The sequence below is a fragment of the Populus nigra genome, chromosome 7, assembly GCF_951802175.1.
Source record: "Populus nigra chromosome 7, ddPopNigr1.1, whole genome shotgun sequence".
Lineage (NCBI taxonomy): Eukaryota > Viridiplantae > Streptophyta > Magnoliopsida > Malpighiales > Salicaceae > Populus > Populus nigra.
In genome coordinates, this window is record NC_084858.1 from 12,295,393 (window position 1) to 12,367,481 (window position 72,089).

The window sequence follows — 72,089 nt, forward strand, 5'->3', positions numbered from 1 at the left end:
TTTCAATATTGATTTTTTTGTTGCATGAAAGTGGTTAAATAAATACTTTGTCTTTCCTTTTTTTCCAGCGACTTTCCATCTCCTCTCTCAAACATAAGGACTTAAATGTGAATATAACGAAGTTGTGGATAAAAACTTAAAATGTTAAAACTAAAAGGACCAAAAAAGAGGTCAACATAGAATATGTGGACTAAATTGTACTTTTTCTAGTGAATTCGAGATATGCCAAACTATTTTTTTTTTCTAAGTATAGTCCTTATTTTTTTAATTGTATCATTATCCTATAAATTAAAATCATATCTCATTAAATAGACCTCCTATCAAGCTCTAAAATCTTATCAAAATAGTTCTCAAGCATATGCAAAGTAAAGAAACTATTAACTCACAAAAACCAATACATGAAAAAATAAAATTGAAAAAAAAAAATCAATGATCAAAATTAAAAGAATTCCAATGAATTGTGATATATATATATATATATATTAAAACCATCTCAAATTTAGTTATTAATATATAATTGTAATTGTATGTAATTATAATGAAACAAGTGAAAAGCCGCACCTATTATATCCATATCCAATGATATCATCATCATAGATGTCACTCACACTTGCCAAATTAACATTTTTCTTTTATGAATAGGATGGAACTTTATTATTAAGGACTAAGAGATATAAAGAAAATAAAAAAAAAACTTTAGCTAAACATTTGATCTAATGTTGGAGAACAATAGATCAATGCATCCACCGCGCGCCACGTACTAATCTCCTCCACAACTAGAATCCCTTAAGCTAGGCAACTTTTAGTCTTTGCCTTTCGAGGAGGATGCTTAATAAATGCTACATTTATCTATTATTGGAATTTAATTACTTGGTTCTTTTTATTATTAATACGATTAATAAAGTCCTTTTATAATACATTTCATTAATATTTCGACCATGGAATCAATAATAATAATAATAATAATAATAATAATAATAATAATATAAAGTTAAAAACGGAGGCAATTGAAGTGTTTTTTTGATGAATTTCAATCTCCGGCCTTGAAACTCAATGTGATATGTTTTGAATTTTTACTACATAAAGTTAATATATGGCATCAAAGATGTATTTCTTATCCTACCATAGTTCCATCGAGTACAAGGGATGATAATAAAAACACATTTTCTAATGTAAAATCAATTGTTATTGGGTTTTAAAAATTTAATTTAATAATTTCTCCATATAAACAATAAAAAAATAAAACTTACTCAGCATCACAGAGAACAAAGCAAATTAAAAAATTAATTCGAGTCTTACAAATCTTAAAATTACCGGAGATTTACATAGTTATTAACTTTAAAACCTATAAAATTAATTAAAATAAGCATAAACTAAGCTGGTAATATATATATAAAGAAAGGGCTAAGAATTCTTGTACAGAGAGCATAGACAACTGTCAATCAAAAGAACAAAAGTCGCAGTGTTTTAAAAGCAACAACGTTAATAGGCCTAACAAAGCCACAAAATCGGCTGACAAAAAAAAAGTGAAAATGCAGAGAGGGTTGCCCATTTATCTTTGAAGGAGTTCTGTTCAATATTCCTGCTAGCCATTTCTTATAGCCTGCAACAAAGAGACGGCGCAAAAGTAAGCTGCAAATGTTAGAAAGTGATGCGCAGTATGGTTCCTATGAAGCCATGTTAAAGAAAAAATGCAGCAATGGCTTGTTAAAAATCTAGGGGAGAAATTAAGCATGCAGCTGCACGATAAATGCAGAGTGACAGTGGCACAGTTACAAATTTAGAAATTAAGCATGTAAGCTCTCAACTATCTTTTTTTTGTTTACTCGGCATGCAGGAACAAGCTATAATTGATGAAAAAAGGGGATCAAAGACCCTTCTCGTTGCATATTCTTTGGTTATCCTTGTGGATAAAAAGGATACAATTTAGATAATGATATATTTTTTTTTTGTTTCTCGTGATGTAATCTTTCATCAACATGTGTTTCCCTTTATACATACATCTCTTGCAAAAAAACAACAAAAGTAGCTCAACCTTTTGCATTAAATGAGCTTCACACACACACACACACACCCCTGAATCTTACCAACATGCACATGCCATCTTTCCATAAAATTCCAAGGTTTTATCTATGATATACCGTCTTCATTGGCTCATTTTACGCTGCCTTCTCCATCAGCCAACTCAGGCATTTGTTTACCCTATATTTCATCTATAACTACATGCAATCATTTTTCACCCTCCCACAAGGCTTATCTAGTAGCCATTTCTTCTTCTGCTGATGGGTCATGTAATTTTTCACAGGATAATCAAGATCTTCGCTGGAAAGAAGGCATGCAAAATGAGATTCAAGCATTGAAAGCCAGCAATACCTGGACCCTTGAACGTCTTCCTCAGACAAAACATGCATTGACTCTAAATAGGTTTACAAAATTAAATATAAAGCTGATGGAATAGCTAGTACGAAGATTCAAAGCATGTTTCGTTTCTAAACGATTCACTCAAGTTAAAGGAGCTGACTGCACAGAGACTTTTATTTCGATAGCTAGATTCACTACAGTTCGTTGCTTATTGGTAGTGGCAGCTATTCATAACTGGAATTTACACTAACTATTTGACCTCCAAAAACATAAAAAAACGTCGATCATTCAACATAATATATTTTTTTGTTACATGTGCTCTGCAAACAGGTTTATTATTTTAAAAGAAAAAAAAAACTGTAAACACACTCAAAACGAAGATGAATGTAAGATCTGCAGCCTGGTGTTGGTAGCTAGAAAAAAAATTTAATAAGAGATCAAAACTCACAAGGAGCAATATCAAGGTAAAAATAATGAAGGAGCGAACCAAACGACAATGGAGAATTAAGAGGGATGTGCGATACAAACCAGCCAAAAAGGAAAGAGCAAGCAAACCTTGCGAAAGAAAATGTACTCTAAGGGCAGTGATGATCTAGTCAAAGAGAACGTAACATAGAAAAAAAAGGTCAGATTTCTCTCATGAATTAAGATCTTAAAAGATAAATTAAGATCTTCATATCGGTAAAAAAAACAGATGAATGCGAAGGACATGCAAACCAAGTAAGACCACCATGCATTCAAACAAATAGAGAAAAGGTCTTCCTTAATAGAACTTGAAACCCATATCAGTCAGGATTTACAGTGGCAGAACCAGCACTTGAAGGTTGTTCCCGATGAGCACAAAAGCACAAGTTTTTGTTTATAAACAGAGGAAACACATTTGAGAATAGTTTAGTTTCCATGAAAAACAAAAACATATAAAACACACATAACTAAACTTTTTAGAAGCAGCATATGGTGTCTTTCCCTAAGCTTACTTGCTTTTGAAACAATATTTTTTTATTAATTGTTTTTTAATATTAACATATTAAAATAATTTAAAAATATTAAAAACAATTAATTCAAAACAAAGTGATTCAGATTTTTCACTAACCTTTTAATTATTTTTTTAAAATGCCTTGATTTTGCACTAACCCTTTTAAAAAATAAATGTGTCTTATCAATTTGTATTTGTATGAATCTTGGTTCTTATTTTTTTAATTGTTATTTGTTTTGCTCTTATTGTTTTTATAAGTTGATTTTTTTAAAAAATTTATCCCTTAGCATTTTATTTCATTTAATTTATATATCCAATTTGATTCTCATTTTTTTTATTGCTATTTTTTAATATTTTTCTTAATTTATTTCATTTTTCAATTTAGTCCCTCATTATTTTCTGTCATTTATTTTTTATATCATATTTGATTCTTATTTTTTATATTGCTATTTATTTTGTTTTTTTAATTTTGGATGATTAGGAATTTTGCTTCGTGATTTTTTCATGTTTTTCTTCTATAGGATAATCTTAGACTCATCATCCAGTTTACGAGTTTTGAATATTAACTGATTTACTCCAGTCTTTTTTTAGGACTATTTTTTATTTTATTTTTAATTTCATCTTTTGACATTAGGTTATTGGACCTTAAGCTTCATGATTTTATTTATTTATTTTTATATAGGATTATGCTAATCTCATATCCTAAGTCAAGAGCTAATCGAGAGTTGACCTAAGTTGACTCAAGTTTGTTTTTCAATGTGTTTTTTTAAATTGAATTTTTTTTCAGTTTCGCCTTTAATCATTTAGTTTGCTCAGAAGTTAAACTCCATTGTTTTATTTAATTTTTTTATGTGGAGGTTATCATAGTTCCAAGATCATGTCGTAAAATTAGCAAGCTAGGTTGACCCCACGTGATAATTAAAAAAAACATGAGCTTAAAAAACTAAAAATACCCCTTGATCTTTAGCAAAAAAGGTTGATTCCAATAATTATTCCATTGTATAAACATGTTATGAAGACTAGAATATCTCTGATCCCATGTGATAATTATAAAAAAACCAAGGTTTGAAAAATCAAATGCCCTTGCCCTTGGAAAAAGAAATTTGACCCCAAGGTAATTTGATAATTATACTATAAAAGTATAAAAATTTAATAATGCCCTAGATAAAAGCCTCTCTTTTTTTCACGGATGTAATTATACTGTGCAACAAAATGTAAAAGTACTATTCCATCTCTATGTGTAATTTATTTTTTAATATTTTTTAAAAATAAATCAATTATTTTACTGTGAATTGACAATCAATAATAAAACACTATGATAAGATAGGATTTAGAGGAAGAAGAGATAGTAAGAGAAAAGGTTATTGTTTATTGATTGCATGCCTTTTCCCTCGAAACAGTGAGCCTAAATAGGCCATTCAATACAACTGTAAACTAAATAATAGGAACTCCAATAGTGGAGAGCTGAAGACTATGGATGCTCTTGCTAATCCCGTTACTTATTCTCTGACCCATTCAATTACTTAATTAAACAATGAAACAAACAAAACATAAAGTAATTCCACGTAGACTCTCTCCATGCAGTAGTAGCAAGAGATCCACGTGCCTAATGCTCTTATCATTCCCTCTCCCTTGAGTTCTCCTTGTCCGCAAGGTTGAATTGAGGATAAGTTTTTGCAAATCGCCACAAATTTTCCCACGAAGAATCTTCTGGCAATGTGCCCTTCCATTTCACCAAGATTTTCGTTCGTGGCCTGTATTTCCCCTTCTAGATAACCCTTCTATCAAGGACTACTTCTGGTTCTGGTAACACCACAACATCTGACGTAATTGGAGGAAGGGTGATCACCGTGTCCTTGGCTATATCTCCCCACTGTTTCTTGAGTAAACTGACATGGAAAACATCTTTTATGCGTGACCCTGTGGGAAGGTCTAATTTGTATGCCACTGGTCCAATGCGAGCGAGAACCTTGAAGGGGCCAAAAAACCTAGGTGATAACTTTAAGGAACTCCTGAAAGCTACCGTTTTTTGGCGGTATGGTTGCAATTTTAAGAACATATAATCTCCAACCTGAAATGTGACCTCCCGACGATGCAAATCTGCACGAGATTTCATACGTCCCTGTGCAACAATTAAATTCCGTCTGAGGTCCCGCAGGATGACCTCTCTTGTGCGCAACATTTGATCTACTGCTTGAAGCTTTGTAGTTCCTGGTATATAGGAGATCATAGATGGAGGAGGGACCCCGTACACAGCTTCAAATGGAGAAACCTTCGTTGTTGAATGAATGGCCGTGTTGTAACCATATTCAGCCCAAGCCAGCCATTCCATCCATGCCTTTGGGTGGTCGCAAGTGAAACAATGCAGGTACTGTTCCAAGGTCCGATTAACCACTTCGGTTTGGCCATCCGTTTGCGGATGGTAACTGGAGCTGTAGTTAAGTGCCGTGCCATGTAGCGTGAATAAGGACTTCCAGAAGGAGCTGATGAAGATTTTATCCCGATCACTCACTATAGAACGCGGCATGCCATGTAATTTGACCACATTATTTAAGAAACACTTCGCAACCATCATTACAGTGTAGGGATGTTTAAGTGGCATAAAATAGCTGTATTTGGAGAGTCGATCCACCACAACCATGATAACACTGTAACCTTGCGAAGATGGTAAGCCCTCGATAAAATCCATAGATATGTCCGTCCAAATGTGTTGGGGGATTGGGAGAGGCTGAAGTAACCCCGTTGGCCTTAAAGTTTCATGTTTACAACGCTGGTGTTGTAACCCAATTTTGGATCCACTTTTCTCGAATGTTATTTTATTTCTATTATTATTTATAAAAAATCCAAAAAAATTAAGAAATAGTTTAAAAATTCAAAAATATACTTTTCTCAAGTCAACCGCATCTTTCCATCAAAACCGAGTCCACCGGGTCAATACGGGTCAAACCATGTCGACCAGGGTAAAAAATGAGTTTCGGACTGTTTCGGGTCAAAACCGTCATTTTTGGTCAAAACCGAGTCCACCAGGTCAATACGGGTCAAACCATGTCGATCAGGGTAAAAAATGAGTTTCGGGCCGTTTCGGGTCAAAACCGTCATTTTTGACCAAAACCGAGTCCACCGGGTCAATACGGGTCAAACCATGTCGACTAGGGTAAAAAATAAGTTTCGGACCTTTTCGGGTCAAAACCGTCATTTTTGGTCAAAACCGAGTCCACCGGGTCAATACGGGTCAAACCATGTCGACCAGGGTAAAAAATGAGTTTCGGGCTGTTTCGGGTCAAAACCGTTATTTTTGACCAAAACCGAGTCCACCGGGTCAATACGGGTCAAACCATGTCGACTAGGGTAAAAAATGAATTTCGGGCTGTTTCGGGTCAAAACCGTCATTCAGAAACCAAAACCGAGTCCACCGGGTCAATACGGGTCAAACCATGTCGACCAGGGTAAAAAAATGAGTTTCGAGCTGTTTCGGGTCAAAAACCATCATTTTCGACCAAAACCCGGTTCACTGGGTTGATACCCATCAAAAGTTTTTTTTCCCAGTCTTTCAACATAATTTTCGGTCATTAAAATGAATTTTTAGTGGTTGAATCAGGTTTTTTCTAATACTAAATAGAGTTTTTAATTTTACCTATATAAATATATATTATTATACATAATAAAAAAAATAATTAAAAAAAAAGAGAGTGGGAAAAAGAAAGAAAGAAAAAAAAGAAAAAAAAATCTTTACTAATTTTTTACTATTTTTTCATGCGAGTAGGATATTGATTTTAAAAAAAAACAATTTGAAAAATACCAAATATATCCTAACCGTTAGATTTATAGTGTTTAGATCTGAACCGTTGATTTAATAGGGTACAATAGGGCTTACCACACTAGATTAAAACCCAAATCCATCTCAGCCCTTAAAACAATTCTCCCTTAGATCCGGTGGCGCCACGTCACGCGGTGTACCAAGCTTTCGGTACACCGCGACACGCCGGATTACACCTCCTCTCATCCGGACCGTCCGATCAACTTGCAGATCCAGCCAATTGCAGCCGCAGGATCAGTTCAAAGGAGATCCAACGGTTCACAGCCTTCAGCTGCACCGGTGAACCGTGCGCGCGTTCACACCGTAGCACTTCTCAGACTCCCTCTCTCCTCTCGCCGGCGACACTCTCTCTCTCTCATCCGATCTCCGTTTTCCGGCCGTCTCCAGCCTCCGCACCACCACAGAAAGGTTTCTCCTCTGATGTAAAGAAAAACCCCGGTGGTTTTCATTGATTTCGCCGCCTCATTTGGCCGGAAAAGGGTCGCGATTGTCGGCGGCCACCGAAGCTTCAAGTCGTCGATTCTCCTTCGTCAGCCATCAACGACCGACGATACCACCTCCATCAGAATCCTCGTCCTCAGATCTACCAGGATCGACCGTCGGTTGGGCAGAAATCTCGCCGGGAAATCTCGCCGCCGCCCACAGTAACCGCGCGTGTGCCACACGCGCGCGCCAGTGGCATTTTCGTAAATTTTCGAGAAATCCGAGGGTATTTCAGTCCTTTACCTATACATTGACACTCAGGTAATTTTTTGGGTTTCAACTGGTATTTTTGATATTTTTTTATATATAAATGCTTGTAAATTTTCTTGCATGTTGTAAAAAAAATACAAAAAACCAAAGTCGACAAGTCTCCTAATTTTTAGGGACTGATGTCATTTTTAATGCGTCTTCTATTTTTAGGGACCGACGTTAACCATTTTAAAAAAAACAAGTTACCAATAAACCCAAAATATAATGGATTATATCCATTATTTCTTTTGGTAACCCAGACGTAATTCTCCTTTTTAGGGACAAACGTCAATATTTTAGACGAGTCTCTTAATTTTTAGGGACTGATGTCATTTTTAATGTGTCTCCTATTTTTAGGGACCGACATTAATCATTAAAAAATTTACAAATAAGCCCAAAATATAATCGCATTTGAATCAAATAGAAAACACACAAGTAAGGGTAACCTTTCTATTGAAAGGATGTTTTAAGGGTGGTGTCTACCTTCCCTTAATCATAACTAACCCCGTACCCGAATCTCTAGGACCAGTGTCTAATTTAGGATTTCTAGTTCCCTCAAATTACTAGATGGCGACTCCAATAAAATCTTTGTTTTCCCCCAATTGAGAAAAAACCATTTTTGTTAAATAAACAAAAAAAACGGGAGCCGTCGCCCGACGTCGTGTATCGACAGAATGACGACTCCACTGGGGACTTAGGGTTGAGCCAACTGCTTGTGTTTGCTTTTCATTTGCTCTTTCTTATTGCTATTTATTTTTGGGCATTTATTTTATTTGCATTATTTATTTTATGCACTATCTACTTTGATTCTTTTCAATTTTCCATATTGCCATATGCATGCATATTTATTTATTTGTGTCTTCACACACTTCACGGTGAACCCAAAACAAAAAAAAAAGCTCTGGACCTGAGCTCGTCCTGTTTTAGATTAGAAAAGAAAGATTCAGGTGGCAAGTGTGACTTATGTCCACTGATGCTCATTTGGACTTTTGCTTGGATTGTAACTCACCCTATGCAACTAGTACTGTGGAGTCTTTCTCCCCTACTCATGTTGTATAAGGTTAAGAGGCCGATTACTTCACGAGTAATTCGGGCAATCTAAGAACCAAAGAATATCTTTAAGGATAGACTAAACTGAGCTAAACCTTATGAGCTAGATCCTATCAAGTAGGATATACCCATTAGGACACGAACAAATGTCAATGCATGAACATACATGTTCATATATATTTCATATGCTCATTAAGTCTCCACCGATCCTTACAGGAAGTGTGAGATGGAAAAACCCATTACTATTGAGGAATTTTTGACCAGATCAGAATTGAGCCAACATGATGAAGGGGATTGTTTGCTATCAGAATTTGAGTCTCAATTACCAGCACATGTTAAATTAGATGACAAACCACTTGGTACAGGACAGCTGCTAGACTGCTGGGAAAAGTTATCCTCTCATGATCAAATCACTTTCCAGAAACAATATGGGGATCTGTCACAATTACTGAAAATTAGGGTCCAACATGCTTGTTTTGAGGCCATGATAGGGTTTTGGGATCCAGAATATCGATGCTTCACATTTAATACTGTGGATATGACTCCTACTATCGAGGAGTATGAATCCCTGCTAAATTGTCCCAAGTCAGAAAAGGTGTACTTTTACACACCTATAGAGCATGCACTTTCTAACTTTGCTTGGATTACCCAGACAGACTGTCAACTAGCAAAATCACATGCAACTAAACGAGGAAATAGCCAGGGTTGGTTTTGGAATGAACTAAAGGCCATATTCACGAGGAGATTACATGATGAAAGCAATGAAATTCGATTGAGAATTTTGGCCTTAGGGATATATGGTTTGGTTCTTTTCCCATCTGCCGAAGGAATGATCGATTTTGAGGCTGTCAATGTATTTAAAAATGTGGTGACCCTTAAAATTAACCCGGCTACAGCAATATTAGCAGAAACTTTCTCATCCTTGAATTATTGTAGAAAAGTCGGAAGGGGTCGTTTAAGATGTTGCTTGCAGTTGTTGTTTGTCTGGACTGTGAGTCATATGATTGAGGGGAAGATTTCAGGTTTGGTTGGTACCCCATGGCATCTTTATTCTCAGCTGGAGAATTTTGCTGAAAAACACTTGCATGAAGTAGGAAGAACCACATGGGAATCAATGTTCTTGAGTCTAAGTAAATCTCCATTTCATTGGAGAAGTCGATACTCTTATTTCAAATCTTATCTGGCATACTGTGGTGAGTACCTATGGGTCCCGTTGATAGGAGCCCGCTGCTGTATTAGTTACTGTCCCAACATGGTCTTACGACAGTTTGGATTTGAGCAGTTTATTCCAAGGACTACCAAACTGGGAACATTTTATGAAGATTTCAAGACCTTAAAGAAATTATTGGAATCAGTGAAGAAGGCATGGAAACATCCTGGCAGGGTTACTTCTGCTAAGAGAGTAGAAGGAAAAACAACTGAAGGATATCCAATATGGCAAAAGAAGAGAGGGAAAGGGTACAAAGTTTCTCCTTTTGAAGGGTCACCCAGGTCTTTGATTCAGTCTGCTGAAGACATACACGAAGAAGTCCGCGCCCAACAAGAATCTTATAACCTAAGTTTGAATGCTGAAGTGGAAGAGTTATGGGCTAAAAAAAGAAAGTTAGAATCTAATCTCGCCGTTCGAGAGAAAACTTTGGCTATCATACAACAAGAAAAGGATGACTTGTCAGCTCAGCTACAACATCAACAACTTCAGTTCCAGCAATTACAAGAAAAATATGTACTTTTGTCAGAAGATAAGAGGAAGTAAGATGTCAACATGAAGAGATGGGTTAGAAGAGCATCAAAAGCTGAGAAAATGGTATTAAAATTGGAAGAGAAAAATGAATCACTTCAAGAGCAACATCAAAATCAAGATTTAGTCATTGCCAATTTAGATGAGCATGTCGACCATTTGCTTTCTGTTGAGCAAACCTTATCATCAGAAAAAGAAAATGCAGAAAGAGAAGCAGAACGTTGGGCTTCTGAAGCTATGCGCTATCATGTACAAGCAGATGATGCCAAGAATTATGCTTTAGGATTACGAGGCCTAGCCCAACAAGTAGCAGATGGTGAGCCAATGACCAGAAATGAATTCCATCAGTTTTTTGGGTTGATCAGAGATGGAATTAATGAGATCTCAGCATATGACGGTCCAAGGTTTTGGAAAGATTGACTTGTTGTACTTTTAATATCAATTAATAAAAGACAATTTCATCATCTTTTTGTTATGAGAAATGTTTATTTTGATTCTGATTTATGGCATCAAATTTCTCCCCCAAATCGGTTCAAGTTCCTGTAGGTTTGGAGTCCTCAGTGAGAACTTTCTTAAGAGAATCTGATCTGGTATATTCCTCGTCATAAGGAAACCTTGAAACAAATAACAAACATGCATAAAACATATGGCATTTTACATCCATTTGTGCATTTCATTCATTTATCAAGCATGCACACGGTTGAAACCTACGTTCCCCTACCCGAGGTCTAATGGACTGATGAAGATGGAAAATCAAGTCAGGGGTTAGCTAGAGGCTCGTTATCAAAAGGAAGTTGAGAGCAGTAAAGGTGAAGTAGCTCAACTCATAAATCTGTTTGAATAAGTGTTGAGCTTCAAGAATGGAAAAGGGAACGTTTGCACAGTCTCTTGCTAGGAACACTACTTGCCCACGTTCCATTGAAGTTGCACCTCTCCTTTTTTGTCATGAACAATGACAGCAATGCCTTCAGTCATCAATTAATGACAACAACCCTTGTTCTCGCTCAACTGCACTGATAGTCGCTCAAAGCCTTCACATATTCCAAGAGCACATAATAGCTGCTAGCTTTCTGTTCCTGGTGCATTGGCCTTCTTTCCAGACATCTCTATTGTAAACACCATTCCGGTCCAGCAGCATCGGATGCTGATCTGAGAAAAACAAGAGCAAACATTGCAACTTTAACAAAACAGAATTCCTACTATAGGTGTTTGTTTGATGTACTGCCAGTGAGGAATCGAAGAGGAGACAAAAGGGTTTCAGATTCATCATTTTCTCTTCCAGTTGAGACAACGCGTGATTCCACACGTTGGTAGTGGTGGTGCTGCATATTTCTATGCGTTACTAAGATCACTGGTTGTTGGAAAGTTTCTACCAATCCACAAATAACCACAACAACATTGGAAGATTTACATGAGGTTGTGAGGATTGTCGAAAGAATTGAACAAGCTATGAAAAGGGGAATGATTGAAGATTCTACCAAGAATTCTAGAACAATAATGAGAGATGAATCAAAGGATGACCCTGACGATGGGAAGCTTTAATTATGTGGTCCAACCAGGTCTCACTGTAGCATCAATTGCTCAAATGTCTTTGCTAAGATTGACATACCTCGACCACTCGAGTTTGTCTACCAGCATCTGTTAGACTCTGGACTTATTACCCTGACTCCACCAATTTACCTCATTTTGAGTGCGCCTTTGAGCCCTCATCCCTTAGGTAGCGCGTTTTCTAACCCTACCTCCTTTTGAGTGCGCCTTTGAGCCCTTAACTCCTTTTGAGTGCGCCTTTGAGCCCTCACCTCCATTTTGGGTGCGCCTTTGAGCCCTCATCCCTTTGGTAGTGCGTTTTCTAACCCTACCTCCTTTTGAGTGCACCTTTGAGCCCTCAACTCCTTTTGGGTGCGCCTTTGAGCCCTCATCTCTTTGGTAGTGCGTTTTCTAACCCTACCTCCTTTTGAGTGTGCCTTTGAGCCCTCAACTCCTTTTGAGTGTGCCTTTGAGCCCTCACCTCATTTTGAGTACGCCTTTAAGCCTTCATCCCTTAGGTAGTGCGTTTTCTAACCCTACCTCCTTTTGAGTGCGCCTTTGAGCCCTCAACTCCTTTTGAGTGCACCTTTGAGCCCTCACCTCTATTTTTGGGTGCGTCTTTGAGCCCTCATCCCTTTGGTAGTGTGTTTTCTAGCCCTACCTCCTTTTGAGTGCGCCTTTGAGCCCTCACCTCCATTTTGAGTGCGCCTTTGAGCCCTCACCTCCATTTTGAGTGCGCCTTTGAGCCCTCAACTCATTTTGAGTACGCCTTTGAGCCCTCATCCCTTAGGTAGTGCGTCTTCTAACCCTACCTCCATTTTGAGTGCGCCTTTGAGCCCTCATCCCTTAGTAAAAGATACATGAATATCATTGGGGGATTTTGTGCCATTCAGTTGAACAGTTACAAGAATTGTAAGAATCAAGTTGAGTTTGTGCAAAATGACGTCATCGGCCATATTGTCACCTCAACATCCTCAGATTGACAAGTGATCGAAATGCTTGGCAAAACACAGATATTGCCAGAAAAGCTGGTATAAGAAGAGTGTTAAACTATCGATCCTTTTTGTTATGAGTTTTGTCATTCTGCATTTTATTTTGGGATCACATCTCATCTTTTAACGAAACATGTCTTTTCTTTGTCCCTTTGTTGTTATGAAAGCATGAGATGTTTCTTTCAAAGGTTATTTTGACAAAATATTTTGATCAAGCTCCAACATGCGTTTAAGATTAGTCAATCTTGAAGATTTAAATTATTTTGCTTGAATGACTAGATGCTTGTTGAAATGACATGAGGTGACCAAGAAACTTTTGAGCTCACACATGAAATTGAACCACACACCATGTAGCTACGTTTTAGCAGTATGTATAATGACGTAGTGGATTCAGTAGTTATGGACTCATGAATTATGATTCGTACAAGTCTAAATCATTACATTGGATGAGGTCAAAATTTATCGGTTCTAACCGACCTTGCTTGAGATGAGAAAAGGCCATTTTTGTTTCATCCTTTCACAATTCTTGAAATATATATCCCTTGCAGTCCCATTTTTAGCTGATAGAATATTTTCTTTCATAAAAAACCCTGACTAGGATCACACCCCACACTGGGGGCAATGAGAGTCTTTTCCTAGAACAGACGAAGACAATGTTAGAGTCGATGGATAAAGGGAAGGCTTAGAACAAAAGTCCAATAATTGAGAAAGGGCTAGAAGAAGAAAGCCAAAGATTGATAAAGACACAACAAATACCAAAAGTTAACACGAAAAATCAAGTGTTATGGTGTGTCTATGATAAAGCCTTTACGATCTTCAAAAGATTAGATTGGCTATTCATCAAAGAAAGTTTGATTTGCGTTATGACCTATTAACAAGGTTATATGTCACTGTCTATACAAAGACAATGTGAGGAAAAGAGATTGATGAGTAATTGATGGTGATCCTAGGTTCTTGAAACCCTCAAACACCTTTTGAGATTGTGAAATTCCTTTCTTTCATAGCCAGGAACCATAACCTACATTACGTGCTTTAGAAAGTCCCTTTTAATCAAGTAAGCAATCTGAACCGATAAATGGCGATCTCAAAACTTGAAGAGTTGTTTCATACAGGTCGTGACTTCATGAATCAAGCTACTGATTATTATGCATGCTGATAAAATTGGTGCTAAGAAAAAGAAACAATCTTTCTTGATTAAGCCTCAAGTTTTGACTTGGGTACCTTGTTTTTCTTGAAATTCATAAAAGGTCACCTCATCACAAACAATCAAAAGATATACCCAAAATTAGAGTTTAAAATGGATACAAAGAACCATGGAAAAAGCCATTTTAATCTTACAACGAGTCAATTTCTTTTCTCTAAAAAATACAAGACAATCAAAGGACTACATTGAATAGCGTGTGTTGGATCTTTGACCAACAAAGCTTGATTTCCAAAAATACTTTCAAAAATTGACATCTCTCTGATTTCATTTCAACAATCAGACTTGAATTGACATGATCTTTGAAATGTGAGTTTTGATTCCAAAATAAGAAAGATTTTCAAACAGGAGAAACATCGATCGAGTTCTCAGATTCCTGACAGAAATGACATCAATTCTCCTCGACACTCCTGGGGGTAATACAATGGACTTTCGAGAAGAAAAACAAACAGCATTTAAATCAGCTGGGGGGTAAAGATGATCAAATGATGAATTAATGAACTGAGGACAATATGGTTCAAAGAAAGATAATCAGTGAATGAGCACATTCAGATCAATTACGGGCAATGATGTTCAAGAATAGTTTATGGTCCAGTAAACCCCCGACAACAATTGAGAGCAAAGATGTACCTGAAGGACATCTTTATATCTTCATCTTGGTTTATCATCTCCAATATGGCTATGACTATTGAAAGATGTTATCATATGATCGCTTTTGCATGAATGTTGGAAGGATGCACCACACCTGCCTAGACTGATCGTGGGACCATCTGATTTAAAGCTCAAATGCGCAGTGCACCATATGAGTATGGGTGATAAAAGCAATATCATTGATGAGGCCGAGACACTTCTTTTCACAATCTGGTTAGATCAGTTGAGAAGAACTTATTATGTTTCAACTGGAAGTGAGTTCATAACTGATTGACAATCTTGATGGGTGTTGGCACGATGCGCACAATCAATCAGAGAACAATTCTTGAAAGAATCCAGGAGATGAACGATTTGTTAAGCTTCTTAATGATAAATCAAGCAACACCACACTTGGGGGCATTGTCAAGCTTGATAAACAGCGAAAGCAGTAATCATCACGGACAGCCCAAGATGGGCACTGCATTTACAGCTGAGTGGATGGCTAGCACATGAATGAGCCAATGCATCGAAAGAACAAAGAAGGCTTTGGAATGCAAACAAAGCCACCCTACGACGATGAAGCATCAAAGAGGGGGAACCTATATTTCAAAAACAGGTAAGATGCATTGCATATCATCTAACTTCACATGCATTGCATAATTGTTTTGCAGATATTTCATGAAACAATATTCCCACTGGGATCCAACGAGACTCACATGAATTGAAGTTCTTGTAAATCACATCAAATATGACAATTCCACAAAAGCAAAATTCATAAATGAAGACAAGAAAGATGGATTTTTATTCATGGAAAAGGGGTTTACAAGTACAAATGCTAAACAGTGCGAGGACGATCAGGGATATTTTCATCTTGATGGTTAATCATGCCTCGGAATTCCTCAAATTGTTTATGCATGCGCTCCATCTCTTCCTCGAACTCGAGGTGTCGTGTGTTAACATAGTCCCTCCAAAAGTCAACACGTGTATTTAACTCTTGGTTTCTCCTCTCCAAGCTGTTTCTGTGACGTCTCTCATCACGGAGTCTATTCCTTAAATTCTTGATCTGATGTTGGAGATCAGGAACCTGAGTATTCAACTCAAGTCTTCTGGCATGAAGACGCTCTGCAACGTTCACCAAAGATGAAGTAGCCCTGATACTGAGAGCAAGTGACTGATTCACTACTTCAATATCGGTCCTGGTTGCCAGCATTATTTCATCACGAGGAAGGATCATATCTCTAGCCACGGTTACAACAATATCTTCGTTGTCAATTACAGTATCCTCTGTTGTAACTGGACGACCATTCACTTCAAAGCTAGTACGCCAAACTGCAGGCTCTACTGCAGGAACAAGGTTTGGGTTAGCATTGGAAGAAGAGGAAGACATGGTTAAAACTTCAAAAGTTGAGAACTTTAAGAGTATTGAAAATGCAAGAAGTTGATGATGTCTTTTACCAAATACTGCGTGATTTATAAGGAATTTACTCCTACCGTCGTTTTGAACGGCAACTCAAATCTCAACTGTACATACAGTACTTCCTTGGGAAGCTTTGCTCATTTTTGGGATCCACAAATCGAATCCCAACCATACATACATGACTTCCTTGAGAAGCTTTGCTCATTTTTGGGATCCACAAATCGAATCCCAACCATACATACATGACTTCCTTGAGAAGCTTTCCTCATTTTTGGGATTTACAAATCAGATCTCAACCGTACATACAAGACTTTCTTGAGAAGCTTTCCTCATTTTTGGGATCTACAAATCAGATCTCAACCGTACATACAAGACTTTCTTGAGAAGCTTTCCTCATCTTTGGGATCCAATTACAAATCAAATCCCAACCGTACATATAAGACTTTCTTGAGAAGATTTCATCATCTCTGAGATCGATTTACAAATCAGATTTCAACCATACAGGTATGACTTCCTTTAGAATTTTTCATCAACCCTGAAGCTCATTGCTGAAATCACTTTCATGTATTTCAAAAAATTATATTGAAATCACTTTCAAGTATTTTCAATTAGACCACTTGCGAGTTTCCTCGCATTTTCACCATCGGGCAGGTCGCCTGGAACAATTAGACCACTTGCGAGTTTCCTCGCATTTCACTATCGGGCAGGTCGCCTGGAACAATTAGACCACTTGCGAGTTTCCTCGCATTTTATCATCGGGCAGGTCGCCTGGAACAATTAGACCACTTGCGAGTTTCCTCGCATTTTACTATCGGGCAGGTCGCCTGGAACAATTAGACCACTTGCGAGTTTCCTCGCATTTTCACCATCGGGCAGGTCGTCTGGAACAATTAGACCACTTGCGAGTTTCCTCGCATTTTACTATCGGGCAGGTCGCCTGGAACAATTAGACCACTTGCGAGTTTCCTCGCATTTTCACCATCGGGCAGGTCGTCTGGAACAATTAGACCACTTGCGAGTTTCTTCGCATTTTATCATCGGGCAGGTCGCCTGGAACAATTAGACCACTTGCGAGTTTCCTCACATTTTATCATCAGGGTGGTCACCTGGAAAATAGGACCAATGTTGAAATCACTTTCATGTATTTCACAAAAAAATCAATTTTTGAAATCACTTTCATGTATTTCACAAGACTAAGGTTGAAATCACTTTCATGTATTTCACACAAAAAAAAAATCAATTTTGAAATCACTTTCATGTATTTCACAAAACCATTGTTGAAATCACTTTCATGTATTTCACAATGCTAATCTGAAATCACTTTCACGTATTTCACAACATTAATCTGAAATCACTTTCATGTATTTCACAAGATCAATATTGAAAACACTTTCATGTTTTTCACTTGGGCAGGTCGCCTATAAGAATTAGACCAACTGAAAATCTGTGCATTTTTCAACACTACCATCGTTTTTCTTTACAAAACTTACTATGCAAAGTCAAAAGAAAATGAATTTTCCAATGCCTTTGCACCGTAAGCATTGTAAAGAGGGGGCAACTGTTGTAACTCAATTTTGGATCCACTTTTCTCGAATGTTATTTTATTTCTATTATTATTTATAAAAAATCCAAAAAAATTAAGAAAAAGTTTAAAAATTCAAAAATATACTTTTCTCAAGTCAACCGCATCTTTCCATCAAAACCGAGTCCACCGGGTCAATACGGGTCAAACCATGTCGACCAGGGTAAAAAATGAGTTTCGGGTCAAAACCGTCATTTTTGGTCAAAACCGAGTCCACCAGGTCAATACGGGTCAAACCATGTCGACCAGGGTAAAAAATGAGTTTCGGGCCGTTTCGGGTCAAAACCGTCATTTTTGACCAAAACCGAGTCCACCGGGTCAAACCATGTCGACTAGGGTAAAAAATAAGTTTCGGACCTTTTCGGGTCAAAACCGTCATTTTTGTCAAAACCAAGTCCACCGGGTCAATATGGGTCAAACCATGTCGACCAGGGTAAAAAATGAGTTTCGGGCTGTTTCGGGTCAAAACCGTCATTTTTTACCAAAACCGAGTCCACCGGGTCAATACGGGTCAAACCATGTCAACTAGGGTAAAAAATGAATTTCAGGCTGTTTCGGGTCAAAACCGTCATTCCCAACCAAAATCGAGTCCACCGGGTCAATACGGGTCAAACCATGTCGACCAGGGTAAAAAAATGAGTTTCGAGCTGTTTCGGGTCAAAAACCATCATTTTCGACCAAAACCCGGTTCACTGGGTTGATACCCATCAAAAGTTTTTTTTCCCAGTGTTTCAACATAATTTTCGGTCATTAAAATGAATTTTTAGTGGTTGAATCAGGTTTTTTCTAATACTAAATAGAGTTTTTAATTTTACCTATATAAATATATATTATTATACATAATAAAAAAAATAATTAAAAAAAAAAAGAAAGAGGGGGAAAAAGAAAGAAAGAAAAAAAAGGAAAAAAGTTTACTATTCACGTTTTTTTACTATTTTTTCATGCGAGTAGGATATTGATTTTCAAAAAAAACAATTTGAAAAATACCAAATATATCCTAACCGTTAGATTTATAGTGTTTAGATCTGAACCGTTGATTTAATAGGGTACAATAGGGCTTACCACACTAGATTAAAACCCAAATCCATCTCAGCCCTTAAAACAATTCTCCCTTAGATCCGGTGGCGCCACGTCACGCGGTGTACCAAGCTTTCGGTACACCGCGACACGCCGGATTACACCTCCTCTCATCCGGACCGTCCGATCAACTTGCAGATCCAGCCAATTGCAGCCGCAGGATCAGTTCAAAGGAGATCCAACGGTTCACAGCCTTCAGCTGCACCGGTGAACCGTGCGCGCGTTCACACCGTAGCACTTCTCAGACTCCCTCTCTCCTCTCGCCGGCGACACTCTCTCTCTCTCATCCGATCTCCGTTTTCCGGCCGTCTCCAGCCTCCGCACCACCACAGAAAGGTTTCTCCTCTGATGTAAAGAAAAACCCCGGTGGTTTTCATTGATTTCGCCGCCTCATTTGGCCGGAAAAGGGTCGCGATTGTCGGCGGCCACCGAAGCTTCAAGTCGTCGATTCTCCTTCGTCAGCCATCAACGACCGACGATACCACCTCCATCAGAATCCTCGTCCTCAGATCTACCAGGATCGACCGTCGGTTGGGCAGAAATCTCGCCGGGAAATCTCGCCGCCGCCCACAGTAACCGCGCGTGTGCCACACGCGCGCGCCAGTGGCATTTTCGTAAATTTTCGAGAAATCCGAGGGTATTTCAGTCCTTTACCTATACATTGACACTCAGGTAATTTTTTGGGTTTCAACTGGTATTTTTGATATTTTTTTATATATAAATGCTTGTAAATTTTCTTGCATGTTGTAAAAAAAATACAAAAAACCAAAGTCGACAAGTCTCCTAATTTTTAGGGACTGATGTCATTTTTAATGCGTCTTCTATTTTTAGGGACCGACGTTAACCATTTTAAAAAAAACAAGTTACCAATAAACCCAAAATATAATGGATTATATCCATTATTTCTTTTGGTAACCCAGACGTAATTCTCCTTTTTAGGGACAAACGTCAATATTTTAGACGAGTCTCCTAATTTTTAGGGACTGATGTCATTTTTAATGTGTCTCCTATTTTTAGGGACCGACATTAATCATTAAAAAATTTATAAATAAGCCCAAAATATAATCGCATTTGAATCAAATAGAAAACACACAAGTAAGGGTAACCTTTCTATTGAAAGGATGTTTTAAGGGTGGTGTCTACCTTCCCTTAATCATAACTAACCCCGTACCCGAATCTCTGGGACCAGTGTCTAATTTAGGATTTCTAGTTCCCTCAAATTACTAGATGGCGACTCCAATAAAATCTTTGTTTTCCCCCAATTGAGAAAAAAACCATTTTTGTTAAATAAACAAAAAAAACGGGAGCCGTCGCCCGACGTCGTGTATCGACAGCTGGCACACCTCACATTCTCTAATGAAGTTCTTGACAGATGTTCGTATGCCAGGCCATAGAAAGCTGAAGGAGATGTGGGTCAAGGTCTTCAAATAGCCAAAATGTCCACCTGCAGGGGATGAATGCCCATCGGCCAAAACAGCAGGTAACAAAGAGGATGTAGGACTCAAGTGTATCCTCCCTTTCTGCATCCAAACCCCATCTCTTTGAACCAGTTTTAAAGTGGGACTGGTGGCCACAGTGCTGTAATAGGGCTGTTGCTGGACTTCTTGTTGTAGAGTTTCCCACCAGTCTGTAATAGGAGCTGATATAGCGTGTAATTGTGCTGCTGCCACGCGAGAGAGAGAGCATCAGCTCCCTGATTTTCCTTGCCCTTGCGATACTGAATGCTGTAATCGAACCCCATAATCTTCGGCAGCCAACGGGCTTGAGAAGGCGTGGTAAGTCGTTGCTCAAGAAGGTACTTCAAGCTTTGATGACCGGTCTTGATCACAAAGGTTCTGCCCAATAAATACGGCCGCCATTTCCGCACTGCCTTCACTACTGCGAGCATCTCCTTGTCATACGTTGACAGTAATCTAGCATTGCCCTTCAAGGCCTCACTGTAATAAGCAATTGGCTGATTGTCTTGAGATAAAATTGTTCCCAAGCCATCACCACACGCATCACACTCCACTGCAAATTGCTGTGCAAAGTTTGGAAGTTCCAGCACAGGTGGGGACGTGAGGGCTTGCTTCAGTTTATTGAAAGCCATGAGCGCCTCCTTAGACCAGCAAAACCCCTCCTTGGATAGGAGCTGATTTAATGGTGCAGCTATGACGCCAAATCCTCTCACAAATTTTCAGTAATATCCAGCCAAACCGAGAAACCCACGGACATCCTTGGGAGTTGCTGGAATTGGCCAATTTTGGACGGCTTGGATTTTGGCAGGGTCCACTGCTACTCCTTCGGCAGAAATGAGGTGCCCCAAATAACCCACGGTAAGCACTCCAAACTGGCATTTTGAGAGCTTTACATACAGCTGGTTGTCCGAGAGAATATGCAGCACTTGACGGAGATGTTGTAAGTGATCCATCCAAGACCTGTTATACACCAAAATATCGTCAAAAAATACCAATATAAATCGCCGTAAATGAGGGTAAAAGAGGTCATTCATGAGACTCTGAAAAGTTGCTGGGGTGTTTGTCAATCCGAATGGCATGACCACAAACTCGTAGTGACCGTCATGAGTGCGGAATGCGGTTTTTGGAATGTCTTCCGGCTGGACTCTAATCTAGTGATACCCGGAGCGCAAGTCCAGCTTTGAAAAGAACTTCGCGCCATGTAATTCATCAAGCAACTCATCAATGACCGGAATGAGAAACTTGTCTTTAATTGTGATTTCATTGAGCGCCCGATAATCAACACAAAATCGCCAAGACCCATCAGCCTTTTTAATCAACAAAACCGGAGAAGAAAAGGGGCTGCGACTAAGGCAAATAACTCCAGATTGTAGGAATTCCTTGACCAGTTTTTCAATCTCATTTTTTTGATAGTGCGGGTACCTGTAAAGCCGGCTGTTGACTGGAGATTTATTGGACATCAAGGGAATTTGGTGGTCATGGCTACACGTAGGTGGCAGCGTTGTAGGCTCCTGGAAAACATGTGCAAAATCTGAAAGGATGAGATTGAGGTTAGGTGACCACGCTGAAGCTGTCTTTGGCATTGTCTCCGTTTCTATATGCACAAAATACCCCACACCTGATAAGTGGATCAACTCCTTATCACTTAGGGGAGCGAGTTCAGTGTTTGATAGTCCTCTCAATGTGTACGTCTGGCCTTCTTGTTTAAATGACATGATGAGCTTTTTGTAATCGGTCTTGATGGGGCCTAAAGTCTCCAGCCATTGCACTCTTAATACGGCTTGGCAGGCTGCCACTGGAAGCACAAAGAAGTCTGCGCGAACAATGATTCCTTGAATCGATAAAGAAAGGCCTAAGCACCTCCCAGTACACTCAATAATCTCCTTGTTCCCAACTGTGACTTGGATGGTTTTACCGCGAATAACATGTAGTCCCAATTTGGTTGCCGTGGACTGATCAATAAAATTATGGGTGCTTCCCCCATCAATGAGCACTGTCACAGCCGTGTTTCCTGCTCTACCAATGACACAGAAAGTCTGTGGGTGGTTTGTTCCCACCAGAGCATGAAATGATATCTCTGGAAGGTCTTCCTCAGGCGTCACAATCTCCATGTCCATATCGTCTCCTTCCTTCTTCTGCTGCACATCCACCATCATGAACAACTGAGGCCGTGAACAACGATGCCCGGGAACATATCGCTCCTCACAATAGAAACACAACCCTTTTTCACGTCTTTCCCTTGCCTCCTGACCTGTTATCCGTCTAATAGGTGCAGTTGGGTGAGTTGTTCGTTGAGCTGGGGCAGGACCCAAGAGTCCCATGGTGTTTGTGTGTGGTGGTTTCGGCTGGAATGAAGGTGTTGTCGCTGGTCTGACTGGATTGTTGAATTTCCTTTGGAATTGATTTCGTTCTTCAATTAAATGAGCCACACTAATGGATTCGAAGAGAGTTTTTGGTTGCTTAACTCGAACATCCAAACGAATTTCATCTTTTAATCCTGCAATAAAACACCTCACCAGGAAATTTTCTAGGAGGTCATCAACCTTGTGAGACAGTTTCTCAAAGGCTTCTTGATATGCATTCACAGTCGTGGTTTGCTTAAGTCTGGACAATGCTTCTGACGGATCATCATACTCAGTTGGTCCAAAACGGTGGAGAAGGGCTGAGACAAACTCCTTCTAGCGTAATAGTCCCTTGCTTTTCGTATACCAACGATACCACTGCAAGGCGACACTCGACAGATGAAATGATGCCAATTGTACTTGTCGTGGAGCGTCAATGTTCTGGAACTCAAAGTATTGTTCTGCCTTAAATATCTAGCCAGTGGGATCCTCCCCTTCTCCAGAATAGGTTGGAAAATTCAACTTGAGGGTAGTGTGGTTTCTGTCGGCATTGAAGGTTGCAGACAACCTGTCGTGAGAAGTACTTCCCCCAGCAAAAGGATTTACTTCCCTCTCACTGGAACGATGGGAATGGGCGATCCTCATCGCTTGTAGCTCTGCCATGACTCCCTGAAGGGCATCGTTGACTCGATTGAAATTGTGATTCAATTCGTCAAAATTGGCGTTGTGTCGTCCGAGAGTTTCTGTGATCTCAGCACGAAACTCCACATTAGTTTTACCACGCGTGTCCATGGATTGAACATCTCTGATACCACTGATAAGATAGGATTTAGAGGAAGAAGAGATAGTAAGAGAAAAGGTGATTGTTTATTGATTGTATGCCTTTTCCCTCGAAACAGTGAGCCTAAATAGGCCATTCAATACAACTGTAAACTAAATAATAGGAACTCCAGTAGTGGAGAGCTGAAGACTAGGGATGCTCTTACTAATCCCGTTACTTATTCTCTGACCCATTCAATTACTTAATTAAACAATGAAACAAACAAAACATAAAGTAATTCCACGTAGACTCTCTCCATGCAGTAGTAGCAAGAGATCCACGTGCCCAATGCTCTTATCACACTAATTCTTTTTAATTATATGTTAAATAATTAAGATGGATTAAATCATGATAGCTGGTTGTATACCATCTCAAAATTGTCAAAAGGTTTAAAGTTGGAGAACAATTGGCGAATTAAGCCATTTTAAATCATATGCCACAAAATGATCAATAGCAATTTAGTCTTGTATCAATTTTCACTTCCTTGGCATGTATCTATCCATAGCTACTTTCAGTTTCATTTACCTCTTTTTTTTTTTCTAAATAAACAAAATTAAATCTTACAATTAACACAAACCCTTTTCTTTTCTTTTCCATTATTGTTAATTTACCCTTTAATTATTTCTAAAAATTAAGGTTTTTTTATGGTGCAGTAAAATACTTTAATATATATATATATATATATATATATATATATATATATATATATATATATATATATATATATATATATATTTTAGTTTTTTTAGTTTAACATGGGTGTCCGGGCCAGCTTGCGCGCACCTCGACTAATCCCACGGGCCCTGAAGTTAATGACCATATAAGCCTCCAGTAGCCATCATATGAGTAACCACAGGGCTTGAACCTGAGATTACAAAGGGAGCAAATCTCTTAGTCTCAAACTCTTACCACTGGGCCATCACCTAGATGGTTTACTTTAATATATTTTGTTTGATCATTTTATAACAATTTCTTTTATTAATATTGGTGTCTGGGCTAGTTTGCCTGCATTTCGAGTAATCTCACATACTCTAAAGTTAATAATTATATAATCCTTTAGTGATTTTAAGATTTATAAAATTCAAATTTATAACTTTTAAAAGATAAATTTATGATCTGACGTGTTAAACTACGAAATAACCCATTAAACTACGTCTAAAATTATTTTATAACAATTTTTATTATTATTATTATCGTGAGGTGTCCGGGCCAGCTTGCGCGCACCACAACTATTCCCTATGGCCCACTGAGCATCCTGCAAGCCCAGTGAGCAGGTAAGACACCACGGGGATGACAGACGTGTACATAAAGGATCGAGCTCGGGACGGGAACGAAATAAGTCACACGGTTGACCACTGGCCAGACCTCAAGTGCATTTTATAACAATTTTATATCATAGCTGAGGTGGCTGAGGTGCGCATGATTGAGGGGGTATAGATCGTGGGTTTGAATGCTGTTGGCAATAATATTTCATTCCTGTCTAATTCTCCTGAGTCAGGCCCTTTTATGTCCTTTTTTTTTCATTTTTTTTGTAATCAAAATTGTTTTTACACCTTTGCTTATTTTTTAGTTTAGATATAATTTTTAAATATTAATATAAATTTTCAATAAAATTTTATTTTTATTCTTAAAATTTTTAAATAGATTTTTTATAAAATTTTACCATATTTGTGATATTTTTAACTTTTAATCACATATAAAATAAGAATATATCATTTTAATATTTTTTAAAATTATATTAACAATCATAATTTTTTTTAATAGAAACAATAATTTTAGTTAAAATCCTCGTATTCATTAATAAAAATAAAAAAATATATTAATAAAAAAAATTGATTATTTTTTTTAAATGAGTATATTTTAGAATTTAATAATAATGCTAAAAAACTCGTTGCGTTGACATACAAAGTTGCGAACGTTTTCACCGATCACTCTTTTGATTGTACCGCTTTCTAGGAGAGAAAAGAGAATCTACCATAACACACTCCTCGTTAACCATCTCATTTTTAAATTACCAAATTTACCCTCAACACCTAAACATTATTTCAATGCCCAACATAGGACACCACTGCCATCAACCAATGATTATAAGGGCAATTCAGGTCGAGAAAGTGAAAGAAAATAAAAAGAAGAAACGATTTTGTTGTCTGCGGAGGTGAATCTGTAATTAAATCAGAGAGAATTAGCAAATGAAAGGGAAAGAGAGGATTAACAACAGAAGTAAATTGATCTCCTAAGTCTTACTACAAAGTAATCACGTTAAACGATGATTAGAACTGTCTCTTTATAAAATCTCAGAATCTCTGTTTCTGCCTCTTGTTGTCTTTTTTGAGCTCGGTTTTGCGACTTTAGCGACGGATTCTCCCATTCTCGGTACGTCTCTGTGTATGTCTTCGATTGTAGATGTTTGACTTTTTTATGTTTGATTGTAAGATCTGTGGGAAGCTGGGGTTCTTTACTTGATTTAAGAATTCCATTTCTTGTTTTCTTTTTTCTTTTCTTTTCTCTGTAATTCGAGCTTAATTTGATATGATTTTGATAATTTCCCATTCTCCTTTTCATTTATTTTTTCTCTTCTTTTTAAAGTTGAGAGTTGTTCAAATTAGGGCTACGAAATGCATTGGCATGTTAATAAAATTGGGGGAAATCATCAATTAATTGAGTGATTAAGCTGTCATGCTTGGAAATGTGAAATCTTGGGATTTATGAAATTCTTGGGAGTAACAATTTTGTAAAATTTCACTGCTTTGTAAAAACTGAAATGGGTTTTTGAAATTGTTTGTGATCTCAGCCATGCATGACTACTTATGGGTGTGCTTTTTTATTCATGGGGTGTTCTTGTTTCTTCAAAATTTAGGGAACTGAGGAAACTACTTAGACAGTAGAATTTATTTACGGTAGATTAAGAGCAGTTGTTTATTAAAATATTTAGATGGATCTCACTGTTGGAGAAATTATCGTGGGAAATTCGACTGATGGGACTCACAGCCATGGTTTAAATTTTGGTTAAGATCGCTACGCTGTGGCGATTGCGGGTTAGGTAATGGTAATGGCTGTTGCTGAGTTGTTTAGTGCGTAGGTTTAACAGTTTTACTATATAAACGACAATTTTGATACTTTAAATGAGTAAATACCTTAGTTTTCATGGAACATACGCATGTTACCTTATTACCTGATTATTGGCATCTGAGCTTAATACATGCATAGCTAAGAGATTCTTTCATTTCTCTCCCAGAAGTAATACATCGATAGTTTTCAAATGAAATGGCCACAACATGTTGAGCAATCAACGTCTGTTACTGGCCATCAATGGCTGTTAGAGGTGTTATTCTGAAATCGTTCCTCGTTCACTGAATAGTGGAATCCCACCCCTCTGATTTCCTTTCAAGGCAATTATTTGATTCCATGCTCACAACACATGGATTTTATCAACAATGAGACCTGTAGAGTGTACAGATAGTTGTTCTTGACGCAACTGTTCCTAGCATGCTACTAAAATTTCCATATCAGGTTTTCATAATTTATTTTGAGCAACCCATTGGGTTGTTGATTGTTTCATATGTGTTAGCTTTTATGTCATCGCCTGAAGGAGGAGATTTCTATGCATGTATGAAATGTTTCTTTTAAAGCCAACTTCTTTTATTAATAATGACATAGTTTCCTTGAAATGCCATGCTGAAATGTTTGTAATTATGTTCCAGTTCTAAAGCCACTTCAACATGCTAGTGCATATATACAACACTGATATATTTGTGTAATTGCTTTCACGTTTCAGGCAAATGGATGGGTCATCTTACAGAGGCAGCAGTAGTGTGGATATGTATTTACCAAATTATAAGCTTGGTAAAACACTTGGAATCGGTTCCTTTGGCAAGGTGAAAATAGCAGAGCATGCATTGACGGGGCACAAAGTTGCCATCAAGATACTTAACCGCCGTAAGATAAAAAACATGGAGATGGAAGAAAAAGGTATGTATTGCCTGTGACTCTTTTTCTATCAAAACAAGTAGATGTGATTGGGTAATCTGAATTTGTGATGTGAAAGAACTTTATATCGTGAAATATTAAATTGGTGTCCAAGTAGATGTGAAAGGATATGCTCCTATTTGTGATGTGAATAGATGATTTCTTTCCATAGTAACTGTAATAGCATTTATATGACTAAAAGGAGGCCATTTGAAACTTAATGAAAAATGCTATACTGAGACCATCAAGATATATATATATATATATATATATATATATATATATATATATATATATATATATATGAAGTTATTTAAACATTTTTCGAGGGAGTTTAAGTAAGGTTTTGTTCTTTTCCTTGTGGGTGGTAGTTTTGTTCAAATTTTCAAGGATTGTTGCAGCTCAATTTGATGGGCTTATGCCCTCTGTTGTCTTCCCTTTTGCAGTGAGAAGAGAAATTAAAATCTTGAGACTGTTTATGCATCCTCACATTATACGACTTTATGAGGTTATAGAAACACCGACTGACATATATGTTGTCATGGAGTATGTGAAGTCTGGGGAGCTCTTTGATTATATCGTGGAAAAAGGTAGATTGCAGGAAGATGAGGCACGCAATTTCTTCCAGCAGGTAGTATTGCCTACTAATATGCATCACAAATTTCTTATAATTTATCTTCATTTACAGTATGCCAAATTCTTTCTTGGTGCAGATAATTTCCGGTGTGGAATATTGCCACAGGAATATGGTTGTTCACAGAGACCTTAAGCCTGAGAATTTGTTATTGGATTCTAAATGGAATGTGAAGATAGCTGATTTTGGACTGAGCAATATAATGCGAGATGGTCATTTTCTAAAGACAAGCTGTGGAAGCCCAAACTATGCTGCCCCAGAGGTATGGAGTTGTGGTATTACTTGTTAATGGATTTATGAACATTTAATTGATAAAAAGAAGACACCCTTCTTTTTCATGTAAAATACAGTTGTCCCTCGTATTGGTTTAACTTCAAGGTTAATTTCTGCATTATTTGTTGATTTATTTATTTTGTAGGTGATTTCTGGGAAATTGTATGCTGGACCTGAAGTAGATGTATGGAGCTGCGGTGTTATATTGTATGCTCTTCTCTGCGGTACACTACCTTTCGATGATGAAAACATTCCCAACCTCTTTAAGAAAATAAAGGTATTGGGAATTCTTTTCACTAAGATCAGTGCATGCCTAATAATGACCTTTCACTTAATGCTTTTCATGGCTTTAGATCATCAACATCTTTGGAATATTGTCTAAGTAGTTTGTAGACTTATTTCTATTTATTACTTATCTTACAGATCCAGTTATGCATGCTTGGACTTGAATTTTGCATTTCTGCTGACTGCTTTGGATCCCAGAGTTCATTTGTGTTTTTTGAAACTTTTTTCTTAGATTTGAAGACCCTGCAATATAATTTGCATGCATGGCTTCAATGGACCTCACTTGTTTTGTTGGTTTTTTTTTCCTGGATGACGTGACCATCTTACTTGAGCAGCTAGTTCCCTTCTCATTGTTTTTCTAATAACAATTTACTGTATGGTAATATTGTCATTTTGTTAACTTTATTTACTGGTCTTGGAATTACTGATTATCTAAATTATTAGGTTTTCAGATAAAAAATAACACAATTTAAAATAAAGAGTATTGGCATGGTTTATAATGTGAAGGGGAAGTGCCCGTCTTAAGCTTTTGAGTTGGTTATAAGTTCTCTAACATAGTACACTGACTGTCCAGCTGTGACCCATGTCACATTACTTGTTCTTTGTGGCTTGTTCTGCCATGTAGATTCTCTTGCATTTGATGGCTCACCTAGCATGTGTCGGAGTTCGATTTAAGAATATAAATCCCGTCTTGTTAAGAAAAGTAGTTTGTCCATGGCTTGTAACATTGAGGAGCTTGTCATCAAACAACTTCCGTTAATGGGTGATCATGAGATCTCTAAGACTAGGATCATTTTATCATATTTCAGTGGTCCATGGATTTAACCTATTGTGTCCTCTATCTATGTCTTTAGGGTGGGATATACACTCTTCCCAGCCATTTATCACCTGGAGCAAGAGATCTTATACCAAGGATGCTTGTGGTTGATCCAATGAAGCGAATGACCATTCCTGAAATTCGTCAACATCAATGGTTCCAAGCTCGCCTTCCCCGTTATTTGGCCGTGCCCCCACCAGATACAATGCAACAAGCTAAAAAGGTTCAGTCTATATTTTTATTGCATATGTATGAAGAGATTTGTCAAGCAATTTATTGAACCATTGACTGACATTGCTCAGATTGATGAGGAAATTCTCCAAGAAGTGATCAAGATGGGATTTGACAGGAACCAGCTAATTGAATCTCTTCGCAACAGAATGCAAAATGAGGTTCGGTCCTTCTGAAACTCTGTGATTGATCTCTTAAAACTCCTTTTGTATACAATAATTGATATGGTCTCATCACTTACCATGGATTTTTCAGGGTACTGTTGCTTACTATTTGTTACTGGATAATCGATTTCGTGTTTCCAATGGCTATCTTGGAGCTGAGTTCCAAGAAACTATGGTGCGTTTGGTTTCCCAAGTCTACTTTAGAGAAGAAGAAATTGTTTCCTCATTGTATTTTATGTATAGGGAGTCATATTGAGTCGTTAATGATATTTTAAAAGAGACTTGGGACCTCTAAATTTTGGCATGCCATATGTGGGTGTGATGGCTGAGGTGGGATAGTACTCTGTGCACTGCTGTTTCAATCATTTTTTGATCAATGGTTACATTTTCCTCTTAACAAGTTTTCCATTAGACTTGTTTTTCTTCACTTCCTTTTTTCATTTGACCAGGATAAAAACATTGGACCCTTTTTTGTTTCCATAATCATTTTGACCCTTTTTGTTCTGAATTTTATAGGAATGTGCATTCAATGGAATGCATCAGAATGAATCTTCTTCTCCAGCTGGTGGACACCGCCTTCCAGGATTCATGGATTATCAAGGAATGGGTTTGAAATCACAGTTCCTAGTAGAGAGGAAATGGGCTCTTGGACTCCAGGTTAGGTTTCTTTGCTCTTTAGGTGTTTCCAATGTTAGAATGCTAAGAGCCAATTTCTAGTATGAATCAAGGGGGTTTGATCTGGAAAAGAGTCCAAGGTCATATACAAGTGACAGGATATTTGAGGAATGTGGAGTTTTACTTGTTTAGCCCTTTTTGTTTGGGAAGTCTAGGCAATTTTTCAAGCCATGTAGTTTGTAGAACATGTGAAATGATGGAGTGAACAGCTTTATTAAGACTACCTGTGGTTATGTTACAATTATAATTGATGATATATTCCCCCTACACTTTGACAGTCTCGAGCCCACCCTCGTGAAATAATGACAGAAGTTCTCAAAGCTTTGCAAGAACTGAATGTATCCTGGAAGAAAATTGGTCAGTACAATATGAAGTGCAGGTGGATTCCAGGCACTCCTGGTCACCATGAAGGAATGGTTAATGATCCAGTGCACACCAATCATTTCTTTGGGGATGAACCCACCATTATTGAAAATGATGGAGTCACTAATTCACCAAATGTGGTCAAGTTTGAAGTGCAGGTAATGTTAACCATTCTGATTGCTTCTTTGACTATTGCATTTCGATCCTCCTAGAAAGAACTCATAAAGAAAAAGTTTGTCATTTGTTGGGTTCAGTGGGTGGACAAAAGACAATGATGGAGATTGCTTTTTTTTTTGTTAGTTTTAAGATGCTATAACTATTGTTTTGATATAGACGACTGTAAATGTGCACTGCTGATAAAGGATCATTTTGCATGTCAGAGCTTTGTAGATTATTGTATTGAGCTGATTTCCAGAGTTTGATGGCTAGGTTTTACTAATATTTGTGCTCTTGCAATGGTTTTGAACAGCTATACAAAACTCGTGATGAGAAGTACCTGCTGGACTTGCAAAGAGTACAGGGCCCGCAGTTTCTCTTTTTGGATCTTTGTGCAGCTTTTCTTGCTCAGCTCCGGGTCCTGTAGGTAGGCTTTTGAGAGGATCATTGCCCACGGGTCTCTTGTCATGCATGTGAATAGTAATTCACTCGTGATGTATATAGCTTCTCGGCCTGAACCTGTCTTTACCTTTAAAATTTTCCCTTGGTTTTATGTGGGTAATAGTTGTTTGAGGCCAACATCCTGCTGTGCTGTGGGTAAAATCACCAGTAGTCTTTGTTACATAAAGTGGTTTTATCTTAACTAGGATTTCCCTCAAAGTTATGTGACCAATGAGGAATTTTTCTTTTATAATTTCTAGGAAAGGATTAACCAAATCTAGTTGTTTTCCATGAAGTTATGACATTATTGTAACAATAATTGTGCATGCAATTATTTTTTCAAATTATATGTTTCAAACTATGAGCTATGACTTTGAGGTCCTAGTTTCTTCACCCTAACTTCAGTGCAGGATGATGGGCTAAACGCCTGAACAAGCATGCAAATTTGGGTGTTCTGCCATGTCCAAGCCTGTAAAGTTGCGAAGTTTTGAAATTAGGGTTTGATTGCACTTGTTAATTCATTTTTGCCTGCGGGTAACAGTTCTTGTGCTGCTGCTGTTTCCAGTGAAATGCAGCATTCACTAAACAATTTTACTTGCTGCCTCGGTGCTTTCTTTTTCTATCCTGTTGTTTTATGTGTTCGGATGACAAGAAATACTTTCTTAGAGTCTTGGTTTGTCAATCCAAATGTTCCAACCTACCAAAAGAAGATAGTGGAGATCATACAGAATCGGTTTTGCTAATGGCAGTTTGTTTTCATCAGTTGACATAATATCATACACTTCATTGCTCTGCTATCTTCTTAGAAAAGAGTCTACCGAGGAAAAACTAAGATCCATAAGCTTTCCATAAGGATTCAACTTCATGCTCTTAGCTTTCTTGCATCTTGATGTCAGCTAAATCTTTATTAAAAAGTTGAAATAGTTTCATGTTCAAGTGCTAAAGTCCAGATTCCTGAACTCCTGCAAAACGTTTTCCTTTGCATCTTTAGATTTTCTTACTAGACAATAAGAACTAGAATTCATGACAGTTATCCCACTAATCCTTTCGAAGTTATCACCGGTTAAGAATTAAAAGAGCAAAACGGAGACATGGTATTTTTAGCTTACAGTCTGAAAGATGCGATCAAGCCTCAAATGCTTCAGGCTCTATACATCTGATTTTTCTTTAACTGTTAATGGCTTCTGAAATTGATGTAAGATACTTTCTGTTATTGTCCAGAAAGCTAATATAATGTCAAAAAAAATTCTGAAGCTCAGCACTTGCCAAAATGGAATGTTGTGTGGTTAATTAGAGCATGAAAGGCGTATGGAATGAAGATCCTCGACCATTTAGTTGATGAAACAGATTGGTGGTAGATCAAGAGTGCTCCAAAGAGAATTCCCCCTTCATTGCTCAAAGAAGAGGAAGAAGAAGACCCCATTTCGATTGAGCTTTGCAAGTATTCATCCTGTTTCTGCATCATTTCCATGCTTTCTTCTTTTGATCTATTCTCCTCTTTCTTCTTGTTACATGCATTCCGAAATTTGGCTAATTGATCTGAATTTCCTTTCCCCTTGGCATTTCCTGTTCCAAGTTCCAACTTTAAAGAAGCGTTCAGGAATTCCATTAAAAGAGTGAAGAGAAGCTGAGAGAACTTCCTCTCATACTTCATTCTCTTCATGGCTGCTCTAAGCATTGAAGGCTCATCTGCTTAGTACTCTGGCTCCACTGGCTTCACTGGCTCTTCAATCTCTTCAGCAATCTCGAAAGGAGAGTTGTAACGATAAAACTCAACATTATCAACAAAATGGAAATCCAGAGCTCCGATATCGGTCCCTTCTTACTCTTCTTCTTCTCCTTCACCATCTTCTTCCCCTTCACCACCCAAGTTGTTGCCATCACCGCTAGAGGACTGTGCTACATCGTTCCTGTTATAGTCAAAGCCAATTCCTTTCCCATACCATCTTCTTTCTCTTTAAAGCATGACTCAAGAACTGTAGTCGTGCTACCAATTGCACTTCCATTTGCGATATGTATATTATCGTTGCACATGGTTTAATATTCGTGATCGTCAAGGAAATCAGAAAATTGGGTGTCTGAGAAATCAGTTGATGGTTCTCTGTATTCCTCAACTTGCTTTTCATGCTGATCGTGGGGCTGAGAGGTTGCTGAAGGAGAACAAGAGTTGTTTCTTGCTTTAAGCCTTTGGAGGAGAAGGTTAGTAATCTTTGATAGAAGATCTGGAGTTGTCAAAGAAGTTGGCGAACAAGGCCAAAAGTATTTTCTTGTATTGGCACCGCGAAGCAAGTGACTTCCATTAAATAAATTTATTTATTTATTTTTTTGGTCAGAGTTTCAAAGATTTAATTAGACAAATCTAATTATTTAAAGTTTATATAAAAATTACTTAATCATAAGTTTTTTTTCAATTTTGAATAATTAATTTGAAGATAATTTATTGTAAATCACTTACTATTTAAATGTCAAGTCTCTAACATTAATCCACATAAACCATCAATAAAAAAAAATTAAATCCTTTTATAAAAAAGGATTGCTATATCTTTGACTGCTAGCTTTCTTTTTTTATGTCTCAGGTGTTATGTGTTATACTATTTTCTACAAAAAAAAAGAGGTATAATATTTTATTTATAGAGAAATCTGAAACCTTATAAATGACAAAATATCAATTTTTTCCTTGAATAATATCACATATAATATTTCAACATAATTATAGAGATTTATTCAATCAAATCTCTACTTGATTTTTCTAGGTCTAGAATTGTAATTCTCTGTATAAATTACATTCTAATCCTTAATTTCTAAAACTTATTTACAATAAAGTCGCATTTGATTAATTATTTCATTTTAATTTTTGACCAATGGTTCTTATATGTGTGGCCCATTAGATTCCCTAATAAGTTGACCCAAATATAAATCATAATTATTTAGAATTATATAAATTAAACAAATTAATTTACTATCAATTTAACAATTGACTGATTTATATTTAAATATCAAATACAATATCTAATAATTTACCATGATTCCCTAAATATTAGAAAAATCATAAATGGTTTGATTTAACTTTTTAATAATCAATTTCTTAGTGTAATTATTATCCCCCAATTATCTAGGAACATTTAGGAATAATGTTGTGATGCTGTATAAATCTCATAATTATAAACTTTATAATTTCCTCTGCAAAGTATTTTGGTCCCTAGAACTTTATCTTTACTCTAGATTCATTAATCAAATATTATATTTATTAATTAGATATTTGATAAATATCAAAGTCTTTATTAAGAATTAGATATGTTTACATGAACAAATTCAATATGACGTGTAACCAATCGATTGGTTATAGAGCATATATATTAATAATTTTTCCCTTGCACTATGTCAATCACATATGTATCAAATATCATATCGCTTTACTTGACGATAATGTTTTTACTGGGATAGTGACTTAGTAAGAGGATCTACAAGATTCTTTTCATTAGGTACTCACTCTATCTTTACATCTTTTCCTTTCCATGATTCTCTAATAAAATAAAATTATCTAAGTATATTTTTCGATCATTGATGAGACTTTGATTCCTTTGCTTGTTCAATGGCTCCATTGTTATCACAATATAGAGCAACAAGATCAATAATGCTAGGAATCACACCTAGTTTAATGATAAACTTCTTGATCTAAACAATCTCTTTTATCCTCTCAAACGTAGATATGTACTTAACTTTAGTTGTAGAATCTACTTTGATCTCTTATTTGGAGCTCTTCCAACTCACCACCATTATTTAAAGTAAAATATAACACGATTGGATTTTTTTTTCAATATCTTATTAAAAACTAGCTTTCAAATAATTATAAACTACTAGTTCATCTCCTCTATAAACAAAAAAACATTCTTAATTCTCAAGTACTAAAAAAATATTTTTCTTTAACTATCTTTAAGTGACATTCACCTGGATTAAATTGGTATCTACTTGTTCTATTTAAAGCATACGATATACTTGGTCTTGTACATAACATCATATGCATTATGGATCTTATATCCAAAGTATGTGGAATCATTTTCATCTTATCTCTCTCAATTTTTGTTTTAAAGCACATATCCTTGGAGAGAGGAATCCTATACGAAATAGGTAAGTATCATCTTTTGGATTTTTCTATGCTAAACTGTTTTATCATAATATTGTTGGGCTTCCTGAAACATATATGCATAGTAGAAATGATAAATTTGAAATTTCTTCAGGAGTTCCAAGATCCCTTTGAGTGCTAGCTCTTTTGTTTTGGGGTTTTTAAGTGTTCTGTAACTTACATAGTTATTTTGTACTACTTACTACATACTAATTTAAAAATAAGATGCATAACATTTTATTTATAAGAAAACCTGAAAACCTTATAAATTGCAAAATATCAATTTGCCCTATAACTAATACCACACATTATTTTAGAATATTTTTAAAAATTTATTAAATCAAGTCCCTACTTGATTTTTTTTAGGTCTAGAATTGTAATTTTCTATATAAATTACCTATGGTCTTCAATTTCAAAAATTTATTTATCATCAAGTCATACTTGATTAATCATCTCATTTTAATTTCTAACCAATGGTTATTATGTGTGTGCCCCGTTAGGTTCTCTAATAAGTTGGCCCAAAATAAATCACAAACCTAAATAAAATAGAATTAAATAAATTAATTTATTATCAACTCAATAATTGATTGATTTATATTTGAAGATCAAGTACAATATCTAGTAACTTGTCATGATTCCTAAATATTAGCGAAGTCACAAGTAGTTTGACTTAACCTTTCAATAACTAGTTTCTTAGAGTAATTATTATCCTTTTATAGAAAAATATTTCAATTTAGATATTATATCATTAAGTGTGTCGACTATGTCAAATCATATTTGTTCTCAACATCATAGTCATTGATTATTTGAATAAGATTTGAAACTATTTTTAAATCTCATTCCACCCTGCGCAAGGATTTACAATCAGTACTATTTCAGAACATGTGGAACATTTTTCCTAATTCACCTAGGGTGATGAATTCTCTTTTGATCACTCAAATACCATCATATAGTTTTTGTTATACTCAATATTTTCTTGTTTGTTACCCTTAATTAGAACAACGTGTAGCAGGATCAAAGTATAAAATTCTTTATATAAGATAACTTAGTATTCTCAAATCTAAAGATCACTTATATAATTGTCACATGAGTCTTTCCATAGACATAAATAATCTCTTTATATGAGATTCTCATGCAGGTCATTTCAATATACATATCATCTGATAAGCAACTACATATTAGTTTAGATATCCCTCATACTTAGTTTATAAGAACAACAATTTTCTTTCATAAAAAAAAGAACATGATATATACCAGTCTCAACAACTCTAATTAATATCCATTCTTAGTAAAGCATTGACCAAAAATATTTAAGAATAATGATTTGATGCAATATGAATCTTATAATTATAACAACTATATCATTTTATTTGTAAAGCATTTTTGTCCAAAGAACTTTATATTTACTATAGATTCATTAATCAAATATTAAATTTATCAATGAAATATTCGATAAATATTAAAAATAAATAAGGTCTTTATTAAAATTAAATATATTTACATAAACAAAGTCAATGTCACATGTAACCAACATATTGGCTCATGACATATATACTAACAATTATATATGTACGTACATTGAGATAATCTAAGGAACCTTTTAGGTCTACCTTTATAGATTTTTATTCCTAGTATATAGGTTTCTTCTTTCATATCCTTCATGGAGGAATTCTTGGACACCATATCTTTACCAACTAGAAATATCATTTCCTATTAATAATACATCGTCTACATATAATATTAAGAAAATGACTCTATTCATACAAAACTTTTTATAAACACAAAGCTCATCTATATTTTTTTTATTAAATCAAACTTTTTAATTATCTCATTAAAATGGATATTCCAACTCCTTAAAGCTTGCTTAAGTCCATAAATAAATTTTTATATCTTGCGTACTTTATTAGCAAATTCCTTAGATTCAAAACTTTCAGGTTGTGTCATATACATATCTTCTAGAAGACTCCCTTTCAGGAATACAATTTTGACATCCATTTGACAAATCTCATCATCATGGCATGCAATTTTATCAAGCAAAATCCTTATGGATTTTAATATAGTTACTACAAAAAGGTTAATATAGTTACTACAAGAAATCCTTATGGATTTCAGGTTGTGTCACATACATATCTTTTAGAAGACTCCCTTTCAGGAATACAATTTTGACATCCATTTGACAAATCTCATCATCATGGCATGCAATTTTATCAAGCAAAATCCTTATGGATTTTAATATAGTTACTATAAGAAGGTTTCATCAAAGTTAACATATTTGTCTTTGTTTGTAACCTTTTGCAACTAGTCTAGCTTTATACGTTTGTATATTGTCATCAATGTGAGCCTTTCTCTTAAATATCCATTTACATCCAATTGGTTTTATCCCTTCAGATAAATCAACCAAGGTTTATACTTGGTTGGTGTACATGAAATTCATTTTAGATTTCATAACCTCAAGCCATTTCTTATAATCAATATCAGATATTGGTTCCTTATAATTTATAAGCTCATCAAGTATGAGTAACTTTTCATTTTCAACTTTCATGAGAAGTCCATCTCATATTGATGCATGATTTGTCCTACCAAATCTATAGAGGAGTTCATATGTTTCTGGAGCTTCAGACTGAATATTCAATGTTATAGCCTCATGCTTAAGTTCCATTTAGTTATCACTTTATGGTTCTTGAACTTGTTCAAGTTCTATTATCCTCCCACTACTCATTTTAAGAACAAATTATCTCTTTAGAAAGGTAACATGTTTTGAGACAAATATTTTTTTCTCAACAGGATGATATAAATAATATCTAATAGTTTCTTTAGGATATTCCACAAACTTATATTTATTTGACTTAGCTCCCATCTTTTCAAATATAATACGTGTTATATAAACATCATATCTCAAATCTTTAAGTATGATAATATTGGTCTCCTGCCATTTCATATCTCATTTGGAGTCTTATCAATAGATTTTGATAAAACCTTTTTTAAAAGGTAAGCAGTAGTTTGTAGGGCATAACCCTAAAATGAAGGTGAAAGGTTTATATAACTTATCATGGACTGCACCATATCCAATATAGTTCAATTTCTCCTTTCAAAAACATTATCATGTTGTGATGTTCCAGGAGGTGTCCACTATGAGAGAATCTCATTCTCTTTTAGGTAATTTTAAAATCTTAACTGAAGTATTCACCACCTCGATCTGATCGAAGTATCTTAATACTCTTTTCAATTTATATTTCAACTTTATTTTTGAATTATTTAAACCTTTCAAATGATTCAGAATTTCATCAAATATATATGACCATATTCAATATGTCATTAATGACGAAACATGTTCTATGACATAAATCATTATTGGTCTATATACATCTACATATATTAGACCTAACAATTCATTAGATCTCTCACTCTTTAAGTAAAGGATGTTTTAGTCATCTTATCCAATAATCAAACTTTACAAGTTTGATTTAAATCATAATCAAAAGGATCATATATCCTTCTTTATGTAACTTAATGATTTTTGTTTCATTTATAAGACCTAATCTACAATGTCATCAATAATATGGATATTGATCATCTAATATGTTCTTCTTGCTATTATATTGCACCTGGACATTTCATGATCATGTATATACAAACGAAATTTGTCTAAGTATCAAATCCATAATAACCATCATTATTATAAAATGAATTACATTTGCCTTAAATAATAAATCTAAATCCATTAAAAAATGGATATGATGTCTCTAGAAAGTGCTAGATCAAATATCAAGTTTTAGTAGCAGCCTACTTAGAAAAGTTAATGCATTAACCCTTACTTTATTACTAACTTGTATTCTCACTTTACCTTTATTCAATCATAAACACACATGAAATAAATTTTTTAATAAGATTTTTAGCCTTCACAATTGCAAGATTGTCTTTATAATTCCCCATGTAGTGATTTTCCTTACCATAATGATGACAAGTACCATTATTATTCTCGATGTTGAAGGTAGAACTCCATGCTTAGACTGCAAGACCAAGTCAACTTTTGGCATTCTACTTTTGGAATTATAATCATGGTTGAATTGGTCATGGTCCATGACAAAGCCTAATCTGACCAAATTCTAAAATAGTCAATCATCCTTAGCACATGGGTGTTCATCAAGGAATCCTCTTGCAGTAAAATAATCTCTTACATGTCACATTCCTCATAGTTTTATTAGTCGCATCAAATAACTCCTTGATATGCATAATTATTATATGGTTATCTATATTTTCATGTTGTGTTTGAAGTTCAAGTGACATAATAGCTAATATCACACATGTGGCCTACGTATTGTCATCAATATTACGTTAATAATCAAACCTAACATTGTTATCAACGTCCTCTTCAAAGATAAAAGGAATCAGACTTTCAATAACATATAACTTTTTTCTTATTTAAGAAGAAACCTTACATTTTAGTACTAGTCCAAGAAGTTTGATCAAGTCAATTTATAAGCATCAAATATGCTACATAGAAATATATTTATTTTTACTCATGATAATCTATCAACTTATTCATTTAAAGATAACGAGTATTGGTTTAATTTATAAATATTTATAACCAAGTTTAGATAAGGTCTTATTCATAATTTGATCTCCTACTATTTTTCTTCAAATTAAAACCCCTCACTATTAATTTGGAAAATCTCACTTAGATTTCCTAGTGGACTTAGATCCCATTTAATTTACATAACTTTAAGTAACTAAAAAAATCAAGATAATTAAATTAAATAGATAACATAGTTTATCAATCACATATTTACGTGACTCCTGGATTAGTTATGGGACAACTTTTTGTCTAAACATATCATATATATTTCACCTAACTAGCACCTTTAATCTTATATGATCAAGTAACTCATTTAAATTGTTATCAGTTAGTTCAGTAGGACCTAATTTTATAGCATTAAATATATTCGATTAACAGTAACTTTAAGTAGCTTAACAAGTTATTTATAAATAGAACTTTGATTTTATGCAAATAAAATTGAAAAACAACAAATCATGTTCTTAACATATACTTAATATATTAATGAGGAATTTCTTATTTTAATTAAGTCTCATTCTATAGTATTAGTTATATATCATACATAACAATTATATAAAAACATACACCCATAACATGTTATTCTAATTGGATGATTATAGTTAAATCTAAATTAATTTTCTCAAGCCATCGATGGGAATTAGAAGGTCAAAATCTAGGTAGCTGCTACAAATCTTTATAAGTTCTTTGACAACATCACAGTTGTAGTCTTTTCCATCGTTCAATTTTCGTCTTAGATTACAAAATAATTTTTTAATCTAAATTTCTACATTTTTAAATTACATAATATTTACATAATTGAATAAGAAACTTTGAGTTACATTCAATGAGAATTAGATGAGAAAATAATTTTACAACACTAGAAGAAAAATAAAGAAAAGGTAGGATACACATGCCCTATTTAATGTTACAATCATTCAACCATCAAAAACATGATCACATTAGTATTTAAATGTCCATAATCATCCATCATGCATAATAACATATTAATATGCATAAATAAATATATTGCATGCTTCAATTCTAGTTATTGGCTTGATGTGCAACTTTTGAAATAATATTTCTAAGATTTAGAAATATTAAATCAAATTCAATTTGATAATTCTTCAAACATAATAAATTTTATTTAATACAAAATTTTCATTGAAACCCCATTTTTCAAAATTTAATAAGAAAATTAATCATATTAAAATTCTTAATAATATCCTAAATTATTTTAGGATCAATTAAATAAAAATATTCCATCTTAAAAACTCTCTTTATTTTAGAAAAAATATATATTTTTCTAAACATTATTTAATTAAATCCTAATCCTATTAAGATATTACATAACTCAAAAAATTTCAATTATATCATAATCCAATTAGGAAAATTAATTCTATAATTAATTTAATATAGGGTTTCAATTTTAAAATAAAATCAATATTTTATATGTCTAGAGATATAATTATAATAAGGTCTAAATTGCAGGGGTAAATTCATGATTTAAATCTTAAAACCCTAAAATTAGATCATAGGGAGAATCATGATTTTGTCCCTCTTCTCCTATCTTCTTCATGCTACCAACAGTGGGCTGGCAACTGGTACACCTATTGTTGGTATGGGCTTCCCACACCGGTAGCAGTAGCCTTGTGCTACTCCACTTGCAATAATTTTGCATTATAGATTGCCAAGAACATAGTGGCTGCTAGTGTAGCCATGATGTGTTGTTGCTGCTTGCTAGGAGAGAGCTGATAATGGCCAGGCAAGTCAGCAAAATTATCATTGTAACCATCAGTTGCATTGTAGCCATTAAAAAAACATATTTTTTATTTCAATGGTAGATTCCAACTAGATTTAAAAAATCCAGCTAGATCTGATCAAAACAGAAACCAAAGACTTTTTTTTCAAAAAAATCATTAAGTAGAAATAATTTTTGAAAAAATAATTTTGCACAAAAAATTAATTCGTAATTAATGCAAATAATAATTAAAACATGCAATTAAGAACTCTAATTGTCTAATGATGTCTCTGTTACCACTATTAGGTTTCTCAAAACACATATGCAATGGTAACAATAAATATAAATTTTTTTGGGAGTCCCAAAAATCTCGTTAAATAAATCTAGAGTTTTTTAGGGTTTATACGAAAATTATCTGAAGATAAGATATTCCTTTTGACTTTGGATAATTTCTTTAAGGTGAAATTGTCGCAAACCACAAGCCGTCTAAATAACCGACCTCTAATGATAATATACACGAATCACCAATGAGAAATCTCCTAAATCCTTTTAGGAAAGATGTATTGCTATGCCTTTGAGTATTAACCTTTTATTTTGTGTTTTTCAAGTGTTATTTATAATACTATTTTCTACACAAAAAATTAGAGGCATAACATTCTATTTTTAAGAAAACTGAAAAACTTTATAAATAAAAAATTATCAATTTTCCCCTAAATAATATCACATATATTATTTCATGAAAATTTTAAAAATTTATTCAATCAAGTCTCTACTTGATTTTTCTAGGTTTAGAATTATAATTCTCTGTATAAATTATATTATAGTCCTCAATTTCTAAAACTTATTTACAATCAACTCACACTTGATTAATCATCCTATTTTAGTTTTTGACCAATGGTTCTTATGTGTTTGACCTATTAGATTTTCTAATAAGTTGGTCCAAATATAATTTACAATCCTAAATAAAATAGGATTAAATAAATTAAACAAATTAATTTATTATCAATTCAACAATTGATTGATTTATATTTGAAAATCAAATACAATATCTAGCAACTATCAAGATCCTCTAAATATTAGAAAAGTCATAAATGGTTTGACTTAACCTTAAAGTGACTAATTTCTTAGTGTAATTTTTATTCATTCTTCAACAATGTTCTAATTTAGATATTATAGCAAAGAGTGTGTCTACTTTATCAAATCATGTTTGTTTTCAACACTATAGTCATTATTTATTAGAATGAGATTTGAAACTCTTTTCAAATCTCATTCTACCTTACACAAGGATTTACAATCAATATTATTTGAGAACATGTGGAACTTTTTCCTAATTCACCCAAGATGATGAATCCTCTCTTGATCACTCTAATACCTTCATTCAGTTCATTTTATACCCGATATTTGCTCGTTTGTTAACCTTGATTAGGATAACACGTAGTCAAGATCAAAGCATAACATTTTTTATATAAGATAACTTATTGATATCAAGTCTAAGAATTATTAACACAACCATCATGTGAGCCTTTCCATAGATATAAGTGATCTTTTGATATAGGATTTTCATGCGGGTTAGTTTAGCGCACATGTTATCAGACAAGAACCTACTTATTAATTCTTAGTATTCTTTATTCCTCATCTTATGAGAACAACTTCTTTGTTTCATAAAGGAAAAAACATAATATGTATTAGTCTTAATAACTCTAATTAATGTTCAATCTTAATAGAGTATCAAGTAGGAATATTTAGGAACAATGCTCAGATACAATAAAAATCCTATGATTATAACAACTTTATAATTTTGTTTGCAAAATATTTTTTTCCAAAAACTTATCTTTACTTTAGGTTCATTAATTAAATATTTGATGAATATTAAAGATAAATAAAACTTTTATTAAAAATTAAATAGATTTACTTGAACAAATTAAATACCATGTGTAACCTAAATGATTAGCTATAAGGTATATATACTAACAAGTAGCTTATTTTTTATGTTGAAATTGTGAAGCAAACAAGCAGCTTCATCACAGGCTCTTGCTGCTTCCTCGGGGGTATCAAAGGTGCTTAACCACACCCTTATTTTTTTTTTATAGTGTCTTTAATCTTAGCCACCCATCTACTCGAAGGCCTTTTTCAAGCACCAACAAATTGGTTTCTAGCTCTTAACTCCTTCTAGTGTTGCTGCTTTCCTTAACCATTTCTTCTAAGGTCATGGTTCCTTTACTAGATTTCTTGTCCTCGACACTTTTAGTGACTTTTCTTTTCCAAGTCATATATTTCTTTCTTTAAGAATGCCAAGTTCCTTAGATTCTTAATAGTTGTTGGAAGTTATGTTTAATTGCTTTGGCTATGTTGAAATCTAAAGCCTGAATGAGTCATTCTACCATGCTCATTAATCTTTATTGGTATAAAGTTAAGTTAAGCACTAAATATGTGTTCTTTTAGAAATTCCTATTAAGCAACTGACACAAACAGTTAAAAATGTTGTATTTATGAAGGATTGGTTAAATGTGAATATTGTCACTAGTGGAAAGACCATTAAGGTAATTGTATTTCTACTTCAAATTAAGAGTACAAATTCACTTATCAACTCAATCTAAGCCTTCAAGGATTTTGAAGGTTTATGCATCTAATGGTACCTTAGTTAAGGAGGGAATAACTCGAATTTAAGTCAGCATTTATTGATACTATGTACAATAAATTTATTAATCTGCTCTCACTTTTCTCTTCATTCTAAATAAATTTGAGAAACAGTAAATATGACGTGTAAGAACTTGAAAGGAGGTGACTTGCAGAGCCATAACAAAAGAAGAGACGTACCATATCATAGATGCCTATAATTTCTCACTTTTTCGTGTTGGTTATTGTTACACAAATAAGAGAAATGTAATTTCGGTAAAAGAATAAGAAAGATAAAATAATCCGCTATACTTAGTAAATATTTTCATATCAAAATAAAGTCTAGGAATGATTGAAATAAGGAAAAAAATTGGTTATGGATTGAACGAAGTGTATTATGAATTTTGGATTAAAAAGGAAAGAATACATAAAAAAAAATATGATCCAAACTTGTAAAAGAAACTGACTACAATAAGTAAAGTTGGGCAGTTTCAATCGTGCACTCTCACAATAAGGAGTAATAGAGAGAATGAGTAGTTAACAAAAGGTTATCTATAACATTCCCTATATAAATCGAGGCTGGAGGAATATAAAATCAACAAAAAAAAAATTCATCAAAAATCAACAAGAATAGTTGCTCTACAATTGAACTACGTTTTATATATCTTCAAAACTTGTTTATTAGTAGAATTATAATCTTGTAGGGAATAATCAATAGGCATATAACTTGTAGGCTGATAAGTTATAGGCAATAATCAGTAGGTTTGCAGTTTCCATTGTAATCTAATAGACTTGCAGTTCCCATTACTAAAAAACCCAGAAAATACCACAAAATATATATATCATTTCATGTTCTTTTATCAAGGAATTCTTAATTAAAGAATCATCTAATGAATATAAGCTCTTTGATCTTGAATTGTTAAGTTATCTATTTTATTTAAAACAATTAGGTTATTTGGTTACTCTCCAAGTTTAATTTTTCTTTCTGCATATAAAAAGACCATAAAATTTAGAAACATTGTTACAAGTTTGGAATTGTAGGAACGATGTTTGAAGTTCAGATTGTTAACATCAAATTTAACATCTAACTTTGAAATTCAAAGTTCTTTTAGTTAAGACAGGCACAAAAGAACCCAAAATAATTAGTGATCACAATGAAAGTGTCATATTTGTTTCTTTAAAACCATGGCGCCAAAAAAACCAAAACTATCAGAAGACTTGGAGAAAAGAGACTAGTTGGTAGATGTCTATTGAAAAAGGAAACAAAGAATCAATCCTTCAAAAAACAACAATAAAAAATAAAGAGGGAAAACACATGTTTATAAGTGTAGAAAAGAGTTATATACTTTTTAAACAAATGGTGGAATAAGCTAACAAAATACTTGAAGAAAGATATAGGTTTTTTCTAAATGATGAAAATGATTGAGGATCATTATAATGAGATTGTGGCAATGAATGAGAGATCTACTTAAGTCATTCTAGAATAAAATATTGGAAAGAGATAAAATGGTGAAAGAAGTCTAGAACAATAGTGAAAGAAGTCTAGAACATTAAGTAAGGAAATTGCAAGACATAACTAAGGAATCTTATAAAGAAATGATCAAAGCATTAAAAGATGTCAATTTAAAATTGGATGCAAAAATAAGAAAAGAAAATGATGAAGTAATTTTTGAATTTATCATCCCATACAATTTGTCCAGTGAGTCCTAAATCCTCATCTCGGTTAAATATCATACATATTGGAGAGTATGAAGAAAAAAGGTGGTTCTGAGTTACTTTCATTTAAAAAGACAAAATGATTTTTCTGTGTAGTAATTTCCCAACCTTGGTCTTTGGGCAATCCCCCTAATTAGTTACATCATCTTAGATTCTTGCCTGTATTTAAAAAAAAGTCATGGTCTTAGCTTAGAAAATCCTATGGAATTTAGATTATTGATCAGGTATGCCTTGATGAAAATTGAACTATTAGGGAGTTTATATTCTAAAAGCAAATTTTAAGCCACTACATGAGAGCATTCTGATGCATATTCTAAGATTCAAACAATTTATCATCTTTTACAACCATAACGCTTTTATTTAGACATTCTAATGCATAGTATCCTAAACCATGACATTTAAAACACCTAATATCATATTTTCACTAAAGTTGGGTTTTGGTTTTGACCTTATGTTTGTCGGTCGAAATTGGCTATTTTTGGATGGAAGGTTCAACAACTTTATGTCCAACTTACTGCTTCGATGGCACACTACCTTCTCTCTTGTAATTCGACTTCTAACATGAAGAAAAACCCACAAAACCACTTAGACATGCACTACTCTTCCTTTTTATCTGTTTCTCCATTTTTATAGCCAAATACACCAACTTATCTAGATCCATATAAAGTTGTAACTCCACCACATTAATTGTCTCTAAATCATTTTGATACTCCTTGATGTGGCATGCACAATGTCAGATGACGAAACCGCCTTTTGGATTAAAGGGTATTTTAGATTTAATCATTAAATTATGATTTGAAAGAATCACCACATAGTATCATGGTTACGACTCACTAGAAAACTTATGGTCTACGAGAGTTGGGTAAGGGTACTAGTTGTACAAGTGGAAGATGCGTCACCTCAGTACACCCTACATGTGGTAAACTTCATTGTTTATTGATTATTACTATAAGTCGTGTTTATATACTTCATTGTTTATTGATTATTATTATAAGTCGTGTTTATATCAGTTAGTATCATCTAACGTTTGAGGCAAATCTTCCATTACAAGAAAGTCTCTACCTTATCAGGTTGAATCCTAACAGTTTTAAAACCTAAATTTTTGCATTGCATTTATTTTCTATCTTGTATCTTTAATACTTGAAGATATACTTTACAATGTAATTTTATACCTTCAAATATTAAAATCAAAGCTAAATCTTTTTTCCAGCTATTATACTACATATAACTCATATTCCTACCCTTTCTTTTTCCTCGTGACACAAAAGCACTGCTTTTCCTCCTGCCACAAAAGCAACTATAACTAAATTTTCTAGCTTGAAAATAGTGTGTAAAGAGACGTCGTTGCTTTTTGTGAAGTAACTCCTCAAAATAAACATCTAAGGAGAGAAATGATATAAGTTCATTAAGTTTGAGCAAACAATCTCAAAGTCATATCACAATTTCATTAGATTAAAAACAATAAAAAGATGAATATACCCTAAAATCCAGGACATTAACCAAGCATCTTAAGCCTTTCATTGAAGCAGTGATCCACGTAAACCCCACAATTCTTTCCCTATGACAAATACTAACACTGGAAATTTTAAGCTGAATAATTTTTTTTATAGTGAATCGAACACTACACAACTCGGAATTATTTGATATCAACTTGTTGACAAACATAACAAAACCAAAAAAGACAACCAATAATAATAATAATAATAATAATAAGTCCAAGACCAAGAGCCCTGTGTATCTAAATGAATTAAAAAATGAATCCACAGCCTTAAAAAATGATGCTAAAACAACACATGGGCTACCTTGTTAAGATTAAGACGAGGATTGCCAAATGAATTCAAACTCATTCATTAAAAAAAAAAAAAAAAAACCCACACACGGAGAGTTCAAACTTCAGTACTGTGAAGTAGGGGAGAAGTGTCCCTGTCAGAGCTTCTGGCATACTGAACTGGCCTCAGAGCTGGATCTTGATATGCAGTGACTAATTTATCATAAAACTCGGTCATGCCTGCTTCATGCAGGTCTTTTCTATCTTTTTTTATCAAACACTGCAGAAGTAGAACACATAACATTAAGACATCTGGATGGCAACTACATATACTCTCATAAAGGAAATTATCAGAACAGAATATGAAATATTGGAGCAGACAGGATGTGTTGCTATATAGCAATAACTAAGCAACTTTGTCAAACATTAATGGTCTCATCAAAGAGGAATCCTGTGAGGGAGAATTTAAAAGTCCTATCTTCCAATGTTGAAAAGTGGCGCACAGTAGACTACAACGTCCTTGTTAAAATACCTATTCTCTTCATGCATTGTTTCCCTTTCCTGGTTTAATGCCAGGCACAAATTCATCACCATATAAAATGGAAAGCTAAAAAGGTAAACTCAGCACAGGGAACAGAATTCATGCAGGTTCAATCATGATGGTTTAGGGTCTTAACTCATCAAATATACCTCTAAGAAGTTAAAAATGTGTGATTTCAAGAAAGAAGCCTATCGGTGTCTCTATAAGATATTGCGAGCAAAAAAGATGAAAATGATATAACTAGAATGGTTGAGAAGATCAGAGGTTAGTCATGAAATTATTTCATTTACCATTTAGTCATGAAACCTAATCTCTGCATTGATTCAAACACAGGATTTACATAAGAATTGAAAAGTTGGCATACTTTTAACACTCAATATGTGACAATTTTAGCAAAATCAACTCAGGAGTTTTTTTTTTTTTTTTCTTTAGACAAAAACATGACAAGGAAACTGAATTAACATAATCACTGTGCCATTCAATTAAAGAAAAACACACAAAGTACGGAAGGGAATGTTAAAATTTCCCCATCTATAAGACATGAAACATAAACTGGTACTGTAGTTGTGTAATGGAAGTGAAGGGGAAAAAACCCAAGCAATTGAAGAGAATACCATGAAAGCATTAGTAGAATATAAGACTGTTAGAACCAGAAAAATAACAGATGCATACGCCAATGTACCTCAGTAGGATAAGCTTTAAATAAAGGTAGGAACCGCTTCTGGCAGTACGCATTGAAGATAAGAGTGAGAACGGGAAGAGGAATAATTAAACTAGATGCCAAAGGTAGCTTCTTAAGCCCAAATATTCCAATTGCAATAATATGCATCAGTATCAAGGAAAATATTGTTGAATTGTGCACTATAGGCCAAAACATCCCAGCTGTTTCATACTTTGGGGCATATACATTCAACAGCTGCAAAAAAGTAAAAATAAAAATACAACGAAATATATATTAATATAACTTCCTTTAAGAGCTCAATTTGGAAATTTTAGTTAACACAATGTACTAATTAATTTTCACAAATCATGTTTAGACCCAAATGCACTAAAATTTGTAGTCCTGAAGTGTCAATTATATTAAGAATGTAAGATACGATAATATGGGTCCAGCAATGCTGTTAATTTGTCATTGCCTTCCAAAGCCAGAGTTCTGCCAAAACAAAAGTAACCAACTATCGAATATGTCGATTTGACTTTTGAAATAAGGCTCTAATCATCAAGACTTCAAGAGAGAGGCTATAGTTTTATAGCATCATGGTGGATAGGTGAGGGCAAAATGAAAGTGAATTGAACTGCTCAGATATTCACAGCAAGCAAGGTACAGAGCAAATTGCTACTACATGTCAGCCAAGTTCATGTCAGCCAAGTCATCAAATTGGCATGTATATTGGCATCTAATTGTTAAATTTCAGAATGTTGGCATCAAATGGAAAAAAGTAACTTTACATGTCAGCCAAGTCCATATCCAAATTAAAAACCTGGAAGGATCGAAATTCACTTTTGATCCATTTTATAGATAACAGAAATCTAAGGGTTTTCTAATTCAAGATCACATGTCATCATGAAAATTAAGTCTTCAGGAATTGTTAATACTCTTAATGCTGGCTGCATATGAAGCCTTGATAATCATCTAAATTAATATCTAACATGGAAAAACTAATAAATGAATAAAAAATAAAATAAGAAAGAAATGTCATGCTTACCTGGTTGCGAAAGATGATGTATCCAAGGCAAAAGTAAACCAAGAGAAATGGCAGAATTAGGGGAGAGAGGAAAAAGTACGTTATACCCAGAAGTCCAAAGAAGAGAATAGTGGGGATATCATTATAGTAAGGAATTGATGGAACCTCAAATTCATCCCCATCTTTTCCTGAAAATAGTCTTTTCCAAAAACTGCAAACCAGTGGAATCAATCGGAAGAGTTCTGATGATAGGTGGGTCCACCCAGAAGTCACAACATATGAAATGAAGAACGATGCCTAATAAAGCCAGAATAAGGAATCCATATTATACTTGTGAATGTAACTTGTAGCATAAAGGAATTTAAGGTCTGTTCAAAATCACAAAACTGAGAAGAAACTGCACACATTAGGGAGAAAAGGCAAAAGTTGTAAGAGAATATACAGAACAGAGATGCATTCCCACCTGACCTGGGACAGCTTCAGCTAGCACCCTGGGAATATTTTTGGGCTCAAGGAAGACATTGACTAGATACAAAGCTGACCCTGACAGTACATTTGCAAAGAAGATGTTCCATATGATAAACCATAGCATCTTGGAACAAGAACTTCTTTCTATTTGACTGCGAGAAATGTATCCTTGAATGGCGGAAAATGTTAACATAATTGGTGGAACAAAAGAAAGAAATAACTGCAGAATGAGACTTGGAAGATATCCTGTAATTACTTGACTGACAACAGTTCTGCAGCTCAAAAAATTGTGCATATTAGTTCCATGTCTTAACAATTAGACTAATCAATGATTTCAATTAACTTAAAAACTTCAAGGAATTTGAAAAACTTGAAATCAGTAATTAGTTCTTTCTAAGCTTCTCTAGATCTGCAACTTCACACAAAACCAACTAGGCACAATCCATCTCTATTTTCTAATCAGATCAAGATGCCTGATAACTATCTGAAGTTGAAGTTAGGAACAAAAACAAAATAAATTACAAACTCTAATTTCACATTAACTTCAATGTGATTGCCAGGAAACTGATACTCAAAATCAATAGATCTGGATTGAAGCTGGAAGGAATAAAACCTTTATTTATATTGATTATTCATCAAGTTATTGCGAATATTTGCAAGTTTTCTTGGTAAGGACATGCATTGCAAGCATGTACTTGATAGGTTCTAAATATATAATGATAGTTTTTCATTAACATTATCATATTACCATGGCCATTTTATAGTTCTGACACAACATTTTTTATTCAAATTTAAAAGTTACTTCCCCGCATAAAATATTCAATGTCTAGCCATTATCTATGTTTTTGTGGTCCTAAAGTTTTCCTTTATAAAATTTTTCTAGACTAGAAAAAGGGGTCAAGCAGGCTATTAAATGAAAAATCAGGACACCAAAGAAACAAAATCATGACATGATTACAACCTGCTTCCTCTTCAGACATTAAAACATACAGTTCAACAGTGAATGCCACATCACTAATTACTGTATATAATGCATGCCAAGTTTTAGAGACAAGAAAAAATGTTTTTACATGTATCAGATTTGACCACACAGTTTTTCACCTATATGCATTAGGCCATCAGTAGTGCTTCCCCTATTAATTGAATTCATTAATTCGTATATTCAAATAAATCTTTAATCATTTTCTGCATGCTCAAAGTTTTAATGGCAGGTATGCAGCTTAACAAGGTAGTTAGAATTTTATAACATATATCTACACAAAATAACCTCAAATAGCCTCAAGGGAACCCCATGATCGGCTTTGGGTGGATTATATCAATGAGAAATTACAATTTTCACTTACAGGCTCAGTATGCCTTTAAGAAAAGGAAACCATTTTTCCAACTGATCCAGATTAGCAAGACCTTGCACTATCACAACTGGAATAAGAAAAAGAACAATTAGAGCAAATGATGCAACAAGCACCACCAGTTTGAAGATCCATCTTTTAATGAATGATGCAGAAAAGAAAGCCCAGTGAACATCCTGAGGCTCAGGAGCTCGCTCAGTGACCCATTCTGTGGGATTAACCCCCTGTTGGATGTGTAAGGCTACTGCAGCACCAAACCGCGACTTGAATGAAACAAAAGCGGCTGGAACTTCCTGAAAATTTACAAGTGTATATAGTAAGAGCAAAAGGTTGCATAAGATGTCATCTTTGCATTGACATCAAATGCATGAAATGGATTCTGTTACAATAGAATGTGAAGAAGGGTATTTTCCACACTTCCAGAGAACAGATGATCAGAGTTGTACTCAAAACAAATGAGAACTTTCATATGTTTTGTGCTGTGTTCTATATTCATCCATCTACATGCAACCATACTCTATTACTATTCCTACAAGTTCTTCTGAATAAAAGTGCATTTTATTGGCATGAATAGAAGCAGGAGCTTCTTAAGCAATAACATCCCATGAAAAATCTAGAGTCTTAGATTATAAATGAAGAAGAGTGCATAATGATTTGCAGTTCATCCTATAAACTGAAGTAGCTGCCCAATCTCAAACTCAGTTATTCCAAAAACCATCAAATTCATAATCCACTTTATCCAAAAGCTTCTGAAAGCTAGAATTATACACAGATCACCCTCGTAGAACCCCCTCCACAAGACTGGCAGTGGGAGTTGGCATATATGTTTTTAAAGTTAAGAGATGATTGACACAGAAAACCTGAAAGCTGTTCCCTTGTGTGCCAACAGTTGCATTAATGGCCAAAGAAAACTTAAGCAGATTAAGTGGACACTATTCTCCACATAAATATCACTAGTACCATTTGAATGTCTCATATAATTATTAAATTCAAATACTGAGAACTGATGCCACGCACCTCTCCAGCCAATAAATTTTGCTCCTTCCTCAAATTATCTTCCAAATCTTCCAATTTCTTTTCATAGCGGTCTAAAAGATTAACTTTGCGTCCAGTGAGTCCTAAAAAGCCATCACGTCTGAAGTTTTGCTGAGAATGGTTGTTTGATTTCATGCAGCCAAGCTTTCTATACAATTTGTCCGCATCATTCTACCAAGGATAACACATTTTTAAACAACAATAAGCAAGAGATTCAAAATGGTGACAATCAGATATATAAACAACGACCGCATATCATGTCAGTAAGGTCAGTCTTCTCCATGTTCCATCAACATATTGAAATTTACATGATGACAATATATACAAAGCTTTCTAGAACATTTCAATAGTTATGTTTGTGCATGACAATAAAACACACAACTTTCATGACCAGTTCCCTTTTCCAAAAGAAGCTGATTTGATGCATTAATGAAAGGATGAACTTTTTTCAGGACAATCAGGCTTGAATTTTCAATTGTAAACATTGTCGTCTATTTTAATCTTATGTCAGCCCCCAGTTTTCCAAGGAGGGTATCTTCAGGGATAACTAAGAGAGCATGATTGACAGGTCCAGAAACTGTTAAGTAACACATAAATACAAGAAAATGCATAATTCAAATAGAAAAACAAGTTAATAACTATGGTTCTGAAATGTATGTGACCACAATGGCCTGAAATTAGTTAAGTGGTCTGCACGTTCACCTAGAATGCTTACAATGAGATCTTGAATTTTGCTTGTTCGATGAACCATTGAATGTGAAAGATAAGTAGAAGGATGATACTCCGTGAAAAAACTCTCAACAGTTTCACTAAAGTTTCTTCCAGATGAGGAAGGGATACTGCGGACTAATATTGTAAACTGATGAGGCTGTGGTTTGGATGAATAGAAGTAAGCAATCCTTTTTGCTGACATATAGTTATGCTCCTGCACATTGTGTAATTAACAAGTCAGAAATTCTCTGATTACTTTCATTTTTATGAACCAATAAGCCCGGTGGCTTTTGCAGAAGAAATAATAATAGTACTTACATAATACAGAAGATAGCAGACAACTCCAGTAAAAATATATGCAGCAGAAAAGTGAACCCATAACCTTGAGAGAAACCAAAACTAATAATCAGGGTAACTTCAACAAAGAATAGCTAAATGATTGTTTGATGCAATAAAGAATCATGCAAACCATGAGAATCTAACAGCAATATTTAGATGAGGCTATTTCAACAAAATGAAATACTCAACTTTACAACCAATATAAAGTCGCTAAAAGCAGTAAAAAAGAAGAGATAAAACTTTAAGACAGCAGGATAAAAGAATAAGAATTTTTATTTAAGGCAAAAGGAGAGAGCTATGAGAATTAGCACAGAGGTAGGGTGGAATGCAGAAGTATCAAACAATATGTCTGCAGTAACATTTTGTTATATGAAAATAAATTAAAAAGAACACAATTACAGACTAGAAAATATGAAATTAAAATGAAGTTCAATCCATCTCAATGAATTTTTCTTAACAATGCCCATAGTTTGAATGTACTTGGGGCGATGGGCATTTATTGGAGTTCTATCCAACCAAAATAAGTCAATTGCCGATCAAAGTAGAAGTCATCTTCAGAAAAAAGTGGCAACCTATGGTCTAAAGTGAGCTGAAATGACCTTTCCAAAAAACATTCAGAAACTTTATTTTCATTATGTTGGTGCATTCCAAGTCATGTTTAATCCACATCTCAAACCATTATCCCCATTCCCAAATCAGTTAGCATAATGATCTGATTACAGGTCATGACATTATGGAAAAACCAAACCAGCAAGATTAATAACAAGTTGTCTAGTACACCTGGATAAATGGTCAATTTTATTCCCTTTATTATTTGCATGGGTGAAACAGCAAAAGAATGGGGTTCCTGCATATCTAATAGCCATTTGAATAAAAAAGTAATTATCCCATTTTTAGTTGCCAGCTTGCAAGATAATACTCACCGACTACTAAGGGCTTTGGAAGTCTGATTTAGGGAAACTTTCTATGGCTGGGAGTACTACAAATTACTTTTCATCATTGAGGAAAACATAGAAAAGCTCAAGTTTCTGGAAAGATGAACATTTCTGCTGTTCTGGGCTTCCTAGGATTCTATACTGAACATCAAATTTAAGAAGGCAAGCTAAGAGAGCATTACAAAGAGTAAGCAACGGGCCAATGAGAAACTTTATCAAATAAGAGGTGTTTATCCCATCATAATTTAGTATAACAGTCCGTTAGTAGGTTGCAAGACAGACCTACTCTCAGAAAAAGTCAACTTATACATAGACAGCTTCACTACATCTGTTAGACAAGCACAAGGAAACAGAACCCGTTAGGAAACTTGACTCCATTTCCATATCAGAATTTACACAAACATTTCTTGCAACAGAACAGGTTATTTTTTATTTTCTGAGTTTTGGGTTTTCCCTGCATCTTAATACCTAGGATGCATTGCTATTAACGAAGTACGAGGTTTAAGAGGAAAAGGGGAGATTGATGTTCTTTGGTGATGCCCAGTGTTTGCAATTATTTGGTCCATTTGAGCTCACTCAAGAGACTTTTAAGACAGGCTTTTACATGTTCAGCTACTAGGGATAAAGTAAGTTTCTTGGCTTAAATATGGTGCACTCTCACAGAAACTTTTGGAAAAGAATCTTTAGCAGACATGCAATGAGGTCAGGAACTCTTTTGTATTAGTATGATATTTTCCCCTTTCTATGGAGGATATATAATCCTTGAATTGCACTGCCCTCATTCTCCTCACTTAATATCATTCTTTCTCTATAAAAAAAGATAGAAAAAAAAATAGATGAAACATTTCTTGCTCACTTGGTTACTCCTGGGGTCCCTCCATGCACAAATTTCAAATTTTCAAAGAGCACAGAGAATGCATTCAGCTAAAAAGGTGAAAAACAAGAAACTTGAACTGTACATTGAAAAAAAAAATACGTTGTTACTAGAGATCTTCTCAATGGAACTTTTCTATCAAATACATTTGATGATAAGTTTAATATCATATGGTTTGATCTTGCACAATTGAGCAATGACATTCTGTTCATCTAGCCAACTAATGATTACCTGTTTGAACCGTCATTGACATTTGATATACTAAATGAATCCAAAGACTTGTTTGGCAAATGGCCAAAATCATCACTTAGCTGGTTCCCAAAATAATTAATTGGAAGAAGGATGGAGATTCCAATAACCCCAGCAACGGTGAACACTTTCAAGCTGCATTAAAAGAAGGATATGAAAAAAAGGCTGAATGAAAATAATGAATGAATAGAAAGTCAAGAAAAATAGATTGCAGTGTAAAAGAATCATTAGGCATAGTAATATACTAATTGATTGTGATAGGAATACAGGCAGCGGGCCTGAATGCATGGCAAAGAAAGTGAGGTTTTTGTTATAAGTGGAGAGAAAAAATGCAGAAGTGTAGCTTCAGATAGTATATAACTCATTAAAAAGTACGATTCAAAATAGAAAGCCAGAAAGTCCTGTATGAATTGAATCTCAACACACCTTTATGGACTCTCCTACTGTATCTTGCCACTAAATATTTTTCTCACAACCATATGCCGAAACCCCAAGCATATATGTAGCCTATCAAGTAAAGTTTTCAATAGAGTCCATGACAGATGATTGCTTCTGTTAAGTTGAAAGTTGTTCTCTAGAGTCGAGACAATCTAGACATTCTTTTCCAGCTTTGTTCTATGCATTCTGCTTAAGTGTAGCCTAATTAATTCCTCTGCTTAGGATGTAGAATTCATCCTCAGCCAACACGAGTGATAAAAATTTGTTAATAAAAAAAAAAACACTAAACTTTACTGATCCTTAACAAGAAATTCAACATCCTTCTGTCTTAATAAGAAACTTATAAGATATTCTCTCTTTTGTCTCCGTTATTTCTTTGTTTCATTATTTCCATCAAACCAAATACAATTTTTCATCTTGAAATCCACAAACAGGGATCAGTCAGTCATCTTTATTTTTTATTTTATACAACTCCACAATTCATTTGATGATCATTGAGTCTCTCTATTCTAATTTATAAATAAATAAAAAGTTGTGCTTTTTATAGATAATTCACATACAAAAAGGAAAAACTCCACCCTTTTCAAACCCTGATTAAAACTTGAAATCTTTTACACAACTAAATGACATTTGATTTCCTTACCTGAAGGTGAAGATCCGAGTTAACACGAGACCATCTAAACCCGAAATTGACAGGATTTCATCTTCAGAAAGCTGCCAAGCATTTCTAACCCAACCAGCAGAAGGCAACAACCTTTCCAAGTAAAAATCATCACTCTCCTGTGGCTGAGATTTCTCTTTATCGACCAAACGGGGCGCATACACGTAAACATTACCAGGTTGCTTCCTCAATATTGAATACAAAGTGAAAAACAACAAGCACAGTCCAAGATTGATTCCAACTGAAGTTAAAAGAGCTGAAAGTATCATTTTTTTTTCTTCAAAAGAAGCTCACAAATCACACCATCAAACAATTATAAGAGCTCAAGAATCCATCAAAGAACCTGGAAAAGGTGCTCCAAAGTTGAATCCTCTTAAAAGAAAAAAAACTGTACCCAGAAGAGTAAAATCGTCATTAAAATTTCAAAATGCAAACTGTGGAAGATAAATACTCTTTCTGGTATTTTCCCTTCATTTATAAGTCAACTGTCAATAGAAAACACGAAAAATAAGTGCAACAAGAGAAAGAGAAGTGAAACCTGGTTAAGAGGGAGAAAGATGAGAGTGAGTTGCAATGAGTAAGGCAGGACTCGGTGAGACGGTCGGGAGAGGGAAAAGGGGCAAGTTGGTTGAAGATCCCAAGTTTTTGACAAGGCTAAATTGCAAAATACCCTGAACTTTGTTTTTTTTAAAAAAAACAAATACCCCTGAGCTAAAAATCTCTGACTTTCCACCCTAAACAATATGATTTGTTTTAATATCAAGCTTGTAGATATCTGGAAATGGCATCTTATTTTTTTAAAAAAAATATTTTTATTAAAAAAATTATCATATCATATTATGATTTTTAAAAATTTTAACTAGTCAATATAGATTCTAATAATACAGGATTGATTACACGAAAGAAAAGATATTATCACCCCTTAAACGTCTTCCCTAAAGCAGATTACATTACAGGTTTTGTCCAAAATTACTAAGAACATATTCTCTTTTTTTTTTATTTTTTTTTTTATTTTTCCTATCATATTGTTGACTCTAGTGTCAGTAAATAGTTCATACGAATATTTCTTACATTGGTAAATATTGCTCAAATCCAAAAAAATTGTGATATTCCTAACTCTGACGTCAGTAAATAATTTAATAAAAAATTGAATTTGAAAAAGAATTTTTCTATACCATTTTCTTTTTGTTTATCCTTTACTATTATTTTTCCTTTTTAGATGCAAATAAAAGAAACATTATATAACAAATTTTGCATTTGACAATAATGATCTATAAATTGAGCACACAGCAGAAAAAATACAAACACATAAAGAAAAAAATAAAACAAAGTGTGAGGAGGGCTACAAATGAATCCACGATGATCCCCAAATATTTTAGAAATTTTTTAATATAAAAAGGAGGCTTGTTTGACCGAATATTAAAATAGAAAAGGAATAAAACACATGAAAAGGGCATAAAAGTGTTTTCTACAGAACACACCCTTGCTTAAAACAACTTGGACCGGTTGGGCCAAAAGCCTAAACCTGACCCATTCTTATCCTTTCCTTTTTTTTATTGGATCGGATTCAGCCTAGCCGTATAGTCTGGGCCGGATCCAGCCCGCCCCCCTAGTTGGTCTTAACCTGTAGGCGTGCGTAGATCCACACGCGCCAATCACAGTGAATATGTAATTAAAATGCAGGGGAGGGAAAAATGAAAACTTACCTGCTGTTGGACTACTGTTGCTAACGTCTTGGGCGAAGATTGATGAAGGCGCTCGTTGCTGGGAAAACTAGGATTCTTCCTTCTGCTTTTGTTTTCTTCCCCTTTGTTCCTTCTTTTTCTTGCCTTTTGTGTTGTGTTTTTTTTTATTCTTTCTCTGTTTTTCTACTTTTTTCTGGATTTTTTCCCTCCTCCATTCCTCTAGAGAGCTCTGTATTTATAAGGAACGTTCTAGGTTCTCCCTCCGCGCACAACTTTTCTCTTAACAAGCATGGTTGGGAGGGAGGTGTTGATTTTTTGCTGGGACTTGGACACCTGAGGTTCGATCCTTATCTCCCCGGGGTAGTAATCTTCATGAAGATAAGATTTGCAATTTATGTTTTGGTTGGACTAGGATGCCAGCATTCCATAATTTCTTTCCCTTCTTTTCAAGCGGATTTGCAGCGTTAGAAGAAGAAGATGAAGAACAATGCCTGCTTGAAATGACACTAGATGATCCTTTTTAATTTGGTCTTTGAAGTTTTAAAATTTTAGATTCAATCTTCTGATTTTTTAATTTTAAATTTAAACCCCTTTAAAAAAAAACAAACAAATGGGTTAAAATTAGATTATAATAAAACATGTGAAAAAATACTAGTTTATAAAAGTCACAGGTATGTGATGATAAAAAAGAACACAACTATAACGATCCAAAGCAATGCAATGGCTAAAAACTAGAAATAAAGATGAAACTAGCAATAAAGTTAGAAATCGAATAAATTTTCAATTCAACCTCCAAATTAATTAAGATAAGAAAACAAATCTAAAAGATAGAATTTAGTATTGTTTGAGATGGTTTATAATAGAACATCGGGGCCATTAAAAAACAAAGTAATACTCTAGTTATTTTTTTTTAAAAAAAAAAACTAGAGTAAAAGAAGAAAAGAAAAACAGGAACTTATATATTTTAGAGGTTTTTCAGATTTTTTTTCTTTGTAAGTTTTTCTCTTCTTTTTATATGAAAAAAAAAGAACAATATAATATTTTTCTTTCATATACAAACAACAAGGTAAAACATTAAAATTATTGTATTTTTATAATTTTCATATTTAATTAGTGTTATAAATTTATATAAGATAATTGTAACTTGATGTGTTTTTCTTATTTGTTTTTTAAAAAATATTCCCCTGTGTTCTCAATAAATGAATACATATTTTAATTTTTCATAGAAAAAAATGAAAAAGAAGTTGTTTTTATATTTAGATAATGTTTAAAAATATGGTTCAAACTGTATTTTCTAAAAAAATTATTTAAAATTAATTTTTTATATTTTTAAATTGTTTTGATATGTTAACATCAAAAGTAATTTTTTTAAAATAAAAAAATATTATTTTAATATATTTTTTAAAAAATATATTTTAAATTATATTCGTTACTGAAATTTTTAATACCTCGAGCTGAAGAGAGGTGGTCATTGCCAGGCGAAAATCTAAATAACCTCACGATTAATCAAAAGAAACTCATAGGGAAAAGAAAAAAAAATCAAATCCCAAATTACCTTATGATTTTCAATTTACCACGTAATTTTAGTACCTTCCTCTAAAATGCACTGGTAAAAGACCAAGAATTGGGCCCATATAGAATTTACTTGTAATGCCCTAAGGACGACTCCAGCACCATATAAATACCCCGCATTCACTTAACATTAGCTCCCATGAGTGGCGGCTGAGCTTAAAAACTGGTAAGTTCTCTCAATCTTTTCTCCTTCCCTTCCATCTCTTTGGCTCGATCGCATAGAACTGAAGGTTTAATTTGTTCAGATTTCATATTGCACATGTACTGAGGTCTGGGATCATTGAATTATATTGATTTTCTGACCTAAACCATAATGTGCAAATAACGAACACAAGGGACGCGCTTTGCAGCTTAAAGAGTTTCATGTTTTTGCTGCCTGTAATGCCCTGACATTGTTGCAAGCAAACTCAAAACATTAGCTACTCACGAGAAGTCTTGAGTTCTTGGGTTGTAGCTTAACTTCAGTTTTTGCAGTTACTTTGTTGCCGAAGATCTTAGATATCAGCTAGAAATATTAGGATAATAAAGTTTGATGCTTTGCGGCTAGTCTGGCAAAAAAAAAACACGTATTTTAACTTCATTTCTACACCCTTAATTGAAGCCAGTGTGTAATTATCCTTTGATAGGACACTGGTGGTGTCGAGGCTAGTTGTCCTTGAAATCGATGTGCGAATATAGATTCTGGTTGTCTTTAGCAAAAAGAAAAGATCTGCTCCACGCCCTCCATCACCTTTCGTTGTGTTGTTTTCTTGACAAAAAGAACCCACATTCTTGTGGTTATTAATCTTTCTCAAGGGTGAGGACACTGTTGAGAGGAATTATTAGAACATTGCGTGCTTTTATTTTATTCAAGTGGGAGAGTAATATCCCAGAATAATTGCTCAAATTGCTGGTCCGAACACTTTAATCATTTGAATTAAGAGACTTTAATCAACTTTTTTTTATTTTCGGAATATTTTTTAGCGTTAAGAGTTGAATCCTAAATAGAATTGATCCTTTCTAACTTGTACAAAAATAAATTAGACCCTAACCCCTGTGATTTGCCAAGTAATATTGAGGATTTGCTAGGGTTTTTTTTAGGTTTTGAGGTTTCTTTCTAGTACTGTTGGCAACAGGGTTTTCATAAGGGAAAGAGAACAGTGCTGTAAATCTTTTTTAACTTGGAAGTTTCCCATACCTATCAAAGAGTTTTCTTTCCAAAGGCTTCAACTATCTTGCCACCCTATTAAATGGAGGTTTTTAAGGTTATTTTTTTGCCATTATTGAAGTTTAAATCTTTTCTATTTGCAATGAAGTCTTGCTAATTAATCCTCAAAATTGTTGACCAAAAATAAAAATAAAAATAAAAATAATACTGAGAAGAATGTCGAACTGTAATGTATTAAGGAAACTTCAAGCAAGTACATATTTAAGAAATGACCCCAAATAGAGCCTAAAGTAGTGATAAATGATTCCATGGAAAACATGCCCAAATTCTATTTGATCCAAGCAGTTTCGGCAAGAATCCATTATTTCAGTTGAATTAGTACTTAGAAAAGCATCAACAAAAGCTCCAATTATATGTAGTTGCCACAACATTACGAGGAAATATGATAGATATAACCAATCAGTTTGTTTTTATATAATAAGGTATTTTTTAAACTTGTCCTTGTACCTTTTAATTAAATCAATTTTATATTTGAACATGTATTAATTTTCTAATTTATTGTTTTTTTTAAAAAAAAAACATATAACTAGAATCCTCAGCTACAATCTCTATATAAATAAGATGCTAAAATTATTTATAATGAAAGAATCCAAGAGACAATGTTTACTTATTTTGCAATGAATATATCTTCCAAGATAGAAATTGAGAAAGTGATAGAAAGGACACTCTATACTTTGGTTATAGGATGCATCATGTATATTATACTATGTACAAAACTAGATGTATAAACATAAGGAGTAGATATTGCCATAACCTGTAAACCCTCGTTCTAAAATTGACAAATTTTATTTAAATGGAAAAATTATTAATTGTAACATGATAAATTATGGAGAAAATTTTTGTGAGTTGGGTTGAACATTCTCATGAGATTAATTTAAATTTCAAATGAGATAAAGTAATAAATCGCAAAATATTAACTTGCGATAAATCATGTGACTTTCCTGGTTAGAAAAAAAAAATAATGATTTGAAAGAAGAAATTTTATAAATTTGGATGACATTATTTATAAAATAGAACGATTTTTCAAATAAATCAACGCATGACCCTCGCAACAGAAGCATTGATTTATGATATAAACCTTACACATAATTGTGTTAGCAGGGTTGAATTCGAGAAGAATTTTATGGTAATTACAAATAAGAATCTCTAATGAATTATTCTAAGACCCAAAATGATTTAAGTAAATCATATGATATGTGAAATTCAGTTTTTTGATGTGAAATTATCGACCGTCCAGTTTAATAATATTGAGCATATCTTATAATTCGACTGTTGGATCAGTTTAAAATATTACGAGGGGTCTTCTGACATACCCTTTTATCTTGGGTTAAAATTTAAAGACAATTAAAACTTGAGAAGGTCCTAAAAATAAAGATATAATGTCGGGTTAGTGCAATAAGTTAGAATTATGAGGGGATGAATATGGGTATAATAGTAATTGATCTAGAAAACTTGATATAACCACTATACATGCTACTGCTCACGCTAAACAGTAGCTAAGAAGAGAGAAAGAGGCTTCATTCTTGCCTCTCTTCAAAATCATTTGAGAAATCCTTTCAAAATTGTGAGATTAATGCTTCCAAATATGTTTGTGAGGAGAGAAGCACACTTAGGCTAAAATTAAAAAGCTTGTTTGGAGGAGAGGAGCTTGAGGGACAAGTAAGGGTAATGAAGAAGAATAATAATCGAAGAAAAAATTAGTAAGAACTCTTCAAATTGAGCTCAAAATTGTTGATAAAAATATTCTTCTTTAGTTTTCCTATTGATTTCATGGTTAGTAAAGAATAATTGAAAAAACTTCAATGTTGTGATTGTAAGGTCATTGAAAATATGTAGGAAATATGTAGGCAATCAAAAGGCTTAAATCAAGAAATGATGGAAGACAATTGAAATATTTGAGGAGAAAATCTTACCAACAGGCCTTGTCATATTTGGAAGAAAATGAGGGGTGGAAGTTTGAGTTAAAACTTGTAATAAGAAGTGTTTGAATAGACTATAATAATAGAATATCGCATTAAAAATGAGTTTTGTTAAATGAATAGAATAGATATATTCTCGTTCATGATCAAGAATGAATATTTGAAATGCTAGAATGAGAAATTGTATGTATACAATGTTAAAATGAAAGATTAAATAGATTGTGAATAAATTATGTGTATGTTTGTGAATGAGATAAAGGAAATGCATTAAAATAAGAGAAAGAATTTGGTTAATGAGGCTTGTATAAGACTGGTCATAAGAATAAGAATATTTTGTAGGAAATTTATTAGTTAATGAAAATTATCATACATTGTAATTAATAGGATGTAATTATTATTTTGATAATGATGCAAGAACATTAGTCGTTAAGGTTTATGTAGGTTTATTACATATGTTTAATTTCAAAAGAAGAAAGTGGAAAATAAAGGGTTTATTGTTTTGTTTTGTTTTGTTGTGTTAATGATACTAAATGATCTTGAATAATGTTGTTTATGCACAGGAATAAGTTGGAGGTTGAAATGGGTTTTCAAGGGGTGAAAATCCTTATTGTCCAAAACTTTAGTTGAAAAAAAAGAGTTACAATAACGGTTATAATTATGGTTAGTATTTTCCACTTAATAGCATGGTTAGAAAATCTAATGATTTGCGAGAATCTAGGTAAGAGGACTAGTTGTGTAAGGAAAAGATGCATTACCTTTAGTATACTTGTTGATTAATTATTTTTCCTAAGTCTTGTTTCTATTTGTTGGTCCATCTAAGATTTAAAAAAAAAGTCCTCAATAAAAAGGTCCATATCTTACTAGAAACTATTTTAAAGTCTAAAATTTAATTATGCATTTTTTTTTTTGTATCTTTCATACTAATGGATATACTTTACAGTGTAATTTAATACCCCTAATATTAAAGTTTACAGTTAATTCCTAACATTTTATTTTTGTCAATTCATTTAATTTAATAATAGGAATAAGTATTATTTTGTAAAATTCATACCCCAAATATTGATTAAACAAATTAGTTTTTGTGATATTTTTCAAATTTTGATTAAATTCTAATGAATAATCACGAATTTGTTATGACACTTATTGATTGACTTTTGTGTTTTTCAAAGTGTGATAAAATATATATATTTTTTGTATTTTATATAAATAAAAACATATTTTTATAATTTTTAAATAAGAAATTTTTGGATTTTTTTGTATTTTCTTAAAATTTAAAGAAAATCATATATAATAAAAAGTCAGAATCATATAATGTAAGTTTACAATCAAAATATTAAAAAGCATGCAAAGGGGCCCATAAATAATTTTAAAATAATTGTTGAATTTTTTTCATAATTTTTAAAAATTATTTGGGTTTATTTGATAAAAAAATAAATTAATTAAAAAAATATTTTAATACCGTGTTTAACAAATACAATTCTTTTTAAAAATATTTTGACTAGTAAATTATGAAATTAAAATCCTAAAGGTTCAGCCTAGTCGCGAGGAAGGATCAATACCTAATCCAAAACCGGTGCAGGTCTTGTCCAGGAACAAAAAATATGTAGGTGATAAAAACCCTGAAGAAACCCTGGCCTTGATGGAAAGCACGACGGGCCTAGAGAACAATCAGCCAACTAAAAAACAAACCCTAGGAAACCTACACCACAAACAAATGATTTATTTCTAGGAAGACAAACTGACATGTACGTAATAAAAAACTCAGTGTCCTTCGTATTTTCTAGTAGCAATGACATACTTCTCTCCAATAAAGATCAATCTTAGGCAGCATTATTAACTAAATCTTTGCGTTAAAAAAAAATAAAAAAGAAGAAGAAACTCAGTGTCCTTCGTAATGACTATTTTACTCCATTGTTTCTACACATATCAATTACATCAGAACAAGTTTTAAATTTTTCCAAAAGATATTGAATTTTAAATAATTTTGAAAAAACATTAAAAATTCCAAAAATAACTCAAATATATCAAAAATATATTTTTTAGAGATTTTGTTTTTGTCATTTTCACTATTTTTGAATTAAAAAAATTATAAATAAAATGATGTTAAAAATCAAGTTATGACAATCATGGTCTAATCATCCTAGACCTCTTCTCAAACTCATTCACAACAATATCATTTAAAAACAACAATTCAATAATGCATAAATATAGAATACTTTTTATAAAGATTATATGTCATACATACACGCCTCCATCATCAAATACATTTATATTTGGTTCACTAATATAATTTAATGTATTACAAGTTATTAGTTCCAGAAATATCTATATTATACTAAGTTTCATAATTCAATAGAAAGTTAACATCATTTAAGTTACCTAATACAAAAGAAAGATAATTAACCGAAATCTAATGATACTCTATAAGATTAGAAGTACATGTTAACATGTTACAATTTATACAATGTGTTAGAATATATTATAAGGATTTAATAATTAATCTCATACATATCTTATTTATCTATAAATTTTTTTTTTAAACAATTATTCATTTTCATATTCCAAATCATACACAACATTTTAGATTTATATTTTACTCTTATAACTATTCTAAACTTACTAAATAATCATACAAGTCACGGTTACCGATATCTTTCAAGAAGTAATTCAAACAACATTATCCTGACAATCTAATCATAGATATCACTAGCTCTATCAAGGTCGACTAGTCTAAATATTTAATCTTGGTCATCCAAATATGAATATCACTAGCCCCGTCAAGGTTAGCTAGTATATACATTTAATTCTGATAATCCAAACATGAATGCTACTAGCCTTATCAAGATTGCCTAATTTAAACATTTATTTTCTATGTTGACATTCATGTCACATACATTAACAACAATTACTCTAACAATATAATGACGTGAAATTCTAAGGAAAATTCATATGCGCGGTGGAGGTGAAGAACACCTACCCGGAGCCTGAACTCATAAAGAAGTCTCTTGCTGTTGAGCTGAACCTGCTATCTATCCTACAATCGTCTAGCACACAACATCATTTACCATTCAATCTTTAATTCATCATGCATTGACTTTGTACTGGATTATTCCATGCTTTAACATAACATCATATTATTTTGAACCAATCATTGACTTTTTAATTTAATTTCACCCGCACTTAATCACCATTTACACTTAGTTCATATTGAAGATTTCTCTCTCATAACCTTCATTATTAAAGTCTTTTCCTCGAAACAATTTCTAGATAATTTTTGGAATTTGCTACTCTACCCATTTTCAACTTAATCCTAATGAATATTCGTCACTATTTTATACAATGATTTATTCTCTTTTTTTAAAAAAAGATTTTTTTATTTATATGAGAAATCAAGCACTTCACAACAATATTTTTCTCTAAATGTGGTAACCTTTTTCAACATTTTAGTTCACTACCATTTACAAATTTTACTTATTTTATATAACATAACCAAATTCACTCAAAAATTCATTTCCCACACAACACTATACATTAATCTCTCACAATTTTCTTAAGCAAACACAATTTCATTGTATGCTAACTTGTTCTCTCTTGAATGGCCCTTTATTCCCTTTGAGACACCATGTTTTTATTCATTATTTCTTCATGATTTAATATTCATCACAAGCTAATCTAATCAATTTGGTTCAATTCATCATCCATTTGCATTTTCCCCAAATTTCTATTACAATCCCTAATACAAAATTCATGATTTAAATATAAATTATTTTAATTGGATTAATACCGATACATTATTCATGGTAATAAACATATATCAATCATAAAAACAACAATTTATCTAGCTAAGATTCATAACTCAAGATTCCTACCACACTAACTTTCCTAAATTTCACATATCACAAAATCAATCAAATTGATCATTTGAGATGAGTTTGTTACCTTAGTTAGATATTAATTCAAGTGTCAAATGCAAGAACAACCCTAGTTTTCTTCACCCTTTTTCTTCTCCTTCAAATCTCTGCAAAACCCTTACTTTGATCTTTTTTAATTTCCAGCGTAAATATGTTTTTCTCACTCAAAATTCTCTCTTTTCACTTCTAACCATCACGTCTCTTACCCCTCAAGGTGACAGGAAAGAAGAAGAAGAAGAGAAAACACTCTTTTCTTCTTTTGGCTGAACCATCGGGTTTTAACAGGGATAATATCCAAAATAGTCTAACCGTTTGGAGAAATGATCCGTCTGTTTTATTAAATCGGTCTAGTCATTTTTCAAAACAATTAAACTATTTTTGTTTCTAGAAAAATGTACATGTTTGGCCATAAATTCCCCCCTTTTTTCAATTCTTTTGTCCCTATTTATTATATTCATTTTTTTATTTTATTTTATGACACCATAATATCTATTATATTAGTCTTCATTTATCTCGGGGTTTTCATTCTTTTCTCTTAACAAAAATTTCATCCTCAAAATTTAATTCATACTTGTATTTGAAAATAACACTGGATACTTTTTCTTTATCTTTGACTCTCGTTCCTATGTTATCTTTTTAATTTGAGAACTTTTTCAAAGTATCTTTACCATGAAAATTATTTTATTTCTAAGTTGTTTCTCATTTCTATCTAATATTTGGATGTGATGTGCATTTAAAGTCAAATCCTTTTTTTTTTTATTTCCATCTCAACTTGTGGCAACACTCAAGTGGGATCCATCTAGAGGTGATTATTTTCGGTTTGGTTTTTATATAAAAAAGTAACCAAATCGAATTTTTTTTTGAAAAAACTGAAACCAAACTGAAATCGGTTCAAATCGACTGGTTTCGGTTCAGTTTGGTTTTTAGAAAAAAACTGGTTCAAACCGGTTTTGCTCGATTTTTTCGGTTTGGCTCGGTTTTTTTCCAGTTTTTTTCGATTTGGGTTCGGTTTGATTTGGTTTTTTCAGTTTCAGGCTTATAAAACCGAAACCGAACTAAACCAGTTGGTTTTTTTAAAATTTTAATCGGTTTAATCGATTTTTTTCATTGTTCGGTTTTTCGGTTATTTTTTTCTGGTTTTCTCGGTTTAATCGATTTTTCAGTTTTTTTGCTCACCTCTAGATCCATCTCAACCTTCTCAAGTAACAATACGTGAAATACATCATGTATTTTTGACAAGTGCAATGGTAAGGCCTATATATGCAACTAAACCTATCATTTGAATTATCGTAAAAGGACCAATATATCTCGAGGTCAATTTTCCTTTCATCACAAACCACATAATATGCTTCTAAGATGTAACCTTTAGGAACACTTAATCCTTCACCTCAAACTCAAGGGGCCTTCGTCTTTTATCTACAAAGCTTTTATGTTTATTCTGAGTTGCTTTCATTCTATCTTTTATGATTTTCACCTTCTATTTGGTAATCTTTACCAATTCTGGGCCAATTAATTTCCTATCCCCCATTTCTTCCCAACAGATTAGAGTTCAACACCTTTTTCCATACAAAACTTCATAGGAAGTCATTCTTATTGTAGCTTGATAGTTATTATAAATGAACTCCATCAATGGTAGGTAATTCTCCCAGTTTCCTCCAAACTCCAATATACAAGACCGCAAGAAATTCTCTAAAGTTTGAATAGTTCTTTTTTACTGTCATCCGTATGAGGATGAAATGTAATACTTAGATTCAACTTTCTCCTTAGAGCATGTTGGATGCTTGGCCACAACCTGGATGTAAACTTAGGGTCTTATTCAGACACTATTGATATTGGTATTCCATATAACCTGACTACTTTATTCACATACAATCTTGCTTGCTTATCAACTACTTCTGTCATCTTCATAGGCAAAAACAATATAGACTTAGTCAATTGATCAATTATAACCTAAATGACATCAGTTCCTCTTTTTTCATTAGGTAGTTCTGATACAGAATCCATTGTGATGTGTTCCCTCTTCCATTCCAGAATTAAAAGTGGTTGCAAAGGCCCTATTGACTTTTGATATTCCACTTTAACCTATTGACACACACTATATTTGGATACATACTTAACCATTTCTTTTTTTATATTTGGCCACCAGTAAAAACTTCTCTAAATCTTTATACTCCCCGGATGTATAACAAACCTAGATTCATATGCCTCTTTCAACACTTTAATCTTAAGAATTTTATTATCATGTAAATATATTTGTTTTTTTGTTATTATCATCCCATCCTCTAGGATTTGAAAAGAAGTCTCGACTCTTGCCTTTACCATGTCTATCACTTTACCCACCTTAACATCCATCATTCAGGCTTCTAACATTCTATCACAAAGTATTGACCATACTTTTAATTGCGCCAATAAGGACCCTTTTGATCCAACTTCCAATCAAGCATCAATTTTTTTTCCTTTCAATTCAACTAATTCCTTATTATTCCAATTCATGGACTCATCCATCACTATCTTATTTTTGCTACTGAGAGCATTTACAATAACATTTACTTTCCCTAAGTGGTAATCTATATTACAATCATAATATTTAATTATCTCTAACCACCTCTATTCTTACATATTTAGCTCCTTTTACGTCATTAGATATCTTAAGCTTTTATGATCAGTAAAAATCTAAACTTGAGATCCATACAAATAGTGTCTCCATACCCTCAAGGCAAACACCATAACCATTAGTTTTAGATCATGAATTGGATAATTTACTTTATAAGGCCTTAGTTGCTTTAATGCATAAGTTATTATCTTTTCATGTTGCATCAAAACACAACCCAAACCCTTCCTTAAAGCATTATTGCAGACCATAAATCCTTCGGATCCTAAAAGAAGTGTTAGTATTGGGGTAGTAAGAAGCCTCTTCTTCAATTCCTCGAAGCTTTCTTCATATTCCTTTGACCATTACCACTTTACTCCTTTTCAACTTAATTGTGTCAAAGGTGTTGCTATGGTTAAGAACCCCTCAATAAATCTTTTATAGTATCCTACCAACCCAAGAAAACTATGAATTTCTATGACATTTATTGGTCTCTCCCACTTTAATATTACTTCAACCTTCTTAGGGTCCATAAATTTCCCTTTAAAAAATAAGTCATGTCCTAGAATAACAACTTTTTTAAGCTAAAATTCACACTTACTTAATTTAGCATCCAACTTTTGATCCCTCCTTATATGCTCTTCATGCTCCATATAGAAACCAGAATATATTAGAATGTCATCTATAAATACTACTACAAACTAATTTAAATAAGGTTGGAAAACCTGATTCATAAGATCCATGAACATGATAGGAGCATTTATCAGCCCAAACGACATTACTAGGAACTCGTAGTGTCCATAACGAGTTCTAAAAGCAATCTTTGGTATGTCTTGCTTCTTAATTCTTAATTGATAATACCATGACCTTAGGTCAATCTTTTAGAATACTCTTGCCCGTTTTAATTAGTCGAATAAATCATCTTTCCATGGAAGCAGATATTTGTTCTTCATCATCACCCTATTCAATTGTCTGTATCCCATCTGTCTTTTTTACAAATAATACTAGAGCTTTATAGGGTGCATTACTTGAATGTATGAATCCCTTATCTAATAACTCCCGCAGCTAGATCTTCAATTCAACAAATTTTACAAGTGTCATTCTATAGGGCAACTAAGATACATGAGATACACTAAAAGGTACATCAATGGAAATTTCAATCTCTTTTTCCAGAGGCAACCCTGGTAACTCGTTTGGAAACACATATGAAAATTCCTATACAATCAAAAGATTATTTATCTCCATCCCACCTTGTTCAACATCCTTCACATATGCAAGGTAAGTCGAGCACTCATTTCTTAACAATTTTTTAGCATTCATATCTGAAACTACATAATTTGGCAGAAATTTTTTTTCTCTCATAAAAATTATCCTCTTACCATTTATTCCTTGAAGGATTACTGTTTTTGCAAAGCAATCTATCTGAGCCTTGTGTTCACTCAGAGAACCCATTTGGAAAATTAAATCAAGATCATACAACTCTATAGGCATTAAATTTACCTCTATGTTCAGTCCCTCTATGTTTACCCTAAAATTTTTATACATATAATCCACACACACAACATCCCTAAGTGGAGTACTAATTATAAACCTTTTCTTTAACTTGGTTGTACTTTTAACTTATTGTCAACCCTTTTAGCTATAAAAAGAGTGTATAGTTTAAGGATCAATTACAACATA

At 33.7% G+C, this 72,089-nt stretch overlaps 2 protein-coding genes and 1 pseudogene across 2 annotated transcripts; 1 reads left to right on the plus strand and 2 right to left on the minus strand.

Annotated features, from left to right (window-relative positions):
• The first annotated feature begins 25,822 nt into the window (after positions 1 to 25,822).
• On the plus strand, positions 25,823 to 32,085 carry LOC133699754 (SNF1-related protein kinase catalytic subunit alpha KIN10-like). Its single transcript, XM_062123184.1, has 11 exons — positions 25,823 to 26,092; positions 27,495 to 27,688; positions 28,132 to 28,316; positions 28,399 to 28,581; positions 28,738 to 28,869; positions 29,732 to 29,917; positions 29,997 to 30,086; positions 30,181 to 30,264; positions 30,606 to 30,746; positions 31,043 to 31,285; positions 31,597 to 32,085. The coding sequence occupies exons 2-11, from the start codon at positions 27,499 to 27,501 to the stop codon at positions 31,708 to 31,710; spliced, it is 1,548 nt and encodes a 515-aa protein (XP_061979168.1). The 5' UTR covers positions 25,823 to 26,092; positions 27,495 to 27,498; the 3' UTR covers positions 31,711 to 32,085.
• A 729-nt stretch (positions 32,086 to 32,814) lies between these two features.
• On the minus strand, positions 32,815 to 34,214 carry LOC133700054 (uncharacterized; annotated as a pseudogene).
• A 13,927-nt stretch (positions 34,215 to 48,141) lies between these two features.
• On the minus strand, positions 48,142 to 58,323 carry LOC133699576 (CSC1-like protein HYP1). Its single transcript, XM_062122874.1, has 11 exons — positions 58,064 to 58,323; positions 57,508 to 57,913; positions 56,409 to 56,561; positions 54,348 to 54,411; positions 54,034 to 54,243; positions 53,301 to 53,489; positions 52,278 to 52,576; positions 50,930 to 51,206; positions 50,488 to 50,763; positions 49,464 to 49,697; positions 48,142 to 48,520 (listed from the first exon to the last, which is right to left on the minus strand). The coding sequence occupies exons 2-11, from the start codon at positions 57,792 to 57,794 to the stop codon at positions 48,359 to 48,361; spliced, it is 2,151 nt and encodes a 716-aa protein (XP_061978858.1). The 5' UTR covers positions 57,795 to 57,913; positions 58,064 to 58,323; the 3' UTR covers positions 48,142 to 48,358.
• Between the last annotated feature and the right edge of the window lie 13,766 nt (positions 58,324 to 72,089).

Excerpts from the sequence above, each read along its gene's own strand:
- LOC133699576 (XM_062122874.1), bottom strand. The coding sequence starts at position 57,794 with ATGATACTTTCAGCTCTTTTAACTTCAGTTGGAATCAATCTTGGACTG. Across the intron at positions 56,562-57,507 it reads ACTCGGATCTTCACCTTCAG|CTTGAAAGTGTTCACCGTTG; the intron begins GTAAGGAAATCA and ends CTTTTAATGCAG. Across the intron at positions 54,412-56,408 it reads GTCAATGACGGTTCAAACAG|GTTATGGGTTCACTTTTCTG; the intron begins GTAATCATTAGT and ends GTTTCTCTCAAG.
- LOC133699754 (XM_062123184.1), top strand. The coding sequence starts at position 27,499 with ATGGATGGGTCATCTTACAGAGGCAGCAGTAGTGTGGATATGTATTTA. Across the intron at positions 27,689-28,131 it reads CATGGAGATGGAAGAAAAAG|TGAGAAGAGAAATTAAAATC; the intron begins GTATGTATTGCC and ends TCCCTTTTGCAG. Across the intron at positions 30,747-31,042 it reads AATGGGCTCTTGGACTCCAG|TCTCGAGCCCACCCTCGTGA; the intron begins GTTAGGTTTCTT and ends ACACTTTGACAG.